We start from the raw sequence: 72,089 nt of genomic DNA, 5'->3' as shown, positions 1-72,089 counted from the left end.
TGGTTCCTGTAGCTTCCTCTCTGAGAAACTATGATGGCAACAGACCCCAACCCTTGCTTCCCACCACTTGATTTTCCCTTACTAATTTATTAGCTAGTTTTACTTATTCTTTGTGCTGTCTTTTTAAAAAAGTATTGTTTCTGTCTTGTTATAAAATTGAAATATGACTAAGTAATTTAAAAAGTACAGACATCCCCAGTGAAGATAACCTAAATTCCCTATGAAGACCAATGCTAGGGGGCTGGGGTTGTGGCTCAGTGGTGGACATGTGAGGCCCTGGGTTTGATCCTCAGCACCACACTAAAAATAAATAAATAAAACAAAGGTATCATGTCCGTGTACAACTAAAAATATTTTAAAAAGGACCAATGCTAATTTTTGACCTTTCCTTCCCAGTATATTTTATGTGCAGGCATAAATTATAATTATACATTTGAGTTTTTCAGTTCTTTGATTTATGTCTTTTTGCTTCTACCTATACTGTTTAGTTTTTGTTTTTAACTTTTTGAATATCTGTTCAAATTTCACTTCTTTTCTGAAGATTGCTGTACTGTTCCTTTCATTATAACAAAATATCCTATTACAAATAATTTGGAAAATATAGAGAAGTATAAAGGAAAACCAAAGTCATCTGTAATCCTGTAAATTAGAGATGGGCCACCATGTGACTTTAGTATGCACTTGAGAACTAATGACTCGAGTTCATGTGAAGTGATAAGAGAAACATTAAGATTTAATTGGTCTGGAATGGTTTCAACCTTTAGAATTTTAAAAAAGATGATTCTAATGTGCAATCAGGAATGAAAATCACTGGCTTGTACAAATCATGATTCATTTTCTGGAGCTGAACATAGTAGCTGTGAAAAATCAGTATTTTTGTAACAAGGAAGTAATAGAAGGTATGGTTTGGGAGAGGTAATCAACAATATCTGCCATACTTGTGTTCTTGCCAGCAATTAACCTTATAAAAATGCCATTGGTCATTTTAGTAGTGCTTTGAAAGAGAGAAAACTAAAAGATATAGTACATTCACACCATATTTAACCATTTTTTTTGTTTTCAAAAGCTGTATTTGGATTTTGTGAGCCTTACATTTTTGAAAAAAAATATTTTTAGTTGTAGATGGACCTAATACCTTTATTTTTGTTTATTTAATTTTTATGTGGTGCTGAGGATCAAATCCATTGTCCCACACATTAGGCAAGTGCTCCACCACTGAGCTACAACCCCAGTCCTGTGCTTACATTTTTTTTTTAATATGAATTCTTATTTGGTATTCTTTTGTTGAGATATTGAGTTCAAATGGGTTTTCTTTCCTTTTTTTTTTTTTTTTTTTTGGCTTTAATTGTTAATTATTTTCTTATTTGGCAATTTGGCAATTTCCCTAGGTTCATTCTTTGATACATGGATTTCCTATTAATCCATTTCTGGGTAGTTTGTATTTCCATTTAGTTTTATATTTTATATTTAACAAGAGAATCATTTAGAAATATGGTGGGGTTTTTTTGGCTACTTAAAGTATAACTTCAAACTTGCATGAGTTGTAAGTATAGTGGTAAGTGTTCCTGTGAACCTCTAACTCATATTCACCCATTGTTGCATTTTAACCAATTGAAATTACCACTGGTGCACGCACTTTCTCCTTTAAAAATAGTTTTTAGTTGTAAATGGACACAATGTCTTTTTATGAGTTGTTTTATGTGGTGCTGAGTATTGAACCCAGTGCCTCACGTGTGTAAGGGAAATGCTGTTCCACTGAGCTACAGCCCCAGGCTGCATGCACTCTCTTATTCTTTCTCTATGTGCACATTTGAAACATGCTTCTTATCTGAACCATTTGAAATAAAATGTAGATATTTTCCCCCTTTTACCCTTTACCACCCCAGTGTTATTTTTTCAGAAATAAGAGTATACATGACCATGGTAAGTTATTAATATAAGAAACTAACACTTCCATGATAATGTTATCTAATTCATGGTTTATATTTAAATATTTACAGCAGCCTACCCTACGCTCTTCCCTACACATTGTGAAGGATCCCAGTCTAGGAAACTCGACTTATTTACTTAACATGCCTCTCTAATCTTCAATATGAAAGAGTTGCTCTCTCTTATCTTTGATTACTTTGGAATTTTTGAAGAGGATAAACTTTTTGAAGAGGATAAATTTTGTAAAAAAAGTCCATTCATTGGGGTTTGCCCTATGATTCCTATGCTTACATTAGGTCATGAATTTTGTAGCAGGACTACTACAAAAGTGATAGTGTGTCCTTAGTGTATTTCATCAGAAGATACTTCATGTTGACTTGTCCCATTTTTGGAGATGTTAACTTTGATTATTGATCAAGGTGATGTCTACATGTTTCATCACTATAAAATTAGTCATTGTCTATTTGTAATACTTTATAGGAAGATGGTTTGAAAATACAGAAATGATTTGTCACTAAACTTTCACCCACTAGTTTTAACATCTTTTTAATTTTTTTTTTTTAGGTATCATAGCAGGGACAGATCATGGGGTGGAGTGCTTCTTAACCACTAAGCCACATTTACAGCTTTTTATGCTTTATTTTAAGAAAGGGTCTTGCTATGTTGCTGAGGCTGGCCTCCAAATTAGGATCCTCCTGTCTTAGCCCCCCAACTCACTGAGATCACAGGAATACACCACCACAGGTGACTTCAGTATTTATTTTCAAATGTAAAAATTTTTATTGAGTCATTGATAACATATATTTAACTTTTATACATTCTTTTTAGGTTTTGCATTTTCTGCAGTATTCTACACTACTTCAGTTGAAGCAAGCTTTTCATTGTATTTTTTCATAGTATTTCCTCTACATGAGGAGTTTTTACAGGACTCATAAATCTGCTTCTTAAACTCAAAAACTTTCTTATATTTTTCACACTTACAGGGCTTTGATCCAGTGTGCATTCTTATATATGGGCCAAATGAAGAGTTTTACACCTTTTTCTATTCATGGTCTCTGTATTTTGTTCTTTCACATATGTGAACAGAACCAATATGACTAGAGATGTTCCACACGACTTTCACTGATATGAGTTTTTTCCACCATGCAATCTCACATTTGCTCAAAAGTCTGTGGTAATGAAGCATTTACACATTCTATACTTAGGGATTCTTTCATGTGAATTCTTTCATGCTTGTGAAAGGCACTGCAGTGACTGAAGGCTTTCCCACATTGTTTACTTAGATAGGTGTACTCTACACTGAAAGTCTGTGTTTTGTGCAGGAACTTTGATCTCAGAAGCCTTTTCCACATTGATCACATACATAGGGCTTTTCTGTAGTAAGTCATTTCATGTATTTGAACAAAACTGGATTATGTAAGCATTTTCTCACCTTGTACACATTCTTGGTGTTACTCCACAGTGTTCTTTCATTCCTCTGAAAGCACTGGAGATAACTGAGGGATTTCCATATTGCTTGCCTTTGTATGGCTTCTCTCCATATCCCTGACACTCATATCATTTTTATCCAGTATGAGCTCTGAAGGGAACATTAACACATGAATTACAAATAAGGACTTCTCCACACAAATTGCTTTGACCTGCTTTTACTCACAGAAGTTTTCTTCTTTATTATAGAATCTACAGTCCTGCTGAAGATTTTTCCACATTTTGATTACCTATTTATGTTCAGAGTCTGTGCACCATTTGATCTCTAGAGAGGCCAGGTTCCTGAAGGTTTCCCACATTACATCTCTGTAGAGCTTCTTTTGGAAAGGATCGAGCAAAGCCCACTCCTCTAGGGTAAAGCTCAGAACCACATCCTCAAAGGTGACAGATTTCATTTCAGCCTCCTCTCCACGGTTCCTCCAGGCTTCATCTCCACGGCTCCTCCAGGCAGTGGAGGACATAGATTGACAAAGGTTGAGCCACATAGTTCTTTCATCAGCTGAGGTAGTGTCCCTAGGATGGAGCTGCCAGAAAGCAACAGTATGAATTTTCTGATGTTGAGTTAGGTGTGACCAAAGAGTAAATGTTTTCCCACACTCCATATATTCGTATGGTGTTGCACCATTGTGAATTCTCTGATGTTTAATGAGATGTGATCTTTGACTAAATGCCTTTCTGCATTCACTACATCCATAGGGCTTTTCTCCAGTATGAATTCTATGATGTCGAGTAAGGTCTGAGCCACAGCTGAAGGCCTTCTCACATTCCTTACATTGATAGGATTTCTCACCAGTATGAACTCGCTTGTGGACACTGAGTTGTGAATGAAATCTAAAGGCCTTCCCACATTCCTTACATTTTAAAGGTTTCTCCCCAGTATGAATCCTCCTGTGACAACTGAGACTTGATCTCAAATTAAAAGTCTTGCCACATTCTTTACATTCATATCTTTTCTTACCAGTATGAACAGTCTGACATTGAGTAAGTTCCAAGTCAGGAAGAAAGGTTTCCCCACATTCTTTCTCTTCATATAATTCTTCACCTGTGTGAATTAACTGATGTTGAGTATGGTCTGAGGCAGAACTAAAGACCTTTCCACATTCCTCCCATGAACAAAATTTCTCATTAGTATGACTTTTCTGATGTTGAGTTAGGTGTGAGCCACGAGTAAAAGCTTTCCCACAGTCCTTACATTCATAGGGTTTTTCACCAGTGTGAATTCTCCGATGGTTATTAAGATGCGATTGCTGACTAAAGGCCTTTTTGCATTCACTACATTCATAGGGTTTTTCACCAGTGTGAATTCTCTGATGACGAGAAAGTTCTGAGCCACAACTGAAGGCCTTCCCACATTCCTTACATTTGAAAGGTTTCTCCCCAGTATGAATTCTCCTGTGACCACAGAGATTTGAATGCAAATTAAAAGACTTGCTGCATTCTTTACATTCATATGTTTTCTTACCACTGTGAACCCTCTGATGTTGAGGAAGTTCTGAATCTGGAAGCAAGGTCTTCCCACATTCCTTTTCTTCACAGAATTTCTCAGCATTGGGAATCAACTGATGTTGAGTTTGGTCTGAGGCAGCACTAAAGGCTTTTCCACATTCCTCATATTCATGTGATTTCTTACCAGTATGAATTTTCTTTAGTTGTGTTAGGTGTAAGCCCAGAGTAAATGCTTTCCTACAGTCCTTATGTTCATATGATTTTGCATCAATGTGAATTCTCTGATGTTTGATGAGATGTGATCTTTGGCTAAAGGCTTTTCTACAGTGAGTACATGCATAGGGCTTTTCACCTGTATGAATTCTGTGATGTCGAGTAAGGTCTGAGCCACAGCTGAAGGCCTTCTCACATTCCTTACATTTATAGGATTTCTCACCAGTATGAACTCGCTTGTGGACACTGAGTTGTGAATGAAACCTAAAGGCCTTCCCACATTGCTTACATTTTAAAGGTTTCTCCCCAGTATGAATTCTCCTGTGACAAGTAAGACTTGATCTCAAACTAAAAGTTTTGCCACATTCTTTACATTCATATCTTTTCTTACCAATGTGAAAAGTATGATGTTCAGTAAACTCTGCAGGAAAAGAGGTCTTTCCACATTCTTTATTTTCACATAATTTCTCACCACTGTGAATTAAATGATGTTGAGTATGGACTGAGGCAGAACTAAAGATCTTTCCACATTTATGTTCATGTGATTTCTCTGAAGTATGAGTTCTCTGATGCTGAATCAGGTGTGAACCTCGAGTAAAAGCTTTCCCACACTCCTTACATTCATAAGGTTTTTCACCAGTGTGAACTCTTTGATGGTTAATAAGATGTGAGTTCTGACTAAAGGACTTTCTGCATTCTTTACATTGATAGGGCTTTTCACCAGTATGAATCCTCTGATGACGAGTAAGGTCTGAGCCACACGTAAAGGCCTTTCTACAGTCATTACACTCATAAGGCTTTTCACCAGTGTGAATCCTCTGATGTCGAGTAAGGTCTGAGCCGCAACCAAAGGTCTTCCCACAATCCTTACACTTTAAATCTCTCTCCACAGTATGAATTCTGTTATGACTACTAAGACTTGCACATGAACTAAAACACTTGCCGCACTGTTTACATGTGTAAGTCTTCCCACTATTGTGATGTATCTGAGATTGAGTAAGTTCCGAGTCAGAAACAAAGATCCTCTGACTTTCCTTATCATCACAGAATTTTTCACCAGTGTGAATTAACTGATGTTGACTATGCTCTGTTCCAGAACTAAAGTTTTTTTTAAAGTTTTTATATTCTTGGGATTTCTTACCTTCATGAATGTTCTGATGTTGATAAAGGTGTGAGCCACAAGTAAAAGTTTTCCCACATTCTTTGCATTCATAAGGTTTTTCACTAATGTGAATTCTCTGATGGTTAACAAGATGCGATCTTTGACTAAATGCCTTTCTGCATACATTACATTCATAGGGCTTTTCACCAGTATGAATTCTCCAATGTCGAGTAAGGTCTGAGCCACAACTAAAGGCCTTCTCACATTCTTTACATTTATAGGATTTCTCACCAGTATGAATTCGCTTATGAACACTAAGTTGTGAATGAAACCTAAAAGCTTTCCCACATTCCTTACATTTTAAAGGTTTCTCCCCACTATGAATTCTCTTGTGACCACAGAGACTGGAACGTAAACTAAAAGTCTTGCCACATTCTTTACATTCATATGTTTTCTTATCAGTGTGAACAGTCTGATATTCAGTAACAGTTGAATCAGGAAGAAAGATCTTCCTACATTCCTTACTCTCACACAGTTTCTCACTAGAGTGAATTAACTGATGTTGATGATGATCTGAGCGAGAACTAAAGGCTTTTCCACATTCCTTACAGTGAAGTGATTTCTCACCAGTATGAATTTTCTGATGCTGAGTTAGGTGTGAGCCACGAGTAAAAGTTTTCCCACATTCCTTACATTCATAAGGTTTTTCACCAGTGTGAATTCTATGATGTTTAATAAGATGGGATGGCTGGCTAAAGGCCTTTGTGCACTCATTACATTGGTAGGGCTTTTCACCAGTATGAATCCTCTGATGTCGAGTAAGGTCAGAGCCACAAGTAAAGGCCTTTCTACAATCATTACATTTATAGGGCTTTTCACCAGTATGAATTCTCTGATGTCGAGTAAGGCCTGAACCACAACTAAAGGCCTTCCCACATTCTTTACATTCATAAGATTTTTCACCAGTATGAATTCGCTTATGAACACTAAGTTGTGAATGAAATCTAAAGGCCTTCTCGCATTCTTTACATTTAAAAGGTTTTTCACCAGTATGAATTCTCTTGTGACCAGTAAGAGTTGACTGCAAACTAAAAACCTGGCCACATTCTTCACACTCATAGGTTTTCTTACCAGTGTGAACTGTCTGAAATTCTGAATCAGGAAGAAATGTCTTCCCAGGATCCTTATCTTCACAGAATTTCTCACCAGTGTGAATTAACTGATGTTGAGCGTGGTCTGGAGCAGAAAAGAAGGCTTTTTCACAGTCTTTAAACTCATTCAGTCTCTCTCCTGTATTGAATCTGTGGTGCTGAGTACGAGTCATATCCTGGTTCATAGTAGGCATTTTTTCCTCCTGATTTTTGTGTTGTGTTTGAAACTGACTTTTGCCTTCCATATCACCTCTAGAACATAAACATCCAGGATTGTGCTTCAACACATTTCCATTATTTCCCCTTAGAATAACTCACTTTCAAAAGTAATATTAGTTTTTTTGTTTGTTTGTTTTTTGTTTTGTTTTTATTTTTTTTGTAACTTCTTCATCTGATTCCTGGAATGTATGCCTGCAAGATAAGAAGGGAGACAGAGTTTTACTCTCCAAAAGGTATTAATATCTGATGTAGGTGTAGACAGTAAAAGTGAAAGTAAAGCAAAAAAGAAGTAAATGCCTGAAAAATTCCCAAAGTTTGAACCATATGAAAAAAGGTAAAAAGTAAATAAAATGTAAAAGAACAAACAAAACTTAAGGCATTTGATGAGAGACAAAGTTGTTTTGTTCATATTCATCTGAGGGGTCAATAAAAAATGATCATCCAGCTGGGTATGGTGGCACATGTCTGTACTCCCAGTGACTCAGGAGGCTGAGTCAGAAGTATCACAAGTTTGAGACTAGCCTCAGCAACTTAGTAAGGACCTCAGCAACTTAGTGAGGCTCCATCTTGAAAAAAATTAAAGATCTGGGGATGTAATTCAGTTTTAAAGTGTCCCAGGTTCAGTCCCTAGTACCTCCCCAATCCTCCCAAAAATTAAAAAAAAAAAAAAAAAAAAAAGATTGCCCAGTTACCACATCAATAACAGAAAAACAAAGTTAAAGAACTAAGGCTGTGTTTATTTCAATATGATATAATCAAACTTCAGTACACATTAGGCATTAAAAATAATTGTGGAATAAATAAACTGCAAGAAAAACTGCAATTAGGATGGATGAAAGGTATTTAAAAGATCTAGGGGTGAGGAAGCACAAATGGGATTATCAGGGTAATGAACATGTGACTTATCTCATTCATGTCTTCTCTATCTCTATGGAAATTATCACACATAGTTCTTGACATTCTGCACAAACAGCAGACAAAAGCATACCCAGCCTAGAGTGATGAAAAGACAAATGCAAAGGAATGGGATCATATCTTTTCATTTTTCTATTTGTTTTTCCACATGTAAATATTTAACCATGCTTATTTCTTTCAATATTTGTACCAAGATATTTTTGTCATACTCCTAACCAAAGTGCTTTTCTTTACTTATTTATTCTTAATGTTATAGTATTGCTCATCATTCTAGTAGCATTAACTGTTTGATGCTTTCAATCCCTTTCCCAGAATTTCTTTTGCTCTTCTAACTAAGGCCAATGAAAGAATCTGAGAAAACAGCTTCAAATTGAAAGTAGTGTGTAAGGCACTATGATCAATATCTTATATAATTCCAAGCTTTAAAAAAAAAAAGAATTTTGGGATATAATAATTTAGTATGTGGGAAGCACTCTAGTCCAGAGTTTCCAGTATACCAAGCACTCAGTAACACAAGGAATGTTGGTGATAATTGTAAATGATATTTCAGATAGAAAAATATTCAATAAATCAGCCAAAGGAGCGTGAGTCTGTCAAGAGCTAGGAATAAGTAGAAATCTTATTTTTCAGTGATTCATTTTTCACATGCACTTAGGATTCAGTAAAAATGCCATCTAGTTGTGCTATAAATGTTTCTTCAGAGGACAGAATTTCTTGGGAACTAAGCAAAAATTTGAGCAGTGACTGAATGAGCTAAAAAAAGGTTCCACCAAAAGGTATGAAGTTATGCAATAGAAAGGTATGAAATGCAATAGAAAGACGACAGACCAATAGCAAACTATTTCTTTTTTCTTTATTATCTTTTGGTGATGAGAAAATTACTGAGCTTTACAGAAATGTTTATTTTCCTACATGTTAAATAGGATAAAATATCTTTTATCAGAGCTCTGTTGCTGTCATTGGAAACACAATATTTCTGTAAGTCACCTGAAACAGAATAAGTGCTTAACAACTAATAAATGATGATCATTATCAGTGTAAGAAAAAAATAGAGAATAAGGGAAACTAGACTAGCCAGTGTTTATTTTTTCTGAACCTGAATTCTCGTCTGTCATTTAGCCTTTTTTATTTTTTAATTTTTTTGTAGTTGTAGATGAACAGCAGGCCTTTATTTTATTTGTTTATTTTTATGTGGTGCTAAAGATCAAATCCAGTGCCTCACACATCCTGTAAGTGCCTGGTCACTGAGCTACAGCCCCAGCCCTGTCCTTTAGTCTTAACCTCTATTCTATCACTTCCTTGTTACTGAGATCAGAAACCCTTTTAGACTATTATCCTGATTTTCAAGCACTTACTTTATTGGATCTTTCTTAATAGATCCCTTCATGCAGAAATGTATAGGCATGTTCCAGTTATAGAAAAGAATAAAAAAATTCCTTAACCTGTCAATTCCCAAGCTTTCAATTCTGTGAATATTTCAATGAAATTGACATTAAAATAGGTTAGGAATCATATCATAATCTAGATATTATATATATTATTATATTCACATTACTATCATTTAACTATTATAATAATGCTTTTATTATTTTATTAAATACTATGTAACAATGTTAGATAGTATACACTATATTTAGGTTTGTACATGTGTGCAACATTTGGGACTATGGCCCAAAATGGGTTAATATATTATATAGTCTTTGTTCACTCTCCTAAACCTAAAATGAAATTAGAAAAACAGTATATATTGTTACAGAGAATGGATGAAGGAGATGTACAATCAAGGGTAAAGAACATAAAATAAGAAAAATTCAAGAGGTAGTAGGTAAAATGAGAACTAAGGTTAAAAAGTAGAGGAGGAAGAAATGTATAAATAAAGTTTTTAAAAAGAGAGGAAGGAACTTGATCACCATAATCTACAATAAAGTGACATGGGAGACAAATAATAGCACCTAACCTTTCTGTAATAAGAGGTACCTGGAGTAAAGAGAAAGTTCTCTTAGAAAAGGCTTCATGTGTAGATTTCAGGTCTTTATCAGAGATTTTTGGTCAGTGAAGTGATACTCAAGCTGGATATTTCAGGGGTGCTGGTGCCTCACTAAGCAGCAGCTATCCTGTATGATGGCTACCCAATGACTGCTTACCCACACTCACCTGGGCAAGGTCCTCTCAACTCATTCCTCAAAACAATCCAGAGTTGTTGCTCTTTCCCCAATAAGTAGAATATATCTTGCTGATAAAGCAAAGTCCAACCCAGCAGATAAAAAACTGACCACATGGTAAGAGTTACAAATTTGCACCTGGCATTTCAGTGAAAGAAGAGAGAAAAATCATACAAATTCTTAGAAAAAGGCACAGAGGATTTCTGAACTGAGCCAAGGATGGAGGTCTGTATTGAGGATGGCCACTGATCCTTTTACAAAACACAATCCATTTTCCCAGAAACAAAGGTCACAAATACCTCCTAGATATTCAAAAAAATCCAAAGTAATAGCAGGAATTTCTAAGTTCAAATTCTGAATCTTACCCAGTGAGATGAGGTGGCTCTAGTTCTTCAACATCACATGTCTGTACAAATCCCTGTGTTTCAGACCCATGCATTCTCCTTCCTCTAAGAGAAATCCACGGCTACATTCCTGAACATCTTCAACTGCTAAAAGCACAAATGCAAATATTAATGGTGAAAACTGATCAAACATTTTAGGTGGAAAGGGAAAAGGTGGAAAAGGGCACTCCAGGGAACCGGTCATAAAAAAAAAAAAAAAAAAAAAAATCGGAGTTGGCAGACTGAGGAACGGGAGGAACGGGAGGAATTAGAAAGTGTGACTGAAGCCGAGTGCTTTCAGGCTCTCCACACTCCTGGGGCTCAGTCACCACATCCTGTGACCTTCCTGTAACACAAGGCACTAGGATGGCAGCCCAGAGCATTACACATCACAGCAGTCCTTTGTGAGGTCACTGAGAGGCTGCAGCAGGCTGCAGTGACTCCCTCCAGATTTAAAACATGGAGAAAGTTGGGGCTTTTGTGGGCTGTTCAATTTCCTTGTGTTTTGTGTAAGCTACTTTCAGTTGAATTTTCCATCTGTCAAAATTGGAAGAATGCTTTACAAGCATGCTCCCTGACTGAACACTATTTTCTGTGGACAATGTATAGGGTCTTGGGCTCCCTGCATTCGGCATATGTTTTGTTAATAATACTAGGCTCTCTGATTTCCTAGCCAGATCCCAAATCTCTATGAATTCTGTGTCTGGTCATACTTCTAACTAAAAGCATCACAAAGTGTCACATACTGAAATAAATACCAACCAATGCTAAATTCCACTTTAACAAATTGAAATACCCCATTCTGTAGAGTAAATAAAAATTTTCATATTGTGAGTCCCTTTGAACCACTTGTAAAGTTTAGTGTTCAGTGTTTTTGTAAAGCTTGTAAAGCTGCAGTTTTACAATAAAAGTGTCTTCTATACCTTGTACAGAAGTTAATTTCTCCTTCTGTCAGAAGACTAGGACCCAGGAGATATTGAATGCCCTGTTAAGATGATTTGGGACTGGTTGGAAAAGAAGAGGGACATCTAGTGAAGGCATGGGGCTGTTTTGACAATCATCATTTACCACCTTGCAGTAAATCAGGTAATTAGTTTAAGGACTAGTGATAAAAATGTTCATATGCTGTGAAATAAATGATTACATTTTAGAAACAAATTGACTCAAATGAGTCAAGACTTTAAATTCCAAGAGTTGACCAGTTCTCCTGTGGATTCTTCTCTTGGTGAAGCAGCCATGAGAAGACAGAGCTAGAGGAAAAGAATGATGAAAGGTCAGGCTTTCCTCAAAGCTTTCAAATGGAGAAATGAGAAAGGTCATTTTCTTCCCTGGAGGAAGGTCAGAAGCAGTCTGGGAAAATCCTGGCCCTATCCCAACCAGAGAGATTCTACTAAAGCACTATGGAGTTTCAGTCTAATTACTTATGCCAAAACATGACATAAATCTAGGTATGAGATAAGATCATTTTAATTTGTCTTAAATGTTCTCTACAACTATACAAACCCAGGATCATCTCAAGGGTAATGGAATTTTCCAACTGGAAGTCCACAGTACCTGCCCACAGCTGTCCTATATATTTCCGTAACAGTAACTTTCATTTCCTCCATATCCAACAAAGTTTATTACACCTACTGACTGAGTTTCATCCAAAGCATTCAAGAGGGGCCATAAAGCTAAAGATAAGACTGAGGTCACAATAACCCTCACCAGACTGAATGACATTCAGTGACATGACTGATACACACAGCCTAAGCACTCTCTACTGGGGCAAAAAGAGAAATGTGTACAGTCTTGGCTCAACTGAACTATCAATTCTGATTAATCTCCAAGTCCTGACACTCTCTTCTTTTTTCTGCTTTCTGTCCACATCCTTGCAACCTTTTAACTCAGCATATGTCTTGGAGAAAGTGAGAACATGGTTCTGATACTCATTCCCACTCTAGGATGAAAACAACAAAAACACTGAACACTGAACAATATATATGTTTGGGCAATTTATGTATGTGTGTGTGTGTATGTGTGTGTGTGTGTTTACTTCAAAATAAAGAAAAACTGAACCTATATAAAATTAAACAGATTAGCTTTTACAAGTCTCCATGTTTCTTCCCTCAGAATCATCAAAGGCCAATTCATGCCTATATCAATCTTTATTCTCAAGCAATCAGTTAAAGTCTGTTATCATCCTCATTTAAGAGATTAGGAAACTGGTAACATGCTCAAATTCACTATTAAGAAATAATATAGGGTTGTTGAACCCAAAGCTTGGATTTCAGATGTTTAATTTATAAAATGGTGAAAGATGACCTAAATGTTGCCCGTATGGAAGTAGATGCCATTCCCTGTTATGTCTGTGTTTTGCTGATACTGAAGGAGAGTGAGGAGCTGGACAACGAACTGTGGGCTGAAATATATCTGTGTTTGGAGAGCACATTGGCCTTGAGATACTATTATATACTTTGAAGGAGTAACTGCTTCTTGCCAGTAGTCCTCCTGGAAACCACGTGGAAAGAAACAGGAAAATAAACAGTTCATTTTGGATGCTACAGTGATACTACAGAGAAAATCAAGAAATATTCATTGCCAAGAGGAGTAGGCCAGACCCTGAATGCAACTTTCTGTAGAAGGAATGATGTGAAAAAAGGGTACAAAAAGGAGGTACAGAGATATAAGGGTAATTCAAGTGGGTAAAACAGCTAGCTACATTTTTAATAGCTTTACTGAGATACAATTCAATACTAGATAACTAGCCCATTTAAGAGAACAATTCAATGGTTCTTATTGTATTTATATATATATGCAACCATTGCAGGTCCCTTTCAAGAATATCATCAACACAAAAAGAAAACCTATACCTTTTAGCTATTACTTCTCCTCTTACCCACCTACACTTAAATAATGAATGATCTAGTTTTTTTTTAATGTTTCTCTAAAACTTTATTTCGAAGTTATTCACCTCACCATCAATAAGGTATATGGTTAATGCTCTGTGCCAGTATTACCAGGCTTGCCCATTGCCGGCAATGGACTTTGAGAAAACCCATTTCTTGGCAATCAAACATTAAATTACTCTTTTTGAAATATACTGAACTCCCAATACTTGGAAAAGTATTACATGCACCATTTTCCCACCATTCTTTAAATATGAGCTTACATCATTAACCTACATCAGTGAATATTAAAATGAAGTCATTTTAACAAATTATGACTGTACAAATCAAAATACTACTAGTTAATAATAGACAAGAATATCTTACAAACACATTACATATTAGCTTGCAATCTGAAACATTACATTTCATATTTGTTTATTTTTGATAACTGAAACTTCACAGAACTTAGTGGCAAATAAAAGTTTTAAAAATTTAGTTCTGTACATTAGTTCCAATTATCTCTATTTTACAATCTATAAGGCTCATGTCATAGTTCAGCACCAAAAACGTCTATAAAACTTTCTAACCAATCTCTTATTCATCCCATGTGATATTTTTGTTTTTTAAAGGTGAATGTGTTAAGAAAAAAACTGTATAAATCCTACTTCCAGATCGTGAAGTGGAATACTCTTTTTGGCTAGTCAGACTATGTAAAAACTTGGGCTGTACCTTCTTATTTTCATTGAACAGATACAAAAACAAAAGACCCATACAAACACACACATATGGGGGGGGGGGAGAGGAACTCATACCACAAATTTGTCAGTCTACAAATTGAATTTATAACACTGAAGTATAAGTAGCCTAATAATGCTCTGCTCCATCCTTCCTTTCCAGTTTAAAAATTTAAAAAGGCATCAAAGAAATGTTTCATGTATTCTTTAAAATAAGGTGCAAAGAAGTATTGCAACAAGCTTCCTCATATACACCTCCAGTAACATCTCAATGTTGTTACCTATGTCCAGCATGAACTGACCAGGAGCACTCAGTTCCCAGAGCTGGAGTGACAGCTCCCAAAAGGACCATGCTTTTCATGCCAGAAGCCAGGTCAATGCCAGTGTCTCTCTGTTCAGAGGTCATCACAGTAACTTTGCTACTGTTGGTCTGGATAATATCCCAGAACTAGTGTTATTGTCCTAACTCTTTTCTGCCTCTCCAGGATTTATAAATCTTAGGAAAAAAATGTTTGTCTTGCCATTTTCAAAGAGTATTTGTGCATATAACATTTTAAGACCACATTTCCCAAGCTAGAAAAAAATTTCAAAAACCACAGGTACTTTCAATAATCTTGTTTGTTCAAAGTATAAAACTCTTACAAATTAAAAAAAAAAATTAAATTGGAGACTAGTACCTCTGCTTTCTTCTGAGAGAAGTGCAGGATTCATACTATATTTAAAAACTAAATTTCATGCACATAAATGGCCAGAGAGGTATAAAGTTTTACAGAGCCCTTAACATCACTCGAGTACATTTAGCATTGGCTAGACCATGACAGGAAGCGTGTTAGCAAATTGGGCAGAGAGACTTTTCCAATAGCACAACAGTTTGCTAGGCTCTGTGTCAGTCACAGAAAAATTTAAGCAATGTGTAATCCTTTAAAATTGTCCCCAGACATCCCCATCCTTTAACTGTTCCCCCATTCCCACCCCAACCCAAACACACTGTGAAGTCTTGCAGTTCACAGAGTATCTTAATGTTCCCCATTACTAATGACGGCTGCTTCGGATTCTGCTGACGGTGCAGGGAGTCTTGGCACTTTCTTCGCAGGGCTAGGAATATGCTCAGTTGCTGTGTTTGAATGCACAAGTCGTACTCCTTCACCCAAATTGTCATCATTTGGAGAGGGGCGCCGAGCATATATTCGTCTATGCTTTTCATCCACTCTAACTAGGTACCATGTTCCTTCAAAGAGTGAATCTATTGAACACTGGGGAATATAATTGGCCAAGTGATGAGTATCTTCTCTGAGCTTCATGTTTTCAGCAAAGACATCTGGGGCTACACAAGTTCTTGAATCAAGCCTTGATTTAAGATCACATAAACTTGCTGTTATTTTATCAAGAGCAGAACCTGGTGTGGCATCTTGTGTAACTTTAAGAGAGTACAGGGTGGCAGCCAAACCAGAACCATAAGAGAACACTCCTATCTTCCTCCCTGCCAATTGCTGAGGGGAATACTGTGCTAGAACAGAAGCCAGGGAACCATATACTGAGGATGTATACATATTTCCATTTTGATTTGATACAAGCAAAGATGCCTTTGTTTTCTGATTAAAGAATTCAGAACTAGCCTTCATAAATGCCTTTTCCACATCTCTGTCAAAGTAAGTATCTTCTAATTTAACATCCCCAAAGGCTTCCAGGCCACTGTAGATACTATTTTTATCTCTGTTATGGTCAGTAAGGAAGTCATTCAGCATCATTCGAGCTAGAGATTTCTGAACTAGTTTACAATACGGTGAGTGAAAGATCATGAAGCCAAAATCATTTAAGGTAAAATCTTTATCATTTCCCTCTTTCTGCCACTGGGCACGGATCTTTTTGCGGTAGACTGAATAGCAGCAGTCTAATGCACTGAGGTAGCATTGTATGGATAGTTTTCCATCTACTACAGGATATTCGGACAGCATATCAGGCTTGTAAAAGTCATAGGCATGTTGCATATGTGTCCCACGAAGCCCTCAGTCAAAAATTAAAGGAGCATTTGGCCCAATCAGCAAAGCCACAGCTCCAACTCCACCTGTAGGTCTGGCATTTCCTGTGGCGTATTTAGCAATATCTCCTGCAACTACCAGGGCATACCGTCCATCCCAGAATGGAAGGAAGAATATTTTGCCTATTTTCTCTTATTCTTAAATTCTACTAACTCCCACCTATAGTCTAACCACTTTCTCACCTTTCCTAGAATTATGTATTTGATTATGTAGTCTGGCTGTAGATCTGTGAGATCATTATTTATTGTTTATTCATGTTGGACTGGTGAGTGATAACTTTAATCTGTTCTTTTGTATGAGTTTTCTTTGTATACAGGAGAATATTTTCACACTTTTCAAAACTTTAAATATCTTTAGACAATGCTTCTAATTTTATTTTATTGGTTTTTTAAAAATGTTTATAGAATTTTTTTTTAGTTGTTGATGGACCTTTTTATTCATTTATTTGTATGCAGTGCTGAGAATCAAACTCAGTGCCTTACACCTCTGAGACAAGTGCTCTACCATGCCACAACCCCAGCCCTGTTTTTGTATTTTTTTTTTTTTCCCAATGTTAAAAATTTTCCTGGAGCAGGGTGCAGCAATGCGTGCCTGTAATCCCAGTGAGGATAATCCCTCCTGTAATCCCTCCTGAGGCAGGAGCATCAAGGGTTCAAAGCCAGCCTCAACAACAGCAAGGTGCTAAGCAACTCAGTGAGACCTTGTCTCTAAATCAAATACAAAACAGGGCTGGGGATGTGCTCAGTTGTCTGGTGCCCCTGAGTTCAATCCCTGGTACCAAAAAAAAATTTTTTTTTTTCCTGGAATAATTGTCACTAATACACTCTTCTGAAAGAGTAAATAAGACAACGATAGGGTTTTTTTGTTTTGTTTTGTTTTGTTTTGGTTTGGTTTGGTTTTTCTGCCCAAATTTAGAAGATAATTTCATTGTAATTTGTCCCCTTAAAATTGCCATCTCTTATTTGCCATTCAGAACCTAAACTGATTCAAGAGGACTCCTGCTACTGACCCTGAGTTCATCTAGTGTCTTCTCTATTGTTATTGAAGAATATAGCCAAGCTTCCTGCTCATTTTAGGGGGCAGTACTACCTAGATACCAAAATCAGTCAAAGCATACCTCATAAGAATAAGGGTGCAAAAATCTTTAATGAGGGACCAGTGAATCAATTCAGTAACACAAAATGAATTATACAACATGACACTGTCCAATATATCCCAGGAATGCAAGGTTGGCTTAACATCCAAAAATCAATTAATGTAATGCACCCTGTTAATATAATAAAAAACAGAAATCACACAATCTTCTCAATAGACAGAAAAAAAAAGACATTTAACAAAACCTAGTACCTTTTCATGATAAAGCATTCTACAAACCAGGAATAAAAGGGAATTTCCTGAATATGATACAGAGCATCTAGGTATACAGCTAACATCATAATGTTGAAAGCCTAGCTGTTTTCCCCCTAAAATCAGGGGCAAGACAAGGATATCCACTTTTGCTATTGCTGTTTAACATTATGGAGGTTCCAGCCAGAGCATTTGGATAAGAAAAAGAAATAAAGGTATCCAGGTTGGAATACACATAAAATCATCTCCATTTGCACGTGACATTATGTAGAAAATCCTAAATAAATCAAGACACAGCACAAGAAAAAATGGAACTGAGCTCCATTGAGGATATAGGATCAATCTGTAAAAATCTATTGCATCTTTGTATGATTGCAGTGAACAAACCTTAATTGAAATTCACCTAGTACTGTAATGAAGAAGAAAGTACTTTAGAATAAATTTAACAACAGACCTTAATTTACATTATGAAAATTACAAAATAGGTACACAATGACTTGTCCATGAAAACCTATAGCCACATTTTTTTATAATAGTCAAAGATTGGAAACAGCCCAAATGTCCATTACTGGAACAAAGGGTAAACAATATGGTCCATCTATATACAGAAATATTACTTGTAGAGAGTTTTAAATACTCAGACTTGATACAACTTGAATGAACCTTGAAAACATTATGATAAATGGGAGAAGTCAGTTTATGGGTCCATGTATTAATGATTCTATTTGTGTTAAAGTCCACAGTAGGGTTATCTATAAAGTCAAAAACTAGATCAGAGCGGCTATAAAGCTGGTGGCGGAGGGGAGGATGTTCCTGCCTCAGGAGGGATTACAGGAGGGATTATCCTCACTGGGATTACAGGCATGCATTGCTGCACCCTGCTCCAGGAAAATTTTTAACATTGGGAAAAAAAAATACAAAAACAGGGCTGGGTTTGTGGCATGGTAGAGCACTTGTCTCAGAGGTGTAAGGCACTGAGTTTGATTCTCAGCACTGCATACAAATAAATGAATAAAAAGGTCCATCAACAACTAAAAAAAAATTCTATAAACATTTTTAAAAAACCAATAAAATAAAATTAGAAGCATTGTCTAAAGATATTTAAAGTTTTGAAAAGTGTGAAAATATTCTCCTGTATACAAAGAAAACTCATACAAAAGAACAGATTAAAGTTATCACCCACCAGTCCAACATGAATAAACAATAAATAATGATCTCACAGATCTACAGCCAGACTACATAATCAAATACATAATTCCAGGAAAGGTGAGAAAGTGGTTAAGACTATAGGTGGGAGTTAGTAGAATTTAAGAATAAGAGAAAATAGGCAAAATATTCTTCCTTCCATTCTGCAAAGAATAAACTACAAGGAGTACAAAGGATGACAAATATCATAGTATAGTGTGAAAAAAACAATAGGTACTAGTGAATGGAACAAAATCTACCAGCGAAAGGGATAAAAATTATTAAGGAAAAAAGGAAAGCCAGAGCATATCCCATGTATAAATATGCAGACACACTAAAGATGAAAGAGAAATTAGGTTACCAAGCACACACCTGTAATCCCAGCAACTCTGGATGCTGAGGCAGGAAGATCATAATTTTGAGGCCAGTCTAGGAAACTTAGTGAAAAACTGACTTAAAAAAAAAGGTCTGTGGATGTAGCTCACTGGTAGAAGGTTCTTGGTTTCTATTACTAATAACACACACACACACACACACACACACACACACACACACACACACACACAGATGTTTTAAAAAAAAGAACAGAAAAGAAGTTAAGAGGCCAATATCTAAAATTGTTTGTAATCTGTAAGAATAATTTCCTGAAATGAACCAGAAATAAATATAAAGAAAATACACAACATTTTGCTGAAGGGGAAAATGCCTCATATTATCAGTAGCAAAATATTACCAAAAAGAATTACAAAATGAAACCCTTGGAGAATCTATATATAGATCCAATCACATCTACAAAAAAGGAAATTCAGTTGTAATTAGATTTATGCAATGCTAAATTCTGAATGCAGTATAAAACTTGTAGAAAATTAAATGAGGGAGTCAAAGACTTTATATCCAACCAAACTATCACTGAATCAGAAAGGATACAAACAGTGTGATGATAAAGAACTTAAGGAATATTCACATAAGCCTTTTCTGAAGAAACTACCAGAGGACATACTCCAGTCACAAAAGACACAACAGAAAAACTTTCAGCCAAAGAACAGCATTGATAATGAATACATTTAAATACAAATCTAAATTAATAGTGAAATGGAGATTATGGTAGGCAGCACCCAGAATTGCTCTCAAAGGTACACACTACTTGATCTTCGCAACATTGTACCTCCTGTACTGGGCTGACTAGTGGGCCAGTAAGAGTCTGTGGAAATAATGGAGTATGAGGGTGTTACAGAAGACATTGTCACTTCTACCTTATGTACTCTTACTGTCCTTTTGCTTCAGACAAAGTCAGATGAGAGTCATGAGTATACTCATGCTGGCCCCAGAGAGAGGTCTCCATGGTAAGGAACTAAGTTATTTTGTCAAAAGCTATGTGACAACGACATCTTAGAAGGTAGACTATCTTACGCAGTTATTCCTTCAAGTGACTATATACCTGGGCAAGAGCTCGACAAAAACTTCATTTTTTAAAATATTTTTTAGTTGTCAATGGATTTTTATTTTATTTATTTATATGTGGTAGTACGAATTGAACCCAGTTCCTCACACATGCCAGGCAAGCACTCTACCACTGAGCTATAACCCCAGCCCCAACAACCTCTTGAGAACCTAAAGAAGAACTTTCTAGCTAAGCTGCTCCTGAATTCACGATGCACAAAAATAGCATTAGACAACATATATTTGTTGCTGTTTTAGGGTCCTATGTATTATAGAAATAGATAACTAATAAAAGGATAAAGGTTACAGAATGGAAGATATACAAGCTCACTGATGTCTCATTTGCAGGAACTGGGAAACAAAGGATGTCATTTTGTGCACATGTGTTTGGGTGTGAGGATTGAACCCAGGGCACCATGCATGCAAAGTACACACTATAACACTTTGCTGTACTACCAGCCCAAAGATGTCATTAATGCTGAAAAAAGTCATTAGACAGAAAGTTAGAAATATATATGAATGTAAAAAAAAATCAGAATAAAAATGGCAAGCACATTTCAGTGTACATGTAATGACTAGGAAATTACAAATTAGATTTAAAATGACAGCAGATATAACAGCACCAAAAAAATTCAAATACTTCTAAACATATCTAAATATTTACAAGGTCTCTATGATGAATACTACAAATAATATTGTGAAAAGTTAATGAAGACATAAATAAATGAAGGAATTTATCACATTAATTGATGAGAGTCTGATTATTTTCAAGATGTGAGTTTCCTCTGAATATAGTGGAAGAGGAAAGTAAAAGTGAAAGGACAGAAGAAGATATGTCCTGCAAATCATAATAAAAATAATGCTCAGGTGGCTAGATCAATACCACACAAGACAGGGCTGGGATACAGTTCGTGGTAGAGTACTTGCCTAGCATGTGTAAGGCCCTGAGTTTGATAACCAGGAATAGCACAAAACACAAAACGAACAAAGAAACAAAAAGACAACAGGATTGATTGATTTCTTTTCTTTTTGTACCAGGGACTGAACCCAGAGATGCTTTACACTGAGCCATATCTCTAGTCCTTTTTATTTTTATTTTGAGACAGAGTCTCCCTAAGTTGCTTAGTTGCTGAGGCTGGCTTTGAACTTGGATCCTCCTGCCTCAGCCTCCCAAGTCACAGGAATTACAGGCATGTGACATTGTACCCAGTAGGGAAAAATAATTAATGGGATTTTAAAAAAGCATTTCTGTTCATGAGACAAGGGTCAGTGAAAATGCAAACCATTGACTAGAGGTATCTGCATACACACGGCTGACAAAGGACTCACATTCAGATCACATAAAGAACTCCTAAGAACCAACAATAAAAAGACAGATGAGATTAAAAAAAAAAAAAAGCTAAAAATGTAGCATTCCTTTTCCAAAGGAAGATGTCCAAATGGTCAATAGACATCAAAACAAAGACATTCAACTTCATGAGTCATCAGGTAAACCACACTGCCTTACCACTACATACAAACCACCACCATATTTTACAGTCTGCCAATACCATGTATTAAGAAGAAGGTGGAGCAACTGGAACTTGGATAAACTGTTGATGAGTCTCATAACTGGCTCAGCCATTATGGAAAACTCACAGTTTCTGCTTATGTAGACTCACATTCTCTATGACTCACCAACTGCTCTCCAAGGAATATACCCAACTGAACTGCAGCCATACAAACACAAAGCAACAAGTACAAGAAGGCTCATAGTATCACTACTCATGAGAGCCCAGGGAAGGAAACAATTCAAATGCCTGTCAAGAGTAAAATGGGGGTGGGGCTGTAGCTCAGTGGTAGAGCACTTACCTAGCATGAATAAGGCACTGGGTTTGATCCTTAGCACCACAGAAAAATAAATAAAATAAAAGACCATCTACAACTAAAAAATATTTTAAATAAAGTATAAAGTATACACATACAAGTGGTATGTTCATTCACTGAAATACTATTTAGCTATGAGGATAAACTGAAATGTTTCTACAAACAATAACATGGATGGCTCTCACAGACAAAGTTGAACAAAAGAACCAACACAAAAGGGTACACACACTGCATGATTTCATGTACACATTGATTGAAAAAGAAACAAAACTGATATATAGTGGTTATTTTGGGAGAGCTATTGGTTGTAAAACGTCCAAGGTGATTTCTAGGTTGCAGATAATGTTTTTATTACTGGATCTGGGTACTTATATAGCTGTTCCCTTTGTGGCCCTTCACTTAAGCCACACAGCCGCGACTGTATTGGTTGTTTGATTGCACTGTCATGTACTGACTGGTTTGTACACATAAACTCTAATAAAATTTATTTGGGGAGAAATACATATAATGGAAACAACAATATAAGTAGGAGTTATGATCTTGAAGATGCTAAATCTGTAGCCTCCAATTCACAATAAATATATAATAAACATGAATGTCTATACATCAACTAACAAAGCTACATATTTCAGACTGGAGATGTAGCTTAGTGGTAGATTGTTTTCCCAGCATGCAGAGCATCCTGAGCTAGATACTCAGCACTACAAAAACAAGTAAGCAAGCAAGCAAGCAAAACAGACAAACGAATAAACCTTGTAACTTTCCTTAACCATAAGTTCCAGGTTATAAAAGAAAGTAAGTTTCATCGATCATACAGGATTTTAATACACATCTCAATCCAAGACAAACAAGTGCAAAACAAGTAACCATGGGCTAAGCATCTATTAGGTCACAACAAGAAAGACCATGAAATGCCAAATGTAAAAAACCACAACACAACAAAATTTTATACTGCCTAGAGTTACTTGGAAGATGGTGGATTAGAAGAAGGGCTCTGAATTTCAACAGTGGACAGTAAAATTATAGAGACTCAGAAATTCAGGATCTTTGAACATAGAAAAAAATGTGTTAGAGATGTGCCAGCTTTGGCAGTCAGCAAGGCCTGTTCCCTGCAGAAGGGAGGGGTAACACAGGCATAAAAAGAAAATATCTGGCACGCGAGACCTATGGCACAGACAGGAATAGCCAGGGAGGCTGATCTTAACTGACTGGAGACAGTGTGCCAACTGATCGGAAAGTGCTCTGAATCTCCCGGCTAGCAAGCAGCACTGAGGCGGGAGCCATTCTGAAGAGCCCTCATGGCAACTCTGGGCGGCAAGACTGCAGTTCATAATAATGTTGCGGCCTATCCCACAAATGTCTGTCATGAGGTCTCAGTGTGTGCCCAGTGTGACTGAAAAACCAGAGGATTGTGCCCAGGGGGATCCAGACTGGGGATTACTGAGGGGAGAGAGGCTTGTGTTCCTTCGTTGATGGCCACTCGTTCAGAGTAGGGTAAAGTCAGAAACTTTACCCTTTACTTTAGGCCAGGTTTACCCTCCTGGTCTGTCCTGGGAAGTCAACATCCATGACAGTGGATTAGGGCTTAGATTCCCCACCATGCAACTGAAATTTTCAGAAGGTCCCTGAGACCCAGACATCCAGCAGAGATTGGCAACTTCCCAGTAACAGGGAATGGGATCAAATCTCTGGAGTAAATGCCACCCTACAAAGTTCCAAAGCATGGTCAGAACTAAATCCCAGCAGCTGGAATTTTTCACTTAGAACTCTGCATTAGCCTTGCTCTGGGAGCACATCAACCTAGTCTGTCCAGATAAACTCCAGTTGTCAGTACTCCCTGCTCTGCCCTACTTTATACTGTGAGACAAGAGCCGAGAGCTCCTACAAGCAGCTTTGGTCCAGGCCACATCAGCTGGCATTTGGGTGAGAAACATAGAGAGGTCAGATTTAACCACACTGTACCCCTTGAAATAGGGGTACAGACCCCAAAAAGAAACAGCAAGAAGGGCACAAAGGCAGTGAACATCTATCCTTGTCAATAGTTTGGACCGTGGCAGAAACAAGTTCTTCGTTTTTCATTAAAAGAATCATATTCTGGGGGCTGGGGTTGTGACTCAGTGATACAGCATGTGCCTAGCATGTGTGAGGCATTGAGTTCAATTCTCAGCACTGCATATAAATAAATGAATAAAATAAAGGTCCATCAACAACTTAAAAAATTGAACAAAACAAAACAGAAAGAATTATATTCTGGGTTGGGGTTGTAGCTCAGTGGTAGAGTCCTTGCCTAGTATGTATGAAGCACTGGGTTTGATCCACAATCAAGGTATTGTGTCCATCTACGAATAAGAAAAAAAATTATAGTCCTATTTTTTCTTTTCTATTCTCTGTATGTAATGCTGCATTAATTGGTTTTCATATTATTTTTATTTTTATCATTTTTCTTTCTTGTGTTTGTTAGTTAGCTTTGTTTTGACTTTGGAGTGATAGTTTTTTTAAAAAAAATGTTTTAGTTCTAGATAGACACAATACCTTTATTTTATTTATTTATTTTGGTGTGGTGCTGAGGATCAGACCCAGTACCTTACACATGCTGGGCAAGTGCTCTACCACTGAGCTACAACCTCAGCCCCCTGATAGTTTTTTTAGTGGGTTTGGGTTTGTTTTGATTTTTTTTTTAAGGGTTCTTACCCCTTTTTGAGGGCAGGGGTACCAGGGATTGAACTGAGGGGCACTCAACCACTGAGCTATATCCCCAGACATATATTGTATTTTATTCAGAGACAGGGTCTCACTGAGTTGCTTAGCATCCTCACTTAAAAAAAAATTTTTTTTAGTTATAGATAGATACAATGCCTTTATTTTATTCACTTATTTTTATGTGGTGCTGAGGATCGAACTCAGTGCCTCACACATGCTAGGCAAACCCTCTACCACTGAGCCACCACCCTAGCCCCAGCAGCCTCACTTTTGCTGAAGCTGGCTTTGAACTTGAGATGTTCCTACCTCAGCCTCCTGAGCTACTGGGGTTACAGGCATGTGCCTCACCCAGCTTACCTGTTTTTGTTTCTCTTGTTCTTTCTTTTCTTCCCTCTCTAATAGTCAAATTGTATTGAGAGCGGTGACGGAATGGAAGAGCAATGACTGAGGTTGGAGGTCTCTGATGACCCCATGGCAGTGGTGTAACTGGTGCCTAGGAATGTTTCTGTGCAAGGGTACGGGATGCCTAGTTGCTATGGTAACGCCTGCCAGAGGAAGTTCTGTGCAAGGAGTCTTACCAGCTTCAACCTTGATCTCAGGCACACAGCTCCCAGGGACAGAGGAGTTCTCATGCTAGACAACCACAATGGTTCACCAGCTCCGCTACTCCTAAGCCTGCTGGCTGAACAGTAACTTTAAACAATGGGCCTCCCTGAGCTCTATACAAAGTTCCTAACAGTGCACACTGCAGCTGTGGAAAAGCTGCAAAGATGTGTCTAGTTCTGTAACTTTTCTGAGGACAAAGAATAATGCTTGCAAGACTTTAACCTGATAATGAGACATATGTAAAGATTGCTGGAGTAACTCTTTAGTAGATCAGCTTCTCCATTTGAGAGCAGCACTTCACCTGATCCCAGCTTTATCTTCAAAATCTGTGTGTATATCTTTATTTTTAAATCCCCCATCGCCCCTCACTGGAACTGCTAGTTTGGCCTCACTGGTGCAGCAGTTCCCTCTTCTTCTGTTTTATTACTTTAGTTATTTTTCACTTCTTCTTTATAGCTATCACTGCTCTCTCTCTCTGACTTCCCCTCTGTTCACTTTTTAAGTATTTCAAGCTTTCTCTTGTCTTCCTATTTCATTTTCTTTTCACTTAAGGAACCATAATGTTACTATCTTTTAGAAATATTTAGAATATGTAATTCTTGCCTCCCACCACTCAGGTCGTTAACACTGGAAGGCATAGTTGACACCTGCTACTTAATGCTAGATTTAGTTCATGGCTGCCTACTATTGTTGCTAATCCTAAATGCTGGCCTCCACCATAACCTTTTGTTTGGCACTTAGTTTTAGAGATATCATAGTAGACACCCAACATTTATTTTAAGGCTGGATACTGGTCACTCTATTATTGCTATTGCTTGCTTCCCTTTTTGCTAAGAGGGGCTAGAAGTGATTGGGACAAGACCCTGGGGCTGAGCTACACCCATGTCTCAGCTAAGTGACAATGAACCTCACTCCATGTATGAACTAGCCTCACTTAAGCTCCAATAATTTCACACATAGTGAAAACCCCACATCAATGACCAAGCCCCCAAGTAAGAAAAGTTAGAGGGGACCTCAGGTCCCACTCCTAGACAACTACTCATACAACAAAATGGAATTCCCAAGATGATAGCCCAGAAGAACCCACAGTATTGCAGCACCTCTCCACGAGTGAATTAAATCAGCAGTTCTAAAACAGCAAAGTGAACAGCACTGGAGGTTGAAATCAACACTCACATTATGCTGAGCCTAGGTGTTGAAGTTAAAAGACACCAAAAGACAAGACTTATTACCAAAAAAGACAAATGTACATCAAAGGACACACACTTACAAGAGGAAGAGGAATTCATATCTACAGATGCATAAGTCCAAGATCTCTGAAAACATGAGAAAACAGACAAACAAGTGCCCCCCCAATTTTAAAATCCTCTGACAAAGGAACCCTCAGATATGAAGTGGATGAAATTCCAGAGAGACTATAAAAATTGATTTATTAAAATGTTCAATGAGCTAAAAGAAGATCTAAGGAATGAATTAATTGAGCAAATGAGATGAAAGAACTTTTTCCTTTTTTCCATATTTTTACTGGTGTATTATGATTGTACATAATGGGATTCATTGTTATATATTCATATGTGCACGTGATATAACAATATGATTTGGCCAATATCATCTCCCAGTATTTCTCCTTTCTCTTCCTGTGTCCCTTCTCCTGGTCCTTTTCCTCTACCTACTAATCTCCCTTTGATGTGAAACACCAATTTGGTAAAGAAATAGAGAGAGTGAAAATAAACCAATCAGAATTCCTGGAAATAAAAGACACAGTGAATCAAATAAAAAAAATTCACTTGAACATATCACCAACAAGTTGAATTATGTAGAAAAGAGAACTTCAGACATTGGAAACAGTATATGAACTGGAACAGGTGTTATGCAATAAAGGAAAAAAGTTAAAGATCACAATCAGAGTACACAAGAACACTGAAACAATATAAAGAGATAATACTTCTGTGTAATTGGGATAGCAGAGAGGATGAAGATACCAGTTAATGGCACTAAGAATCTTCTCAGTGAGGGCTGAGGATATGGCTCAGCGGTTAACCACCACTGGGGTCAATCCCCAGTACCAAAAAAGAGAGAGAGAGAGAGAGAGAGAGAGAGAGAGAGAATCTTCTCAGTGAAATAACACAATTTTTTAAAAAAACTATAGAAATGAAATGGACAACCATGTACAACCTTGGATAGACAAGATCAAAAAAGAATTTCTCCAAGACACATCACAATTAAAATGCCTAACTTAGAGAATAAGAAAAAAGACAATTAAAAGCTGTAAGAGAAAAACAGCAGTTCACATTTACAGATAAACCAATAAGGCTCACTTTTGACTTCTCAACTCAAAAGAAACAGAAAAGAACCAAAGTAATGCCACTTTGTTCTGACCTGACTCCATTGTATGCTTGCTTATAATGTTTTCTTTTCAGCCTCCTGAAGCTGCATCTATGTTGACAGTACAGTAGGACCTTCCTGAGTCCCTATGGCCCTGATGTATAACAAAATAACTCTGAAATGTATAATCAAAACAATTCTCTCATGTAATCAAAACATCTTTCTCAACAGGGTCTTTCTGACCTACATGTGCCTCAGTTGTTTTTGTGGGCTTTGCTTTACTTCCAAAATTCAGGTGCTGGGAGTTCTTTGAGGCATTAGCTGCTCCCAGATGCTTGTCATGTTCATTAAAAGTCATTTTCTTCCCTTTCAATTTGGCTTACCACACGTGGTGGTTTGTAATATTCACACATTCCGTAACACAGACTGTAAAATGAAAGATGGTGTGGAATGAGATATTCCAAGTTCTGAAAGAAAACAATTGTCAGCCAAGATGACTACATCCAGCAAAGCCATGTTTCAAAAGTGAAGAATAAATAAAAACTTTTCATGATAAGGATAAACTAAAAGAATCCATGACCACTAAACTAGCACTACAAAAAAATAGTCAATGGTATACTACCCAGAGGAGAACTCAGAAAACCATAGAGCTCGGAAATGAATGTTCCCTAGAAGAGCAATTAAATAAATGAAATTAAGATCAAATTAAACATAGAAAACAAAATAAAATGATATAAAATATCAAATATTTATCCATAATAACACTGAATGAGACAGGCACAGTGGCACATGCCTATAATCCCAGAGATTTGGGAAGCTGAGGCAGGAGGATTACAAGTTCAAGACCGGCCTCAATAACTTATCTCAAAATAAAAAATAAAAAGGGCTAGGGACATGGTTCCACGATAAAGCACCTTTGGGTTCCTCCCTAGTACCAAAATAACAATAACAACACTGAATGTAAATGCCTCAACTCTCCAATTAAAAGACATAGATTAATGGAATTAATTAAAAAAACAAAAAACTAGATCCAACTATCTGCTGTTTAGACTCACCTCATAGGCAAAAACATCCACAGGCTGAAAGTAAAAGAATGAAAAAAGAAAAAGCATGGGAATAGTTAGAAAACAAGCAGGAATACCTATTATTCTGAAAAAAAAAAAAAAAAAAGATATTTAAGCAAAAATTAATCAAAAGAGATAAAGGAGGTCACTTAAATACGGATAAAGAGAACAATCCAACAGGAAGGTATAATGGCAGTAAATATTTATGCCCCAATGCTGGTGCACCAGATTACATACGACACTTATTTACATTAAGTTCTGGGTAGATCCTGATACAATAACACTAAGTGATTTCAACACACCCTTCTCACCAACAGACAGGTTATCCAGACATAAAATTAATAAAGATAATTTTGACCTAAATAATACTATAAATCAAATGGACATAACAGACCTCTATAAAATTTCATCCAAAAAAACAGTTGAATTCATGTTCTTCTAAGCAGCTCATGGAACCTTTTCCAATATAGACCATATTCTAGGTCACAATATAAGTCTTAGCAAATACAATAAATGAATTCATATAATGCTAAGCATTTCATCACATCATAATGGAATGAATTAGAAATCCACAGCAAGAAAAATTGTAGAAACCACATAAACATAGAGATTGAATAATGCAATTTTAAATCAGAAATGGACCACAGAAAAAATAGGGAGGGAAATTTAAAAATTCTTAGAGCCAAATGAGAATAGTGATGCAGCATACCAAAACCCCTGGGATACTATTAAGACAGTGTTAAGAGGAAAGATTCCAGCAGTAAGTGCCTATATTAAAAAGTAAGATTCCCAAATAATCAATCTAAAGCTACATCTCAAGGCCCTGAAAAGCAGGAGCAAACTAATTCCCAAACCAGTAGAAGACAAAAAAAAAATTAAGATTAGAGTTAAAATTAATGAAATTGAGGAAGAAAAACCAAAGGATAAATGCAATAAAGAGTCAGTTCTTTGAAAAAATAAAGATTAACAAACCCTTAGCCAAACTAACTGAAAGAGAGAAGACCCACATCAACAAAATTAGAGATGAAAGAGGAAATATTATCACAGATATTGCTGAAATCCAGGAGATGATAATGAACTATTTTGAAAACTTATATTTTAATAAATTGGCAAATCTAGATATTGACAAATTTATAGAAACTTATGACATAACCAAACTGAACCAAAAGGATATGGAAAATCTAAACAGATCAATATCAATCTATAAGATTCTAGCAGTAATAAAAAGTCTTCCAATGAAATAAAGTCTAGGACCAAATGGATTCTCACCTGAGTTCTACCAGACCTTTCAAGGAGAAATGATGCCAATCCTCTTGAAATTATTCCATGAAAAAGAAAGGCAGAGAACAGTCCCAAACTCATTCTATGACACCCTAATACCAAAACTAGATAAAGAAACACTAAAGAAAAAAAACTCAGACCAATATCCCTGAAGAACACAGATCAAAAATCCTTAATAAAACATCAGCAGGCAAGAAAATTACACACCATGATCAAGTTGGGTTCATTCCAGGGATACAAGGTTTAATATATGTAAATCAATACATGTAATTCATCACATAAATAGAATCAAGAATAAAGATTATATGATTATTTCAATAAAAGAAGAAAAAGACTGAAAAAATCGAGCACCCATTCATATTAAAAACACTGAAAAAATGAGCTAGAGAAGGAATAGAGATAAATCCACATAAACAGTCATATGATCCTTGATAAAGGTGACAAAAGCATGGGGCTAGGATGTGGCTCAGTGGTAGCATGCTTGCCTAGCATATGTGAGGCACTGAGTTCAATTCTCAGCACCACATAAAAATCAATAAGTAAAAAATAAAGGTATTGTGTCCAACTAAAAAAAAAATTATAAAAAGTTGCCAAAAGCATATGTTTCAGAAAAGATAGCATGTTTCACAAATGGTACTAGAAAAAATGAAGAGCCACACATAGAAGCATGAAAAATCAACCCAAAAAGGATCAAAGACCTATGACAGTAAAATTGTTAGAAGAAAATATAGAACAACATTCTAACACACTGGCATGGGCACTGACTTCCTTAGAACCCTAAAGCTCAAGAAGTGAAACCAAAAATCAGTAAGTAGATAGTATTACATTAAAAAGCTTCTGCAAAATGAAGGGAACAATTAAGAATGTGAAGAGAGCCTACATAATGGAGAAAATCATTGCCAGGTAGTCTTCTGAAGGGGATTAATAATAATCAGAATACATAAAGAACTAAAAAAAAATTAACACTAAGAACGTTAATAACTCACTCAATAAATGGGTGAAAGAGCTAAAGAGACATTATTCAAAAGAAATACAAATGGTCAAGAGGTATAAGAAAAAATGTTCAACATCCTTAGCAATCAGGGAGATGTAAATGAAAATTATACTGAGATTTTATTTCACCCCAGTTTGAATGGTAGTTATCAAGAATACAGAAAACAATAATTACAGGCAAGGATGTAAGGGAGAAGGTAAACTTATACATTGGTGGTGGGACTACAAATCAGTACAAGCAATCTGGAAAGCAGTATGGAGAGTCCTTAAAAGACTAGAAATAGAACCACCATATGACCCTAGTATCCCATTCCTTGATATTCACCTAAAAGATCTAAAATCAGCAAACTATAGAGGTACCTACCTACAAAGCAAAGTTTACTGCACACAATCCACAAGAGACAAGTTATGGAACCAGCCTAGGTGCCCATCAATAGATAGATGGGTAAAGAAAATGTGGCATATATAAACAATGGCATTCTATTTAGCCATAAAGAAGAATGAAATCATGTCGTTTGTTAGTAAATGGATGGGACTGAAAAATATGCTAAGTGACATATGCCAGACTTAGTAAGGGTTGAATGTTTTTTCTCATATGTGGAAGCTAAAGGGAAAAAAAAAAGAATAAAAAAGGGGACTCTCCTCAAAAGAGAAGGGAGAGCAGTACAGAAGAAGTAGGAGAAAAAGTGAGGGAGAAAGAAAGGCAAAGAGGAAGAACTGGGGAATAATATTGACCAAATTATGCTACATGTATGCATGAATGTATCACAGTGCATTCTAATTTTATAAGTAACAATAATTCACCAACTAAAAAACAATATATAGAAAGAAGACCAGTAGAGTATAGGAGGGGATTAGGGGTGAGGAAGGAGGGGAAAGAAGAGGATAGTACTGGGATTGAAATGGAAAAAATTATGTTACATGCATTTAGGGATATGTCAAAATGAATCCCACTATTAGATAATTCAATATATTAAAAACAAAAATTTTAAAAATTATCCTAAAAAAAAAAAAAAAAGATGGGCTGGGGAGATAGCTCAACTGGTAGAGTGCTTGCCTCGCAAGCACAAGGCCCTGAGTTCGATCCCCAGTACCACAAAAAAAAAAAAAAAAGATGTTGCTCATGTCCCTTTCCTGGAGTCTTCAAGATTATCAACAGAGATTGAGCTTACTTTATGTCACAGGGATCAAGACTCCCTGGCACGGAGGCTAAGACACTACATCAATTTATTAGTTGTAACTGCTACTATAACAAATTTCTACAAATGTGGTGCCTTAAAAATAAGACAAATGTAATACATTATAATAAAAAATGCTGAGATGGTCTTTCTAGGATGAAATCAAGGTTTAGTCGGGAGGGATGTGTTCCTTTCTGGAGGCTCTACAAGAGAATTTATTTCCTTGTAATGAACTTTAAAGCTAGGGGCCAAACATTCCTTCATTCATGGACCCCTTCCTCCTCTGGCCGGCAAAATTAAGTCTCCAGTAGTTATATCTTTCTGACCATTCTTCTGTGTTATACCTCCTCTGTCTCTAATCTCAATTTGAAAGATTCACTCATTTTAAGGACTGTTATGGCTTGGACTTGGAATGTGCCCCAAAAGTCCCTGTGTTGAAGTTTTGGTCCCCAAAGCAGCAATGTTTTGAATTGGTATTTGGGGAAGTGATTTGGATAATGAGTATTCTAACTTCATCGACGAATTAACCCATTGATGGATTCAAGCTGAATGGTATAAGGGGAGAAGGTCAAAACTAGGACGTGGGATCTAGTGAAAGGAAATGCATCCTTGGGGACTGGTTCTTGTCCTGGGCTCCTATTTCTCTGTCACACTCTTTCCTGCTGCTGAAAGGTCAGCAGTTTTGCTCATCTACACCTTTTCCATCATTATGTGCTGTATCCCACAGACAGAGGCCCAGAATCAGTGGATTCAGATGACAGTGGACTGAAACCTCTCAACCATGAGACAAAATAAATCTTCCCTCCTTTAAGTTTTTATTCCTGAGGTATTTTGACACAGTGATGAAAAGCAAAAAAAAAAAAAAAAAAAAAAAAAAGCCAACACAAGGACACATGCAATTATATTGGAATCAATTAAACAAGAGGATAATCTCAAGGTTCTTAACCTAATCCAATCACCCAGTCTATGAAGTACCTTTTTGCCATATGAGGTAACATTCACAGCTTCTAAGAATTAGGAAGTGGATATATTCAGGACCACAATTCTACCCCAGTGACGCTTAAGGCTTCTACCCTCACTCAGCCTTCCATTCTCACAAATACTAAAGAAACCAACCCTCACTACACCAGTATTACCAAAACTGAAAATGAGGCGGATGGCCTATTTGTTCTTTTCATGACTTTTGGACCTTTTTTCTTTCACCTTTCCCAAAATCTCTAGTCTTGAATTTCATGCCATGAGATTATATGTAACTAGTCACACCTGACTGTTGTTCACCTGTATGAATCTCAGCTCTTTTCCTTTATTTTCTGAGATTTTTAATTTATTGCTCACTCGCTGCTACACTTCTAGACTTTTTTATATTCTTGCAATTTTAGTGTGCCCACCCAAATGAGCCTGGTTTACTCACATCTGCCTGAACTTCTCCCCTCTCGTGGCTCATTCCCAATGGCATGTTGATGGCTTGTTCTCCCACCTTCCGCAGTTGCCGCTCCATTTTTCTGCTCTAAAACACAGAGAAACTCCTGGAATATGTTGTCTAGACTGTCTCTGATTCCTCGCGCCTCCTTCTACTTTGCCCACCGTTCTTCAATCCAGTTACCTTCCACCACAGAAACAGCAGTCCACGCTTTGAGGAATGCCTATGTCGTTTACTAAACACAAGACTCAATTCTTTGTTTCTGGCCCCGAGGCTGCTATACCACTCTACACACCTGGTCACTCACACACTCATAACCCAGTACGTACAGTCACATTTAAACTGTCCATAAGTGTCCCACGGTTCCTGTCACCACGAGGGCGCGGAATCACTCCCCAGTGGCTCCGGGGGCGGTCACTCCCACATCTGGCTCCTGTATCAATTTTACACCCGCTCTCGGGGACCCCAAGGGGGTTGCTTGGAGCAGGCGCACACCAGCCTAATATGCCTTCCCTCCCTGGCAGAGCCCCTCACTCCCCTGGTCCCCGGACTCGGCCCGGTCATTGTCATTCCGCTTCCGGGTGTCGGACTCACCTACCCGAACCCGAGGTCCTCTGGCACCTTGGGACGTTCCGCTGGGGCTCGCGAGCGATCTGTCTACGGTCCCCACAGGCGCTGAGCGTGCACTGCGGCTGCGCGGCCGCGGTGCGCTCTGGGAAGTGTAGTCCCGAGACGGTCTGTTCGCTAGCTTTAGACCCCTTCTGTCCCCTCCGCAAAACCGTCTTCCAACACCGTCCAGGAGTCTGGGTGAGAGCTTCAAAGAGTTCCAAGCTTCGGTCAGAACGCTTTAACTGGGTTATGCTGCCGCAGCTCCGCAAACCTGCGCCCAGCCCTGGGAACTAAGTCGATAAGGCAAGGCCTCTTCGTCCTGGAAGAACAGGATTCAGCGGCTCCTGGGAAATGGAGTCCAGAACCGGGGAAGCCCTAGAAACGCTTCAGAGGGATGGTGCAATTCCTTTCAGCGTGGAGCAGGCTCCGTAGGTCACTGACAGATGTGGTGTGGCGGGAAGGTCCTGTAAGACCGAGTCACTGTAGCGGCGAGTCTGTACCTGTCGGCCTCAACCTCGCCCCAGCCGTGTGAACGAACACCTTACCGCACTAGCCCCGAGGGGGTCCCCTGCCTGAGAATCCCAGAGACCTCCTTGTTTTCGGGTGTAGTAGCCCTTACATCCTCCAACAAAGAGTTAACCTAGCTCCATCATCCAGTTGCCCTTAAATTGTTTTAAGTTGATATTCGTGATTACTTTTATTTTATAAGCATTTTCATACTATTATTTTTGATTAAGTAAATACTTGCTAGCTTTGTTCATTTGCTTCCTTTCCTGCATGTACATTTGGATTTATATATAAACTCTATCCAACAGGTCAGAGGAGAAATTTCTTTTGTATTTTCAAACTCGTCAAATAAGATTTTTCTTTCTTAAATTTTTTTTATTGTGAAATAGAAAATACTTGGAAAAGTTGCATAAAAGTGTGGTATGACTCCACCCAAAGAAGTCGGACAGTGTTAGTATCTGAAGAAGAAAAGACCCCACCATGTGGTCATTTCTGGCCCCCGGAGCCCAGAATACTATATGAACATTTAGGGTATTAATATTTCTACTTGGGCTGGGGTTGTAGCGTAGTGGTAGAATTCTCAGCACCGCATATAAATAAATAAAAAAAATAAAAATCCATTTTCAACTAAAAATATTTTTTTAAACTCTCAACTTGTCAGTTTTAATCTATTTGATATTTACATAACTGCAATCAAATTGAAAGAATCTTCTATCTTGTTTAGAGGTTAAATTCCTGACTGGCTTAATTTAAAATCTCTAACAAAAGGCCTTGCAGAAGTAAAATAGTAAGCCTAACCAAGCATAAAAATTATTTTCCTGTTACTTCTATGTCAGGAAATTTCAAGGCCAATGCTTATGCCCTCAAGGTTTGATGGGTGACTGGGAGGCTCACAATGAAATGATAAAAAGAAAAATTAATCGAGACAAATGCACATGGGAGATGGGTGCTTGCCTGTAATTCCAGCAAGTAGGGAGGCCAACGCAGGAGGATCACAAGTTTGAGGCTGGCCTCAGCAACTCGGCAAGGCTCTAAAAGCAAATAAGAGAGACTCTGTTTTAAAATAAATAAGAAGGGCTAGTAAAGTACCCTGGGTTCAATCCCCACTACAAAAAAAAAAAAAAAAAAAGGAGGGGGGCAGGCCCAGGGAAATCCAGATGTACACTTTCAAGATTCCTTTCCCAATGGAGCCATATGCGATACTAATGAGTTATGATAACACATGTGAGATGCTGTTAACCAGGGAAGTTCATTAGATTCTGTGCTCAGGATTTTCACTGGGGGGCAGTTCCCTAGGCAGTGCCTGCCTGATGCATATCAGAATTCAGATTCCCAGAAGGAAAGCAGGTGTTCAGCATGAACAGCATTATTCGTATAAATAGATTAGGCATAGTAAGCACTTTTATCAGTTCAGATGGTGGAACCCTTCAGAAATTTAAGTTCTAGATGCAAGACAGGGACTAACCTTATAGGCAGTTTTTCTAAGGTTAAGTTGTCACAGAGTGATTGTGTTAACTTTTCCGTACATGACTGCTCTAAAAGAAGTCTGATTTTCAATAACAACCATAAATTACAAGGCATATGAAAAGAGTAAAATTAAGACACAAATGTAACAGCTTCGCTCAGGTATCATCCAGAGGTTGGAAATTTAAATAAATGATTAACATTTTATTTATTTATTTGGTACCAGGGATGGAACCCATGGGCACTTAACCAACTGAGCCACATGCCCAGCCCTTTTTATTTTTTATTTTGAGAAGGAACCTCACTAGGTTGCTTACAGCCTCACTAAGTTGCTGAGGCTGGCTTCAAACCTGCAAGCCTCCTGCCTCAGCCTCCTGAGCTGCTGGGATTACAGACAGGTGCCACTAATATTTTAAAAGTTCTAATGCAGTGTTTTTAACCAGGGGTGATTTTGTTCTCCAGGAGGCATTTGCTACTGTCTGGAGAAGCGCAGTTGGAGGGTAGAGGCCAGGTCTGCTGCTAAAAATCCTACAAGCACAAGGATTACTTTCTACAATGAAGAACTGTGAATAATGTTAAGCTTGAGAAACCATTAGTAATGAAGGAGTGGTATTAGTGAAGGGATAGAGAGATCGATTAGTGGAACAGAATAGAATGCAGAAAATAGTTCCACACGAATACAACCATTTGATTTTAAACAAAGATGCAGAACAATTTAAGGAAGAAAGGGGATTCTTTTCAACAAATAATGTTGAAACAACTGGTCATCCGTGTGTATGATAATTGGAAATGCAGACGTAAAATATAACCCTGAATCTTTTTAACAATGGACACACAAAATGGAATGTAATAAAACATAAACTTCAGTGTGAATGGCTAAGAATTTTAAAAGACTGTGTATCCGTGAAGGACAGAATGCATATATAAGCTATGAAAATGAAGAGGAAAGATGGGTGAGGTGGTGAATGATTGCAATCCAAGCTACAGAGAGGCTGAGGCACGAGGATCCACAAGTTCAAAACATCTTGGAAAACTTAGTGAGACCTTGCCTCAAAATAAAAAATAAAATAAAAAGGGCGGTGGACATAGTTCAGTGATATAGCACCCTTGGGTTTAATTTGCAATACTATTTAAAAAAAAAATTGAGATGAATGTAGTCTTTTTTTTTAGTTGTTGATGGACATTTATTTATTATTTATATGTGGTGCTGAGAATCAAACCCAGTGCCTGACACATGCTAAAAAGATGGCATTGACAGAGGAAGAATGATAACAAAAATATTCACATTAACTAAAACAGTGCAGGGTGTATAATAAAATCCTGAAAAACAGTGTTGTCAACCTTCTCACTGAATATCTGTGCTGTCTGGTTCTCATTCGTCCATTTGGATAGAGCCTCCTTACATATCTTATACTCTCTTCTTGTTTCAGCTGACACATTTCACCTTCTTTGATAGGCTTGACAGATAGGCTTGACAGACAGGCTTCTATGATAGCCTATCTGTAAAAAAGTGACAGAAGACTTGAATTTTAATTCAATTACCATCTCAAAACAGCCTTGATATTTAAGGATACTATCATGTAAAATGAAAAAAGCAAAAGTAATCAGTCTTTTATATGCAATCAAATAGTACAGGGCTTCAGACTGTCCAAGGCCTGCATCTCAAAACCAAATCTCTTATCCATGTAAAGTTTCTAAATATTATGCAAAGGAGACACAATGTTACTTTCAATTTTGGATTAAACGGAGAAGTAATCATATCAAATGTGGCTGTGCTGCTGTTGCTCTCCATAATTATATTCCTGTACATCTTCCTCTGAACAGATTTTAATTGTGGCATCAGCTGCTGGTTAAATTAAACAATCACATCCCTGAATATTTATTCTAACAATGTCTCCTAAAAAAGAGAAGAGGAGGATGATCCTGGACATCATCTGAAGGGTTATGGAAAATAATACTCCTACAAGACAGCTCCCCAAGAACAACGGAGGGAGGGACAGTGTGGCTCCGGAAGAGGGAGGGGAAATTGGCCAAACATTAAACCTTTCCTAATGACAATGCGACCTAAAGGAAAGGGGCAAATACTGAATGCTGGGCCCAGGACATTGACCTTCCCCCACTGCAAATTAGCCCTAAACGGAGGCACAGCAAATATTCAAACTCCGGGAAACAATGGATCCCAGAGAAAGAAAAGCAATGGGCAAGATTTAAGTACTCATTCCTTGGGATCTGGACTCCTTTCTACACAGATAATAAGGAGTTTCAACCTTTTTACAATTACCTTCCTAAGTTAAAATTCTAACCTGTACAACTAGCTCCTGACTGTCAAAACTGCACATCCACAGTCTCCAATGAAATCATAAAATCCAGACTCCTTCTGTAACCCCAGGGCCAGCTCCACCCCAGAAAATGGTCCCTACCATGCCACATCGATGGACTTCGCTGCAGAATAAAGGTGAGCTTGTTGATCTGAGGTTTGCTTCTCCTCTCCTGCCTCCATCATTTGTGGGCCATGAGCTTACATAACATATAACAGGAATCCTGTCCAAAAATCATACTAACTGAGGCCTTGGCCTGCACTTAAAATCCCAGCGACTCAGGAGGCTGAGGGAGGAGACTCACACATTAGTAGCCATCCTAGGCAATTTAGTCTGACCCTGTCTCAAAATAATTTTTTAAAAAACAGTCATAATGATTTTGAAATTTTTTTCTAGAACAAATTTATTAGTGTTAAATTTTCACATAAAAAATGCTATGGAGGGGCTGGGGAGATAGCTCAGTTGGTAGAGTGATTTCTTTGCAAGTACAAGGCCCTGGGTTCAATCCCCAGCACCGCAAAAAAAAAAAAAAAAAAAAAAAAACTATGGATTGTTTATTACCAATCTTATAGTTTCCTCCCTTAAAGTAGAAGCTCAAGGAAGTAAACATTCAGTCAGAATTTGAAAATGAAATGAGACTTAGAGGTTTCAGATTTCTTCACTCACAATCTCAACCACCCATGCAGTGATCCACATTCAAGAACACTCTATCTCACACACACACAGATCCGTGCCATCTCCTATCCCCAATATTATTCTCCAATTCTCTACCATCACAAAGCTGCACCTTTCACTTACACATCCATGTTACTCTCATGCATTTTTTTTTTTTTTAATTCCCCTCCTCCCAAATCCAGTCCCACCACGCAGTCCCTAAGGTCTAGCACACTCAGACCTTCCTTTGCCCATTCTCACGTACGAGACCCTGCTAGACGCTTCCTCGTGGTCAGAGGCCTCAGCATGAGCTCACACCCACATTCGCGTTCACGCTCCCAGCCCGTGGGCACGCTCCACTACTGCCTGCCCTAAGAACCTCTGCGCACTGCCAGCTTGAAACAGGATTCCCAAACTGCAGCTCGGCTCTGCCAACGTGGTCACTGAAGCCAAGATGCCAAGTCTGAATCTGGAAGGTGCAGACCGCTTTGGCCCCACCCATCACGGTGCTGGGAAACCTTTGTGCCCCAGGCCTGCGGCACAATATGTCACACGTGAGTGGTGGAAGCCTGGGGCACGCAGATGCTCTTGGACTGGGCTGTGTCAAACAAAAATCCCACTGGAGGTATTGTTGGTTTTCTTCTTTCTTTTTGCGGTGCTGAGGATCAAACTCAGGGCCTTGCGTTTGGAAGGTAAGCGCTCTACCAACTGAGCTATATTCCCAGTCCTGCACTAGGCGTATTGAAGAGACTTGGAAGACGTAATTTAAAAAGGATTGCAGGGTTGGGGTTGGGGCTCAGTGGTAGAGGGCCTACCTAGCATGTGTGAGGTTCTGTTCTCACTACCGCGTATAAATAAACATAAAGGTCCATCGACAACTAAAATGCATATGTTAAAAATAATTTCAAAATATTGCAATAGTCAATTAGGATTTATAGCCCACGGGTAGGGTGAGGGGTTAGTGGATGGCAAAGCACTAGGGAAACTTGAAGGGTTGTGAGGATTCTGGTTAAAATGACTTGGTAAGATTCTTTCTGGAGTGAGAAGAAGGAGGACTAGGCAAAAAAACGATGCTCAGAGGAGCCTGATCAAACTTTGCTTCAGGGAGTCCTTGTCAGCTGAGGGATTTTGAAAGGTTCTGAGCAGCTTGGTTGCAAGCAGGTTTAGCCTGTGGTTAGCCATACCATTAGAAGGCATGTGAGCATGACTCAGCAGTCTGTCCTTTCCTGGACTACACTTCCCAGAGGCCTCTAGGGCCAGTCCTTCCTCCCGCGAGAACTAGTTCTGAGGCCTGGGCGGGATCTTCCCACTGGTTTGCAGAGGGCTTCAGGGCTTTGTGAGAGCTGGCTTCGGCTATATCCGACTGGAGTGGATCGGAGGTGAGTAGAACGGAGGGGGCATAGGTGAGGCGGCTGCGAGCCCCGCGTTTCTGAAGCCCTGGCCCGTGAGGCTTGTGTGGGGGACCGGAAGCCTGAGAAGGGGCGACTGTGAGGAGTGTGCGAATGATGCTTACTGAGTCTTTATAGGGGCGCGTGTCTGTGCGGTGGTGGACGGACCTGTGCGGAAGGCACAGGACTTGATTAGCCCTTATGATCGCGCGTGTGAGTGGAGTTTAATTGCGACCACTTGTTTTATTATGGTTAGCGCGTGTGAGGGTCCGTGAGCGCCTGTCCGCTTGGTAGATGTGTGTTTATGTCGGTTTCCCGAACTGCGTGCGTGGGTGTGTCGGAGGCTCTGAGATTTGTAGCTTTCCTCCGTGTGTATGTTTCTGATGTCGTTGGCTAGGGTGCTGGTGAATTTGTTGGTGTCACTGTGTTCCCTAGGTGGATGGCATTGAAAGTACGAGGTTCCTGTGGACCCCGCCATGTGACTGTGTGTGTCTCCGTGGTATTTGAGATTGTGTGTGTGTGTGTGTGCGTGTGTGTGTGTGTGTGTGCGTGCGGCCCATTGCTTTTAGGTTTGGGTACCTCTGACGTGTGTCCCTTGGTGTGTGTTTTTAACAGTGTGTCCTTATGGCCACTGTGTAAGTTGGGCGTCTTTATGCTTCTGTGACTCCAGCCAGAATTGTCAGTTCAGAGACAAATTCTGCCCAGAAGTGCAGTAACCTTGATTTTCTCTAATGCTCAAATTTCTCTGACCAAAGTGTATGCGTGGGACAATCGGGACTGACCTAAACTGACCTCTGAAATGATCCATCTGACTCCCAGAAGACTCTGGTGTTTCCTGACTCCTTTTTCTTTCCCCAGCTCTGCCCTGCTTGGATAGAGGCCTCCAGAGAGGAATCAAGAACAGCTGTTGAACATCCACAAGGCACCTGAAAGGTAGCGGATCATTTCCTGTTCTCTTGAGACTTCTTGCCCTTTAGGTAACATGGTTCCTATAGTTTTCTCTTTGAAAAACTGGTGTCTCCATACTCCAACCTCTGTTCCCCACCACTCAGATTTTCCGATTGTCAGTTGGTTTTAACTACTTCATCTTTTTTTAAAATTTTTTTGGTAGTTGTAGGTGAACAGCATGCCTTTATTTTATAGATATACATATATATATATATATATATATTTTTTTTTTTTTCTTTTTTGTGGTGCTAAGAATGAAGTCCAGTGCCTCACATGTACTGGGCAAGCACTCTACCCCTATGCTGCAGCCCCAGCCCTTCTGCTGTATTTTTTAAGTAATGTTTTTCTATTATTATAAAAGCAAAACATGATTATTTGAAATATTTTCAAAAGTACAGATATCCCTAGTGAATTAAAATCAATGAGTTTTAATATATCCTTGCCAGTACATTTTATGTGCATGTATAACATACAATTTTTAAAACTTTTCTTTGGTTTGGTTTTGTGTGTATGTGTATGTTTGCAGTGCCTCAGGTCCATGGCCTCATTCAATGTGAGGCAGGCCCTTACACATACACACACACAAATAAAGTTTTGAAAACTTGAATTTACACATTTACTTTGCAGCATATCCTGCATTTTCACATGTAATCATATTCAACTATTTTTCCACATGGCTTAATTTCGAAAACACTTTGAGGTACATAATACTTATCTGAATGCTTGTTTTATTTTCTTCCAAATTATATACAGAAATGATATAAAACACCCGTGGGTGTAGTTTAACAATTAATTATGAAGACATATTCAAGTAATACTGAGGTCAAGAAATAGAAAACAGTCCTCACTGAAAAAGCCCCTCATTTACCCCATATACAATCATAAACACATTGTGTTCTGATACTGATAATCACTATGATCATTTCTTTGCCTTTCATTAGAACTTTAATACCTGTATATGATGCCCTGTACCATATAGGGTTGGTTTTTATGGGGTTTTTAGATGTGTATAAGCAGAAAAGCTTAGTGTTTTTTAAAATAAAAAATTAAAAAGAAACCGCAGCTCATTTTAATACTGTTGTATATATACTATACCCTCTATATGCATATTATAATTGACTTATCCATTCTACACTTAGTAGACAAGTAAATTCTGATTTTTGATTCACACAAGTAATATGTGCATTTGTGCTTCCTTCTTGTAGCATATATACTTAGGATTAAATTGCTGTTGCAAAGGATTGGTATATCTTCAATTTTATTAGGCAGTGCCAAAGTTTTCTCTCAAGATACTGTGCACCAGTTTATAGGGATTCCTTTTGCTCCATATGTATTCCAGCTGTTGGTATTGTCTTACTTTTCAATTTTTCCCATATTGCAGTGTCTAATATTAACACATTATTTTATATTTCTTTCATTATTAGTGAAATTCAGTAGTGGTTCTTGGGCATTAGAACATCCTCTTTTTCTGAAATGCTCCTCCAAGTATTTTGTCAGTTTGTAACCTTTTATTGTCATCTGTTATTATGATTAAATTGTTCTTATTATCAGTAACAGTAGTAGTACTAGTAGTAGTAATTGAACCCCGGGCTGCTTTACCACCAAGCTACACCTCCAACCCTTCTTACTTTATTTAGAAGTAGGGTCTAGCTAAGTTCAAGGCTGGCCTTGAACTTGGGATTCTTCTACCTCAGCCTTCTGAGTAGCTGGGAATTAAAGGTGTAAACCACCACTGTGCCCCACTTTGCCAGTTATTAATGGGGTTGTTTTTCTCTGATACAAGAGAGTGTGTGTGTGTGTGTGTGTGTGTGCGTGTGCGTGTGCGTGTGTAAGTGTAAGAGAGAGAAAGAGACTCACATATGTGTTTATGTTTTCAGTATATTAGCCTTTTGTCAGTTATATATGTGATGTTTTATCCTGCTTGGCTCAGTTTTTCACTATTTGTTGTTCTCTTTTGTTGAAGTTCTGGGTTTTGATATAATGAAGTCTTTTCCTGTGATTAGTCCTTTAGAAATTTTCTTCTACCTTGAAATAAGGAAGAGTTCATGTTCTCTTCTAAAAACTTTCTAGTTTATTACTTTAACATTTATTAGTTTCTGTAGGGAAGGACTCAATTTCTTCTTTCCCCCAATGTGGGAATTCAGGTGTAGCAGTATCATATTATTTAAAAATGTATCTTTTCTGCACTGATAAGAAGTGCCAATTTAGTAATAAATTAAGTGACTGTAAATATCTATGTCTATCTTTCAATTCTGTAGTCTGTCCCATTGGTCTGTCTGTCTCTCCTTGCAGTAATACCACACTACTCTATTGACTGTAATTTTATATTGGAATAAGTCCTCTCATCTTCTTTTTCCTCAGCAATATCTTAGCCATTTGTTTTCCCTTGTATTTCCATATAAATTCTTGAATTGTCTTGGTTCCACCAAACATCTCTTGGGATTTTGATTGAATTGTATTGTATGTATATGGACAGAATTGGATGGGTGGAAATTTGGGGATTCCTCCAGTAATATAAAGCTCTCAGTTGATTGGGGTCTTCTAAATGTTTTTCAACAAGGTCATGCTTATCTTCTGTACATAGTTCTAGACAACTAAGTATCATTTTGTACAGCTTTTGTATTGATTGTCAGGAATTTGAACACTTCAGATAATGATCAACATAGAAAATTTAGCCTGTTTTTTATAATAAGGAACTATGACAAGTTTCCCTTCTTTTCTTCTTTCTTTTATTACTCTCTTTCCCTCCTTTGCCTTCAAGAAAAGCAGATTTGATAGAAAAACTGAAATGACTATCTGCTAACTTGAACAGCTAGGTTATAAGAGAAAAGTTTTGAAAATTCACTTGCTAATGTCCCATAGAACATGAATTCTGTTTATATGCACCATGTTCTTTCCCAAGAACAACAGCTTCAGCTTATAGTTGAGCAGAACCAAAACATTCAGTTTTCCTCAGTTCATTCTTGAGCTCTAAAGTGTTGGACCTTTCAGACAACAATCAAGTTACTAGGATAAGATAAAACTGTGGGTAAAAGGGTTTTTTTTTAAAATAGTTTTAGTTATAGATGGGCACAATACCTCTATTTTATTTTATTATTATTATTTTATTTATTTATTTTTGGTGAGGCTGAGGACCAAACCCTGTGCCTCACATGTGCTAGGCAAGCATTCTACCACTGAGCTACAACTCTAGCCCAGTAAGAGCTCTTTATACATGTTATCCTGCCACTCCTCCTTTATTTTCCTTTTTTGAAGGTATTTAGTTCTATTAATTATGGTTTTATTTCACAGTTTCCCTGAGTTTGATTTTTGATATATTGGTCTCCTTTTAAATTCATTTCTAGGAAGTCTGTATTTCCATTTAGTTTTATATGTAACATGAGAATTATAATTACATAGGAGTGTATTTTGTCTTGATCACTTTGATTAAATTTTAATTTTGATTAAATTTCAAACTTGCATAAGTTGTAAGACCTGGTATTGAGTATTCTTTTGTACCGGTTACTCATATTCACGATTGTTACATATTGGATTATTAGCATTAGCATTCCTGCATGTACTCTTACTCTTTGTATCTGTTTCTCCACACATACACACACACACACACACACACACACACACACACACACACACACACAAATACACACAAAACACAAGTTTTATCTGAACCATTTGAGAATAAAGTGTAGACATTTTTCCCCCTTTTCCCTTTACCACCTCAGTGTATAATTATTTAAGAACAAGAATATTCACCTACAGGGCTGGGGATGTGGCTCAGTGGTCGTACACTTACCTAGCATGTGTGAGGCACTGGGTTTGATCCTCAGCACCATACAAAAATAAATAAAATAAAGGTATTGTGTCCATCTACAAGTAAAAAAAATTTTAAATATTCACTTACATAACCATAGTTATCAAAATAAGAAACTATGATACTGTTATCTAACCCATAATTTATATTTAAATGTTTTTCACTCATCCATATAATGTTTTATAGCACATTATCCTACTCTCTGTCCTACACAATGTCCAAGATCCAGTCTGTGATCACATATTCAATTTACTTATCATGTCTCTCTAACCTTTAATTTGGAAGAGTTGCTCTCTCTTTCCTAGTCTTTCATGACCTTGACATTTTTGAAAGGGATAATCTGGTTATTTTGTAAAATTTCCCTTCATTTCAGTTCGTCCTACGATTCTTCATATTTACATTCAGGTCATTTATTCTGTGGCAGGACTGTCGCAAATGTGATGCTTTGTTCTCAGCACATCACATTAGAAGATACATGATGTTGGCTTCTTCCATTTTTGCGTATGTTAACTTTGATAATTGCTTAAGGTGGTAAATACCATAGTTCTTCACCATAATATTAGTATTTGTTTTCAATTAGTAGGTGATATATGGGGAGATGCTTTGAAAATATAGAAATAACTTTCCACTAAACTTTCACCCACTAGTTTAATATCCATTTGTAACTATTGTCTGGATCTGTTTTACTATGATGTTTTCAAAATGGAAAGTTCTTTTTTTAATCTCCAATATTTTATCCATATTAACTAGTTGGCATTTTACTATAAAGAAGAGCTTTCACTTCTCCACTACTTATTTATTAATTTGTTGATGTCAGTGTGAATTCATAGATTTTTATTCACTGAGTTGTCCCTGTTACTATTTATTTTCTTATTCAAATTTTCCTAGATTTGGTCAGTGGGAACTCATTGAGGCTTCTCTGTCTTTTTAACTTGTCTCCATGATTCTTTGAGTATTCCCTTACATCCTGGCATGCTAAGATGTTGCAAGATCATTTCTAAATACTACTCTCTTTCTTCCAGGTTGGAATGAACTTTTCCTCTAAAGAGCTATTTCCTTGCAATGAAGAATATTCAGAAACCAGGATGTAGATAATAGGATTATAGGATTCATTCTAGTCTTTACCTCTTCTACCTTTGTATCTCCCTTCTCCAGGAGCTAAAATCCTGGCTGTGATTGTCCTCATTATCTTTACCATTATTTTTAGAATTTGTTCAGTTCTAGACTATACAAAAATATAGTTTCAGAATGCTAATCCATACGTTAGTAAAAACCAAAATCCTAATTTGAGCTCACTATTTATTTATTCTTCTCTGTGTCTTCAAACAAGGTATAAAACTGAGACTATGTTCAAATTTACTTGGATTCATTTTTTTCCCCAGGGTAGTTGTGATATTTGTTAGAAATATACTTGGGTTCCTTTGTTACCATTTGTGTTGTCTGACTTTATTTTTTATTTCTGTATTGTTGATTTGCTTGTATGATTATGTAAGACATTAATAGTATTGTGAATGTTAAAACTACACAAAAAAGTACAGTTAAAGCAGTATCACTCTGCTCCTACAACCCTTGTTTTTGTGAGATGTATGGAATGAATTGTTTCTGGAAATTCATATATTGAAGAATTAAACCCCAGTACTTCAGAATGTGACTATTTGAAAACAGGCCCTTTAAAGAGGTGGTTATATTAAAATGAGACCACTGAGGTGAACCTTCATCTGATCTGATTGGTATCATTGTAAGAGAGGAAACTTGGACACACGAAGAGACATTAGGGATGCTCACATGCAGAGGAAAGACCATGTAAGCACACAGCATGAAAGTGCCCATCTGGAAGCCAAGGAGAGAGACCTCAGAACCTAAACCTGCCAAAACTTGTCTCCATGATCTTGGACTTCTACTTCCAGAACTGTGAACACATTTCTTGTTTTGGCAATAGAGTTTGTGGTATTTTGTTATGGCAGACCTAACAGGAAAAACTAATATTGTAAGTTATTTTCTCTTTGATCATAGTATGTACTTGTCTCTGCCTTATGCTGAGATTGGACCCTTAGCATAGCAACAGAATGATTCTCGTGGATCTTGCAGAGAATGAGCATACCTTTTGAAAGTTCTACTCTAAGTAATGTTATCATTGGGTTTCCAATCAGAGGAAACTATTCTCTCTTAGAAATTGGATTGCAAAGTAATTTAGGGGTTTCAAGTGTCAGTTTCATCTGGATCCCAGCCAAATCCATATTTCAAGGTATCATTCAGTTCCCCAACCTTCATATGAAAAATATGGTAAAATTGTGAATTTGATTGTCATCACAGTTCAGCTATGAGGACAATTTTCATTTGAGTTTTCAGCAGTATCAGCCTGTATGACTACAGGAAATGAGAGTTTCATTTAGGATTTTCATACAAATTCTCTGGTCACCAAACTAACTTGAGAGTTAACAGATCTGAGTTTGTAATTTCTCTTTGTAAGTGCTCAAGTGGATACAAATGAAACTATCTCACCCCATGGTCCTTGTAAAGTCATTATCACTGCCTTAACTGTCAAGTATAGCACCCATTTGGTTCTCATGCCATTTCATTACAATCAACCATAGCTTGATTCATTGAAACATTACTGTATACCATGCATAACTACTATGTCCCAAATCGGACTGGCATGGAACTCTGCATTGTACTCAAGCCAGATGTTAATAAAAAGGATGGAACAGTGGAGTGTAGCAAAGATTCAAGGCATGTCTAAAGGGCATGACCAAACTAATTCCAGAATCCCATCTTTACAGGCCTGTTCCTGAGACCACTTTAAGTATTAATTTTTTCTAGTTAAACACACAGAAATTGAACTTCAAAATATAGTATTTAAATTATTAACTATAATGGAACTGGAGTAGTAAAGTATTGGTTACAAAGAAAAAAAAAAAAACCCTCTAAGGCATGTAGAAATATCAGATATAAAGACCGGCTAATACTTCTAATGGCAGATATAGAGCACCTGAGAAAGAGGCCCTCCTGGAGATAATATCCAGTTTATTTTGGACAGAGCAGACATGTAGCTCCCTGAATGGCTGAGTAGTTACTATAGTAAAGGACTAGGACTACGGTGAGGCCACTAAGACACCTAGGGTGCTAAACTTAAAGCACTCTCAGGTGTCAACACTACACTTGCATGACCCTGAAAGTGAGTACCTCCATCTTGGCACTCTGAGCCCTTCCTTTTAAGACACTCATTTTCAGGGTCATAAGTGTAGGGCTGGCATTTTAGAGTGAGTGCCTAGTTAAGTTTTGCACTGTACATGCCTCGCTTTACCTGACATAAGTCCTGTCCATACTGTGGTCCTACTGGAAATATGCTTTCTAAAACTTGCCAGAAATTCACCCTCTAGGATAAAAAGAGATGTCCTACCAGAAGCATTTGCTGCAAAACCACCAGAAGTGGCTGGGTGCTGCTGCCACCATGAAGTTTAAAGCAATGCAACATTGTTGGTACCTGATAGCTCTCTGCCTGCTCCAACCAATTAATCACTTTCATTTCTCACTGAGGTCTAACTAGGAAGCTGACTTTTGTAAAAACCATTCCTGTTGTTTTAAATTTTTTCATCAACTTTATATGACTTCTTTTTTTAAATTTGTTAATTTTATCCTAATTAGTTGTACATGACAGTAGAATACACTTACACATTTGATAGATCATACATAAATAGAGTATAATCTTTCATTTTTCTGATTATACATATTGTAGGATCACATCAGTCATGCGGTCATATATGTACGTGAGGTAATAATGCCTGTTTCACTCTACTGTCATCCCTTCCCCCACATCCCTTCCCCTCCCTTCACTCCCCTCTACCTAATCCAAAGTAACTATTCTTCCTTTTTTTAAATTCTTTGTAAGTATACATCAGTTTCATTTGGGAACAGGAAAAATGTGAACATTTCAGAATAATCTTGGTAAAATAATATGTGATATTGAAAATTTTTTTCAGCATTTTTTTTTTACCTTTATTTTGCTTATTTATATTTATGTGGTGCTGAGGATTGAACCTAGTGCCTCACATCTGCCAGGCAAGCACTCTACCACTGAGCTACAACCCCAGCCCTGATAGTGATATTTAAAAAAAATTTTTTTTTCATGCATGTATATAGGGTAATGTCTGTCTCATTCTACTGGCCTTCCCATCCCCAATGCCTCACCCCTCCCTTCACTCCCCTCTGCACAATCCATAGTTCCTTCATTCTTCCCTACCCATTCCCCACTGTGTATCAGCATCCACTTACCAGAGAAAACATTTGGACTTTGGGGGATTGGCTTATATCACTTAGCATGATATTCTCTAGTTCCATCCATTTACTGACTAATAATTTCATTCTTCTTTAAGGCTGAGTAATATTCCATTGTGTATATACCACATTTTCTTTATCCATTCATCTGTTGAAGGACATTTTGGTTAGTTCCATAGTTTAGCTACTATGAGTTGAGCTGCTATAAACATTGGTGTGGCTGTGTTTATATGACTTTTTAAAGAATATTTTAGTTTTGCCTGCCTTGAAACTTTATATAAATTGAATCATACTATCCTTTTGTTACCTTTAGTTTAATAGTTTTTAATTAATTCATGTTGAATAATTTAGATGTATTTTGTTCATTTTCACTGCCATGTTATTTCATAAACTTCATGACTATATATATATATATATACATGTATTAAAATTTGTTTTAGTTATAGATGGATACAGTACTTTTATTTTTTTATTTTTATGTGGTACAAAGGATCAAGCCCAATGCCTTATACATGCTTGGTGAGTGCTGTATTATTTAGCCACAACCACAGCCCTATATTTATGTATTTTATACAATATATTTTTCATGGATAATTAGGTTTCTAACTTTTTAGTTTTATGATATGAACATTCTAGGTCACATTTTCTCCTAGCAGAGGAATTCCTGAATCCACAGGAATATGCATGTTAACCTAGAAAATGCTAAACTCTTTCAAAGTGGTGGTATAAGTTTCTACTTCCAATGGTATATGTTTGCCCATTGTTCTACACCTTTACAAACATTTGGAGTCATTGACCTTTTTATCTATCTAGTACACTTAGTGATATCTCATTTTGGTTGTAATTTGCATCATCACAATTACCAATAAAACTGAACATCTGTTCCTTTATCTTTTGGTTCCTTTTCTCTTTTTTTCCTTTCAAATTTATTTATGATCAAGTCACATATGATATAATTAGCCATTTACAAATGTATAGTCCAGTGGCATTTAGTGTATTTATAATATACAACAATCAGCTCTCTGGTTTTTAGAAAGTTTGCATCAGTCAGTTAAAAAAAAAACCCTGTAATGATGTGAAGCACAAAACTTTTAACTTTAATGAATTCAAATTTATGTAATTTTTTTCATTGCTTTTGCTTTTGGTATCAGATCTCAGTCCATTGCCAAATCCTGGGTCATAAGATTGATAAATCCTTTTATTTTCTTGAGAAGAGTTTTGTGATTTAGTTCTTCTATTTAGGTTATGAATCCATTTTGAATTCATATAGGAGTCTGATTTCATTCTCTTGCATGTGTTTATCCAGGTATCCCAGCACCATTTGTAGATTTTCTTCCCCATTGCGTAGATCTGTTATCCTTACTGGAAATCAATTAGGTATAGCTATTTGTGTTTATTTTTGGATCCATCATTTTATTATTTTGTTGGTCTTTATGTCTATCTTTATGGCAGCCTTACTGTTTTGATTACCATAGCTTTATGGAAGTGAGTTTTAAAATTAAGACTTTTAAAAAAATACTGTGTTGCTATTTGGAATCCCGCATGAATGCAAATATTGCCTTTTGTGTATCTCCAAAGGCCATTGAAAATTTGATAGAGATTCCATTGAATCTGTAGATCACTTTGGGAGCACTTCCATATTAACAGTATTAAGTCTTCCAATCTTGTGAACACGGAATGTTATTCTATTTAAACCCCAACTTGTATATTGCATTTCATTTCTAGCACTAACCATTCAAAGTTAGGGTGTCACATTCTACAGGATTAAGAGTTCACATGGTCCCTAATAAATCCACCTCTACTTAGATCAACTGACTACAAACTCAGGAGGTCTCAATGACTGCTTTCCTCACCTTTAGTGATTTATTACAATGCCTCACAGAATTCTGAAAAGCATTATACTTCAATTTACAGTTTTATGATAAAGATTCAAATCAGGAATAGCCAAATGAAGAGACACCTATAAAGCAAGGTGTGGAAAGGATCTAAACACAGCTTACATGCCCTTTCCTTGTGAAGTTAGGCATGTCTTCCTTTCACCACATCAGTAGGTCCACAGAGTGCCACTAGTTTTTATTGGAAGTTCATTACGTAGGCATGAGTGGCCACATAATTGAACTCAGACTCCAGCCTCACCCTGTTCCACAGAGATTGGGCTGGCTTAAAGTCTTTCTGATGACTAACCCTAATTCTGATGTTACCTAGGGAGTTTTCCTGATTATAGACTCAAGTGTGATCTAGGAACAAGGACACTGTTATCATGGGGGAAATTCCAAGGATTGTGGAAACTCTGTATATGAAGAACCAGCTCTAGGAACTTCAAAGACCTGACACATTATTACACATCAGATGTCTTCCTATTTATTCTTTTCCACGGTTTAATTTTTTATTACTGATCTGAGAAATCTCTATTTTTTGGATGTTATTTCTTGGATGTTTAATTTATATTTTACAAATACCTTTTAACTTTTGGTGGCTGGTTTTATTTTATTATAGCTGAACTATAAATTATGATTACATTGTTGTACAACATTGTTTTCTGTGCAGTTAATATTACTTTTTTTTAAGAAAAAAGGGAGAGTGATGCCTGGTTGTTCATAAATCACTAATTTATATTCAAAGTCTGCAAGAAAATCTTTTCCCAATGTTGTCAGTTGCCTGTGTTGAGAAACATTCCTCCTACAATTGCTTTTCTCTGACAACTGCATATGCAATATTCTTCTAAAATTTGCCTTTAAAAAAATCAGTACTCCCCAAGCATGGTGGTGCATGCCTGTAATTCCAGTGGCTCAGGAGACTGAGGCAGGAGGATCACGAGTTCAAAGCCATCTTCCGCAATTTAGTGAGGCCCTAAGCAACTCACTGAGGCCCTGCTCTAAATAAAATACAAAAAAAGACTGGATATGTGACTCAGTGATTGAGTGCCCCTGGGTTCAATCCCCAGTACAAAAAAATAAAATAAAATTCAGTACTCTGCTTCTGTGTTGTTTTATTTATTTCTTGGATTCCATGCCTTCCTATTTCTTGGTTTATGCCCTCTAATTGATAGAGGTAGCAAGTAAAGAAGGATGAATGTGAACTGAATTGAATGGGTTCCAGAATATCTTTTACAACTGTTATGTGCTTTTACAACTGTTATGATTTGACAGGACATGGAATTCTATATTGAAAGTATCTTTCCTTGGCTTTTTTAAAAAAATAGTTGTAGATGGACACACTATTTTTATTTTATTTATTTTTTTGTGATGCAAAGGATCAAACCCAGTGCCTCACACCAGAGGCAATTGATTCACCACTGAGCTACAACCCCAACCCCTCTCAGGCTTTTTATAAAAATTTTTATTTGTTCTTTTAGTTATCCATGACAATAGAATATATTTTGACATATTTTACATACATGGAGTATAACTTCCCATTTCTGTGGTTGTACATGATGTGGAGTTACACTGGTTGTGTATTCATATATGAACATAGGAAAGTTATATCTGATACATTCTACTCTCTTTCCCATTCCCATGCCCCCTTCCCCCTCCCAATCTGGTGAACCTCTCTCCCTCCCCGCACCTGTTGTGAGTTAGCATCTGAATATCAGAGAGAACCTTTGGTTTTTTGGAATTGGCTTATTTCCCTTAGTATGATAGTCTCCAGTTCCACCCATTTACCAGCAAATGCCGTAATTTCATTCTTCTTTATGGCTGAGAATATTCCATTGTATATTTATATACCACATTTTCTTTATCCATTCATCTGTCAAAGGTCATCTAGGTACCATGGCTTAGCTATTGTGAAATGAGCTGCTATAAACATTGATGTAGCTGCATCACTATAGTATACTGATTTTAAGTCCTCTGGGTTTATGCTGGGGCAAATTGTGGTTCTATTCCAAGTTTTCTGAGGAATTTCCACACTGCTTTCCAGAGTGGTTGCACCAATTTGCAGTCCCAGCAGCAGTGTATGAGTGTACCTTTTCCCCCACATCCTCGCCAACATTTACTGTTGCTTATATTCTTGATTATTACCATTCTGACAGGAGTGAGATGAAATCTCAGTGTTGTTTTAATTTGCATTTCTCTAATTGCTAGAGATAGTGAATGTTTTTTCATATTTGTTGACTGATCACATTTATTCTGTGAAGTGTCTGTTCAGTTCCTTTGCCCATTTATTGATTGGGTTATTTTTTTCTTGGTGTTAAGTTTTTTGAGTTCTTTATATATTCTGGAGATTAATGCTGTATATGAGGTGCAGGTGGCAAAGATTTTCTCTCATTCTGTAGGCTCTCTCTCCGTGTTCTTGTTTGTTTCCTTTGCTGTGAAGAAGTTTTTCAGTTTGTACTGATTCTTGATTTTATTTCTTGCACATTAGGAATTCAATTCCTAAAACAATGTGATGAAGATTTGGGCCTGTTTTTCCTTCTATTAGGTGCAGGGTCTCTGTCTAATGCCTAGGTCCTGGATCTACTTTGAGTTTTGTGCAGGGTCTTCCCTCAGGCTTTTCAAGTTACAAATCTGTCTTACAGAGTTTTTTTTTTTTTTTTTTCAGGGTTCTAAAGCCATTTTCATTCCCTTTAGGGTCTTTTCTTTGTCCCCTGTGACATAAAACCTAATGAAAATATTTTTAAAATACTTTTTTAGATGTTGATGAACATTTATTTTATTCATTTATTTATATGTGGTACTGAGAATCAAACCCAATGCCTCACACAAGCTAGGCAAGTGCTCTGCCACTGAGCCACAGCCCCAGGAGCTGAAAATATATCTTAATGTGAATAGTTTCTATTCTTTGTGCTAGGTGCCAAGTAGATCCATTAAATTCAGGGATTCATATTCTTAACTTCTGGGAATTTTTCTTAAATGCTGCTTTTTAGAACAATCTTTATTTTGTTTTCTTTGAAAATTTTCAAGATGAAGAAAAATTGAAAGAATATTCTGGTGAATGCCACATACCCTTGTTCATCTGGGCCACTACAACAAAAACCCATAAACTAGGGAGCTTACAAACAGAAATTTATTTCTACAGTTCTGGAGGCTAGGACATTTATGATAACAATGCCAGCAGTATTTAGTATGTGGTGAAGCCTTGCTTTCTTTGTCAAAATAAAAAATTAAAAGGGCTGGAGATGTAATGAAAGAAAAAACCTAAATGACCTATGAAAATGAATATTAACTCACTAATATCATCTCAAATACTTCATGTTCATATATCTTCAGTATCTCCCCAAATATCTTCTTTTAAAGCTTTGTGTGTGTGTGTGTGTGTGTGTGTGTGTGTATTGTTATTTGTTTTACTCAGTTATTTGATCTATAGTCCAAATTCATATATTGCTTTTAGTTGTTGAGTTTCCTTAGTCTCTTTTAAAACTAGACTGGACTCTCTTTTTTGTTGTTGGGGGGAGTTCAGGACAATTGTTTCACAGGATGTCCCACATCTTGATTTGTCTGCTGGCTTTCTCATGAATAGAAGGCTCAGATGCTGGTTTAATTTTTTTGGCAAGTGTATCACATAGGTGATTTATTCTATTACATCAGAAAGCACATAACCTCATGGTCTACAAGTGATGCCAATTTTATTACTTATGGTAATAGTGGTGTGTGCCAATATCTTTCCAGTATAAAGGTATATAAATTCCTTTTATAATCCATAGATTGATACTATGAGATCAAGTGAGTATCCTTTTTTCCAACAGCATCCACTTTCTGGTTTTAGAAGCCATTTAGAATTCTTGCCTGAATTATTTGCTGGTGATTTCAAACTGGTAATTTTCAGATTCCTTCATTCTTTTAGCACCTGCTTCATATTTGGTAGATGTTTTAAATTACTTTTAAAAATGATCCTAGGCCGAGCCAGGGATGGTGGAGTACACTTGTAATCCCAGTGACTCAGGAAGCTGAGACAGGAGGATCACAAGTCCACAGCCAGCCTTAGAAACTTAGCAAGACTCTGTGTCAATATTAAAAATAAAAGGGTTGGGGATGTAGCTCAGAGATAGAGCACTTGCCTTCCATGCCTAGGACCCTAAGTTCAATCCCCAGCACTGCAAAAATAAAAATAAATAATTTCGTCCTATTTTTAGGAGAAATTTCTTTGTCTTTTAATGATTTGTTTTGATTCCCACTTTATATTTCCATTTTCTAAGAACACATTTTTTGTGCTTAATATTCCTTTTTTTCCCTTTTTTTTTTTTTTAAGTGGTGCTGAGGATTGAACCCAGGGCCTTGTGCGTGTAAGGCACACACTCTACCAACTGAGCTATAGCCCCAGCCCAATATTCCTTTCAAGTTTTCCTACTCTTGTATCTGAAATAGCTTCTCACATCCCTGTGTGGATATTAATGGTGGTTTCTAAAGTTTCTTTTCTTTCCTTATATAGTCCCCCTTCTGTGAGTTCCTTGATTTTTTTGTTCAATTTTCTTTTTTCTTTTTCTTCTTCTTTTCTTTCTTTCTTTTTCTTTTTTTTTTTTTTGGCGGTACTGGGGATCGAACTTAGGGCCTTGTGCTTACGAGGCAAGCACTCTACCAGCTGAGCTATCTCCCCAGCCCCTCAATTTTCTTAATATCATAGGCTTTCCTCAAATATCTGATGATATTTGCCTGTTTTTTTGTTTTGTTTTTCTTGGGGCTTGGGAAGTATATTTTTAATGTGTATAATCTGTTTCACTTGTGGCAACACCTAAAATCTACTCAGCAAAAATCCAAAATACAATATTATAACTGTAGTCCTCATGTTGTACATTACATCTCTAGAGTTATTCATCTTATGTGTAACTGTATTTGTTGACTTACATCTTCCTATTCCTGTTCCCACAATTCCTGGTAAACCAGTTTTATTCTATATTTCTGTTTTCCGCTGTTTGTTTTTTAAATATTTTTAGTGGCAGATGAACGATACTGCCACTTATTTTTTCATGTGGTGCTGAGAATTGAATCCATTGCCCCACACATGCTTAGGCAAGTGCTTTACCACTGAGCCACAACCCCAGCCCCTGTGTATTCTGTTTTTTAAAATTTTAGAATACACATCTAAGTGAGATTATGCAGTGTTTTTCATTGCTGGCTTATTTTACTGAGCATGTTTTTCAGGTTTGTCCATGTTGTAGCAGTAAATGATGTGATCACTTCCATTTTCAAGGTCTCTATATTCTATACACACATAATACATATAGTACTAATGTATTTTTCTAATATATGTATATATATGAAATCTCTTTTTTCATTCATCAATTTATGGACCCTTAGGTTTCTGTATCTTGACTGGTGTGAATAATAATATATTGGGATGTATTGGGAGTGCAAATATATGTATTTTAGAGTGGGTGCTAAGAAGTTGATGTAACTTTTTATACATTGAGTGGTAGATTTTCATAGATACTTAGTGTCCCCATTTCTTAAGACTTTCTGGGCTTCTGTGTCATAAATTATCCCCTTCTTATTTTTCCTTACCTTGATTTAATTTTTACCTTCCTTAAGTTTGTTAAGTTAGTCATTATTTATCTTTATGCTTTCTAGCTTCAGGTCTTTTGTGCATAATTTCCTCTTTAATTCTCTTGGACTTGGTTGATTTGTTCTTTTTTTTTGTAATGACTATAGTAATCAGTTTGTTTATACAGATTAATCATTCTTGAACATACAAGCTCCAGATGAACAATTGGGTCTTTAAATATACACAAGTATTTCCATCAAATGAATTTTCACCCTTACGTGCAAATAGACCTAAGCAGTTAAAAACATAAGAAAAATAAGAGCTATTAGCTATGTGTTAACTGAGAAACCACATACAAACCAAAGAATATGGAGAAAGGTGCTGGAAGAATGAAGGTTGAAGGGATAGGGAGATGTAAAAGAAGTTAGGAACTTTTTTATTTATTGTAAACAAATGGGGTACAACTTATTTCTCTGTTTGTACATGAAGTAGAGGCATACCATTTGTGTAATCATACATTTACATAGGGTAATTGTGTTTGATTCATTGTTATTTTTTTCCTTCCCCCCACCCCTCTTTCCCTCTATATAGTCCCTCCTTCCTCCATTCTTACCTCCCTCCCACCCTCCATTATGTATCATCATCTGCTTCTTGGCGAGATCATTCGTCATTTGGTTTTTTGAGATTGGCTTATCTCACTTAGCATGATATTCTCCAATTTCATCCATTTGCCTGCAAATGCCATAATTTTATTATTCTTTATGGCTGAGTAATATTCTTTATGGCTGAGTAATATATATTGTATATATATATATATACCACAGTTTCTTTATCCATTCATCTAGGTTGGTTCCACAATCTGGCTATTGTGAATTGAGCAGCTATGAACGTTGATGTGGCTGCATCACTGTAGTATGCTGATTTTAAGTCCTTTGGATATAGGCCAAGGAGTGGGATAGCTGGGTCAAATGGTTCCATTCCACGTTTTCTAAAGGAATCTCTGCACTGCTTTCCAGAGTGGCTGCACTAATTTGCAGCCCACCAGCAATGTATGAGTGTACCTTTTTTCCCACATGCTCGCCAACACCTATTGTTGCCTGTATTCTTGATAATCACCATTCTAATTGGGGTGAGATGGAATCTTGGTGTAGTTCTGATTTGCATTTCTCTTATTACTAGAGATGTTGAACATTTTTTCATATATCCGTTGATTGCTTGTAGATCTTCTGTGAAGTGTGTGTTAATTTCCTTAGCCCATTTGTTGATTGGGTTATTTGTATTCTTGGTGTAGAATTTTTTGAGTTCTTTATATATTCTGGAAATTAGTGCCCTATCTGAAGTATGAGTGGCAAAAATTTTCTCCCACTCTGTAGGCTCTCTCTTCACATTGCTGATAATATCCTTTGCTGAGAGAAAGCTTTTTAGTTTGAATCTATTCCAGTTATTGATTCTTGCTTTTATTTTTTTGTGCTTCGGGAGTCATGTTAAGAGGATTTGGACTTACATTTTTAGGAACATTTAAAAAAATATCTTTCAGTGAAGTTTTCAAAAGTAGAGGAATAAGTACATGTGGTCTACCTACTCTTTCTCAGAGAAAACATGTCCTTTTTCTACTGAAATCTTATTTTTAGAGATTTATTTTTAATGATAAATTTTGAAAATCATTTAGTTAGCCATTTAATAAATTTTGCATGTGCCAGGGTTTAAACAGACATTCTTGCCTTAATGAACCTTACCTCTATTATAAGACAGACATACATTAAGGAAACATTCAAATAGGAAAATTTCAATTGTAGGGTACAAATGTCTAATTATCCATTACCAAAACAAAACTTAAAGAAAGATATGGGAGGAAAATGGGGGAGGACCCAGAGAAGTAATGGCAGGGTGTGCATATTTAAAATATTCCAGGAAATATCTTAAGATATGCTATTCAGCTGAAACCTGTATGATGGGCAGAACTTGCAAGGCCATGAGAGGATGGGAGAAACATTTTAGACAGATGAAATCATGGTGGGGTGGGCTTCTACATTTTCATACATTTGTAGAACTGAGACCAATGTAGCTATAGCTTATTGTTGGGAGGAGGATGATGTCGGGTTGAAGATGCAGGCAGGAGGACCCAGAATTTCTAAGACCAAGTTAAGGAGTGTGGGTGTTATCCTAAGGACAGTGGGAAACCATTGAAACATTTTGAACTGAATAGTTCCAGGCTAATATTCATTCTGGCTGCTAAGAGTGGAAAACTGAAAATGTAGCCAGCTAGATAAAATGATGTTTTAGAGTCCAAGTTAAAGATGATTTTGGATAGGATTAGCCATGGATAGTTGATTTAAAGAACAGTTAGTTTCAAGACATATTTAATCCTGGTCTTAATAAGCTTGGTGTATGAGTATGAGCATTGTAGGAAAAGATCAGTTTTGGAATGTTTTCACCTTTTGGGGCTTGAGATTTTTACTAATGTCTTTAATTCTGTTTCCTTTTCTATTCTCTACTGTTATGACAAGTAAATCTTACAAAATAATAGTTACCAAACACTATGCATTTTCTTTAAATTTTTTTTTTTTAGTTGTAGATAGACACCTTTATTTTATTTATTCATTTTTTAATGTGGTGCTGAGAATTGAACCCATTGCCCCACACATGCTAGCCAAGCACTATACCACTGAGCCACAACCCCAGCCCCACTGTGTATTTTCTTTATGGAAGTACATAAGTACATTATATGTGACTTCAAAACATTCAGTAAATCATCAGAGTTGGGGTTCAGAATATTCACCTGTTTTCTTCTATGCAATCTTCTAATAGTATCACAGTAACTCTTACATTGTCTTTCCTTCTCTTTAACTTTAAAGTTAGATTCTCAGTTACTCTGCTGTACCTTTGCTGTACAGTCCTCTCTTTTGTTCTCCAAAGGTTAACTTCGAAAATTTCCTAGACACACACTGCTTTCATCAAATTGCATAAACAAACCACATTCTAACCACAGAGGAAACTTCCTCCTCTTCTGCTTATTCCGTTTTCATTCTGCATATTACTCACGTTTTCATCTGGCATCTGGTACATCTGGAATACCCTTCTCTTCTATTACCATCAGTTTATTTGAAAATTATGTTTGTTACTGGACCATCTATCCCTGGTTTTTTCTTTTTAGTACCAGGAATTGAACCCAGGAACACTTAACCACATCAACCCTTTTAAATATTTTATTTAGAGACAGTGTCTCACTAAGTTGCTTAGGGCCTCACTAAGTTGCTGAAGGTGACCTTGAACTCATAATCCTTCTGCCTCAGCCTCCCAAGCCATAGGGAGGTATGCACTACTGCATCTGACTTATCCCTGATTTCCCCCCATGTGTATTTATTTAATGCTGCAAACAACACAAAGAAATATGTATGATAATTACTCTAATTTATAAGTATATATTCTGACACTAGATTCAACCTCCAAAAACAATAGTAGGATGGGGATAGTACATCTGTATATTCATCAAGCTCCTCAAATCTGCAGGGAATTTTTCTATTTTATCCACTATATAGGACCAGCTCAATTCATTTGTTTTCCTAAATACTTCCTTTACCTTCCAATGTGACACTTTCTCATTCTGCTTTCCTGATACATCTCACATTGCCCAATCATATTTGAGAACTGCATAAGTTACTCAGTTAAGTCTTTCATATTTACTGTTTCATTTCTCCCAAAACATATAAAAGTGAATGTTTGCTTTTATATTTTCTTTCAGACTGTGAATCAAGGTTGAGAACAAGAAATTATTTCTGAAAAAGGATATGTATGGAATAGAATCATCCTGATGGGAGATAATGGAAAGACTTACAAAATACAGCATTGAGTGTTCAAGTTTCAGAGGTGATTGGGAATATAAAAGCCAGTTTGAGAGAAAACAGGGATCTCAGGAAGGACATTTCAGTCATATGATTTTTACTCCTGAAGAAATGCCCACTTTCAGTAACCAGCATCAGACCATTCACACTGATCAGAAACTCCTTGAATGTAAGGAATGTGGGAAGGATTTTAGTTTTGTGTCGGTCCTTATACGACATCAGCGAATTCACACTGGTGAAAAACCTTATGAGTGTAAAGAGTGTGGCAAGGCCTTTGGTAGTGGTGCTAACCTTGCGTATCATCAAAGAATTCACACTGGTGAGAAGCCTTATGAGTGTAAGGAATGTGGGAAGGCCTTTGGTAGTGGCTCAAACCTTACTCATCACCAGAGAATTCATACTGGTGAGAAACCATATGAATGTAAAGAGTGTGGGAAAGCGTTTAGTTTTGGATCAGGCCTTATTCGACATCAAATAATTCACAGTGGTGAAAAGCCTTATGAGTGTAAAGAATGTGGGAAGGCCTTTAGTTTCGAATCAGCCCTTACTCGACATCACAGAATTCACACAGGTGAGAAACCTTATGAATGTAAGGATTGTGGGAAAGCCTTTGGCAGTGGTTCAAACCTTACTCAGCATCAGAGGATCCACACTGGGGAGAAGCCTTATGAATGTAAAGCATGTGGAATGGCATTTAGTAGTGGTTCTGCACTCACACGGCATCAGAGGATTCATACAGGTGAGAAACCATACATATGTAATGAATGTGGGAAGGCCTTTAGTTTTGGATCAGCCCTTACTCGACATCAAAGAATTCACACTGGTGAGAAACCTTATGTATGTAAGGAATGTGGGAAGGCTTTTAACAGTGGCTCAGATCTCACTCAACACCAGAGAATTCACACTGGTGAGAAACCCTATGAGTGTAAGGAATGTGAGAAAGCCTTTAGAAGTGGTTCAAAACTTATTCAGCATCAAAGAATGCACACGGGGGAGAAACCCTATGAATGTAAGGAATGTGGCAAAGCCTTCAGTAGTGGTTCAGACCTTACTCAACATCAGCGAATTCATACTGGTGAGAAACCATACGAATGCAAGGCATGTGGGAAGGCTTTTGGTAGTGGCTCAAAACTTATTCAACATCAGCTAATTCATACTGGCGAAAAACCCTATGAATGTAAAGAATGTGGAAAGTCCTTTGGTAGTGGCTCAGCTCTTAATCGACACCAGAGAATACACACTGGTGAGAAACCTTATGTATGTAAGGAATGTGGGAAGGCTTTTCGTAGTGGCTTCAGTCTTTGTCAACATCAGAGAATTCACTCTGGTGAGAAGCCTTATAGATGTAAGAAATATGGGATGGCTTTGGGGAAGGGCTCAGAGTTCCAGCAACATGAGAAAAGTCATAATGGTGAGAAGTTCTGTGAATTAGGAATTTTATGAATTGAAGGCTGGGGATGTGGCTCAGTGGTGGAGCACTTACCAAGCATGTGTGAAGTCCTGGCTTCAATCCCCAGCACAAAAGAAATTCTATGAACTGAAACGAAGTGATAAAGGAAGGAAATTCAACACATGACAGAATTCATACTGGTTAATATCTCTACAAATGTGTAAACCACAGATGCCTCACATATACTTCATGGATTAGTCAGCCTAAGAGAATCATATAGGGGGGATAATCACTGGATAAAATAAGTATTTGAAGATCTTTATCTACATTCATTCTTTATAACTTATAAAAAAGTCATACTTGTGAATGTTAAAAAAAATTTTAAACATTGTATTTTGCCATTATTTTAAATGTTAAATAGTTCACTTTTGGTTTAACCCTATTACTTTAAAAACTAAATGTGATTATGCTATACAATAGCCAACCTTTAAGATTCTTTGTAAGTAAGTATATTGTTAATACTTTATTGGTTTTTTTAAGTATTAACTTGTCTTTATCAAACTCCTATTTTGTCAAATATTGAAATTTTTGCCATTATAAACATTTACCTGGATGATTCCTTTTGAATGTGTCTGCATATTTGTTTATCATTCATTTCAGAGATAATGTGTGGATCTCTTCTGCTTATAAAAGATTATACACCTCTTTGTATAAAGAGTTTTACTTCTCTTGACCATCATTCCTGACCTTAGTTCTTCCCTGATGTCAGTCAACTTACTCACTTTTTTATCTGTCCATATATGATATACACATATTTGCTTAGGTGGGCATGATTAGAGTACTTCAGAGGCTTGTTGTATGGATTGTGTAATTGTGCCTAACACATAATAAATATTTGGTTAATATTAGCAATAATAATTGTTCACTATCTTCTCAAGCTCCATTATTGTTTGTGGAAAAGCTTTTGACCATGTACCATACATTAAGCAACAACAAATACATCATAATGGACAAAAATGTTCATGTAAATTTAATACAGGAGAGTTTGATCACCATTTATTCTTTTTTGAATAATTCACCCTAAAGAAAAATATGAGATTGTAAAGTGTGAGAGGGCAAATGTAACATAAAATTAATACTGTGATGGAAATAAAAATAAAACTATGGTAGTCCCTCCATAAAAAAATCTGAATACTAATCAGTGCCAGTCTGCATCATTCTTTAAATTCATCAATGTTAGAATATGAAAGAGATTATGAGTAAAGACACTAATCATAAAATCCAAGAAGTTGGAAAAAGAATAACAAAAACTCCAAGGATAATGTAAAAGTGAAGAGAGAATAATGTATAACAAAGAAAAAAATAAATAGATTAATAATCACAACCTGCTTCTTTTTGGGAAAAAACCAAGAATATAATTGCAGATAATATAAAAGTATGCCAGGTGCAATGGCACATGTCTATAATCCCAGCAATTTGGGAGGCAGAGGCAGGAAGATCGCGAGTTCACTGTCAGCCTCAGCAGTTTACCCAGACCCTAAACAACTTAGTGGGTAAAGAAAAAGGGGGTGGGGGTCTAGAGATGTAACTCATTGGTTAAGCAACCCTGGGTTCAATCTCTGCTACAAAAAAAAAAAAAAAAGGAAATATAAATATATATGTATATTTATATATATATGTGTATATATATATACAGCCATATATATGATGTATACTATTAATAGGTTATATACTATTAGTTTCTTACCAACAGTATATGTATTATGTATATGTACTAATAGTATATATTATGTATTCTGGGAAATGAAATTAAATGAAGAACAATGTGAATGAGGAAAGGGTATGGTTCCAGGTTTAGAGATTCTATAGGTTATATACTATTACATGTAACTTTAAAAAATATGTATTTTTAGTTGCAGATGGACACAATACCTTTGTTTTATTTATTTATTTTTAATGTGGTACTGAGGATTGAACCCAGGGAATCACATGTGTGTTAGTCACACACTCAACCACTGAGCTATAATCCCAGCCCTACATGTAACTTTAATTATAAGGTGAGTCATTTTCATTATACTCTCAATTTTTAAAACTGCAGATTAATCTGTAATAAATAATATATTTAATCCCAATTTCAGAGATCTTAAAAAGTAGTATAAGTACATTTTAGAATTGATGAAGTATGTTTCCTTTTATTTAGATTTCAAATTTGTTGCTATAAGAGCATGTAATTGACTTTCAGTTTTCAGTTTCTGAGTGTGTATTCTTACCTCTACTCAGTTGTATTCTTAAACCATTATTCCTCTAAACTTATTTGAAGGAGACACAATCATTCTAATTGCTGTTTTAAAAATATCCTCTTGATTTTCTTTGCACTTTTAATTATTTTTACTTCATTCTAAGTTCACAAGTGCATTTCATTATTAATTCATTTTTTGTTTTATGTTTTGTTTCCTTGAATGCATGGGTATAATCCATTTCAGTCTCAAATTGGAAGCATTTTAGGGTAAAAGGTTTTCTTTGAATATTATTGTATTTATAGCCCCCAAATTTTATTAACATCTAGATAAATTTTGTTTTAATTTTGAATTCCTTTTTATTCACTAGTTACCAAGGTGTGTGTGTGTGTGTGTTTTCAATTTCTCAAAAATTTTCTCTGAATAAGATTTAGCAGATGGGATTACATGTGGCCTATAAAGACCATTATCAAGTTAAAACATTAACATATTCTTTGTGACCAAATACAAGTTTGGTTTTATATATGTTTTATAGATGTATGATGTAAAATAATATATATTCTCTGTAATACAGAGTTCTAGGAAATTGTTTTATTTGCAGCTTGCCAACATTACATAGCCTCTGATTATTTCATTCTGAAAATGTGCACAAAATAACAAACTGTACTTTTTCAAGGACTCCTATGAAGAGGGGTTTTTACTTTTGATATCTTTTTCACTATTTAAGCTTAATATACTATAGTTTTTATAATGATGTTGAATTCCAGTTTTTCTAAGGTCAACATTGAAAAATCCTGCTTTGACTTAATCATGGTTTGAATAACGATGATTGCATGCATTCATTTACACTACAGCAGGTCTATTGCTTAGGACTGGAACAGATCATCTGTTCCTAACATGCTGGAATAACACTCAAATCTTTGCCTCAGAATCATTCTACTCTTCAGCATTTTATTCTACCTGATCGCACACCATTCTTGTTGGGTGTCCTGGGTTCTAGCTCCTATTACAGAGGCACCCTAAAGTGATCATCATGATTTTTGTCTGAGGTAGTGTTTAAATTCTCTGATGACCCTAAATCTGCAGAAATATTAATAGAACAAAAAATTATATAATTATATGCATAGGAAAAATGGTAAATTGTATTAGATGGAAAGATTTCTGCCAATTAAAAATACCGTAGAGGTTTTCAGCCAGAACTGCCATCTCCCAGTAGTTCACCAAAATGATGAACACAAAGGGAAAAGGACAAGAACCAAATATATGTTCTTTTGGAACATATGTTCTTTTTGGAACAAATATACGTTCTTTTGGAAAACATGGAGTTGTTCCTTTGGTCACATCTATGGGCACCTACAAGAAAGATGATACCATAGACATTAAGAGAATGAGTACTGTTCAAAAAGGAATGCTCCACAAATGCTACCATGGCAAAACTGGGAGAGTTTACAGTGTTAACCATCATGCTGTTGGCATTGTGAACAGCAAGTTAAGGGCAAGATTCTTGCCAAGAGAATGAATGTGTACCGTGAGCATATAAAGTATTTCAAGAGCTGAGATAGCTTCCTGAAACACATGAAGGAAAATGATCAGTAAAAGAAGGAAGCCAAAGAGAAAGGTATCTGGGTTCAGCTGAATCACCAGCCTGCTCCAGCCAGAGAAGCACATTTTGTGAGAAAATGGAAAGGACCCTGAGCTGCTGGAATCTTCCATATGAATCTATGGCATAAAAGATGTAAAAAATAAAGGCCCCTGAACTGTAAAAAAGTAAAAAAGTAAACAAAAATAAACTATGAAACATTGATAACATGTGATAGATATAAAAATTTAGTCAGTTAAAATGACCAATAACTTGATGGAGAAGTAGAAATATTCTTAGTACAAATACATCTTTTAAATATCTTAAATAATTTATTTGTTTTACTTATAGGATGAATGAAACTACAATGAAAATTGTTTTCTTATCCTTTGTTTCATCAAAAGGATTTTTGTTGTTATTTTGTTGTTCCAGGGATTGAACCCAGGGCGCTTAAGCACTGAGCCACATCCCCACCCCTTTTGAGACAGGGTCTCTCTAAGTTGCTTAGGGCTTTGTGAAATTGCTGAGACTGGCTTTGAACTTGGAATCCTCCTGCCTAAGCATCCCAAGTCAATGGGATTACAGGCATGCATCACCATACCCACCAAGCCTGTCTTCTTAAAAACAACTTTTCCTCTAAAAAATAGTGCAATGTGCGGTGGCTCACACCTGTGATACCTGTGGTCCAGGAGGATGGTGATTTCAAAGCCAGCCTCAGCAAGGGTGAGGTGCCAAGCAGCTCAGTGAGGCCCTATCTCTAAATAAAATACAAAAAAGGGCTGAGGATGTGGTTCAGTGGTTGAGTGCCCCTGAGTTCAATCCCAGGTACCAAGAAAACAAAAACAAAACAAAACAATAAACATTTTCTTCTCTACCTGTTCTTGACATTGGAACACCTTTTAGACATATTTTAAATATTTGGGATGCATTTTCTTTATTGTTTTCCTTGGCATTCTCCAGTAACCATTATCCTACTTTTTTCTTTCCCGAAGAGTATTGTTCATCTTCAAAATCTCTATAGTGATCTCTGGTTTCTTCTTCTTTCTTTCTGGTGGTGCTCGAAATCTGAACCCAGGGCCTTGTGCATGCTAGGCAAGCACTCTACCAACTGAGCTCTGGCCCCTCTGGTTTCTTCTGAATGGTGGCCTGTTCTACTGTAAACACTACATATAGTATTGTCTCATTTTTTTTGCTGAGAACTTGTTTTAGGGACTTAAAAAGTATCATTTCAGGACGAATTATTATTGTTTTATTAGAAATCTGTGTCACAGACTGATCTCCCTCTTTTAATGGCAGTTTTATGTGTTGTTTTTCTGTGTCTACCAGTACCTGTAGAGGAAGGTATGGGTAAATTTTGACAGATGACATGACCTACTAAAATTCTTAGTATTTTTCACATAGCTGAATTAATAGCTGAGATAGATTCTATAACATTATATTGGGGCTGGGGAGGTAGCTCAGTCGGTAGAGTGCTTGCCTTGTAAGCACAAGGCCCTGGGTTCTATCCCCAGCACCCCCCCAAAAAAATTATATGAAGGTCACTCTTAAAATTTTTCTTTTCCCCTAAAATAAAAAATGATTCAAAATGCGAAAAAAAAAAAAAAATAGTTTTCTTTTCCCAGAAGCGAAGAAAGTCTAGAGTTTTACAACTTTCTTTGTCCTGCAAATACAGGCAATCTTACATCCCATTTTACGTTAAATATACTGGAAATTATTATACTTGTCTGTTTTGACTTAGTACCTACAGAAAAATAATTTAATAATTTATTAATGTTTACCCACTAAGCATTAGATGGAAATTTGAGAACTCAGGTCTCAATGTCTAGTATACTTTCCATTATAGTATATTGTTTGGAACAGGAAATTATACCATTATAGAAGGATGGAACTGAGGATAAGAAGACTGTGATTGGGATCTAAATTTAGAGAGATACCAGAATTTCTCTGTCTGAATTTTAGCCCAGGGGGATGCATTAGGAAGGACATAGTCCTTTTCTTAGAAATTCACATAGAATAACCTTAGGTAAGTAACATGGAGGTTAGGAGACAACCTTGAGAGATGACTCTGATCACAACTTTATTATTCCTTTTGAATTTATTGTTTCATGGGAAAACTTTGGGTTATTCAGGAGAAATGAGAAGTAGTAGTAGAGGAAGGAGCTTCTGGGTAGCCACTGATGACCAGGTTTAGGTTCCTAGAGTCCAATCTGTTGTAGCTACAGGAGTCTCAGGGCCCAGGCTCAATGAAAGAATAGAATTTGTGCATTCTCCAACCCACATTGTGTATGTGTTGAGGGAAGATTTGTAGGTGGGGAAAGTGGACAGTGTTGGAGCAGGGGAGGGATGGCCATTTGAATCAACACTTGGTTCTGGTCAATGCGGTGCCAGCAGCCTTATCTTCACTCTGCCCTTTTGAATTCCACGAAGGACTGTGCATCCTCCTGCCAGATGGAAAGCCATGACCTATGCAAGGTGATTCATCCCCTCTCCTTCCTGAAATATGTTCTTCTCCACGTGATATATGAACATTTGCTTTTATTATCCTGACCTTTCCTGGGCAAGAAAGTCCCATCCAGAACCTCCTGACCATTTTTGCCCATTCCAGTCTCACAGTCCAGGGCTCCCCCTTTTAATTACCTTTTAATTTTCCACCTAATTGCAAAAACAAAACAACAACAACAAAGAAACAAAACACAAACAAAACCAAAATCCAACAACAAAACTATTTTTGTTCATTCTTTCTATTAAAATCCTTGGTTCATGTGGGGCCAAGACTCTTGATAGGACCCGAAGTCTACCCTAATAGAAAAGTGATGAGACAGAGCTCAGTACTTACATGAGAGCTCACAGTAGAAAGCCATGAATATTAGTGTTTTCTGTTGCTATGATAAGTCCCAAGACTGGGTAATGTATGAAGAAAAAAAAAAAAACTTATTTAACTCATAATTTTGGAGGCTGAAAGTTCAACATTAGGCAGCCCCGTGGGTTCTGCCTCTGGTGAGGGCCTCCCTGGCTGCATCACAACATGGAGATTGCATCATGGTTGGAACATGTCCGAGGGGTCATGGTAAGCAGGAAGCAAGAGTGATTCAAGGGTCAGGCCTGCTTTTTATATAATAGCTCATCCTCGTGGTACTAATCTAGTCCCACAAAAGCTAGAATTCTTTTCATCCCCAGCCCTGTTTACTTTTTTATTTTGACACAGGGTCTCAATAAGTTGCGCAGGGCCTTGCTAATTTGCTGAGGTTGGCCCAAAACTTGCAATCATCCTGCCTCAGCCTCCCCAGCCACTGGATTACAGATGTGTACTGCCATACCCAGCAAGAACTAGAATTCTTGAGAAAGTATGAATTCACTGATGAAGTGTGTAAGGATTGGATGCTGGCCAAAAAGGAATCAGACCAAAAGCAGCTAAACAAAGCTTTATTGGGATCAGCTCTCAGGTGAGATTTACCAGTCCACTAAGGTAAAGGGCTGGGGAAGTTGCGCTCGGGCTCTGATGGGGCAGCGTTTTTGTACTCTGGGGTAGATGTGTCTTCCTGCAGTTGGCCACAGACCCTGCTGGGATCTGTGCCCTTCTGGGATTGGCCTGAGGATCCCACTGAGGGACAGACGGGTGCAAGACCCCATTAGGGTTTATCTGCTGGTGTCTGGATTGGTTGCTCTTCAGCGTGCACGAGCTGCCTGATGCCCTGCTCCCATCCAGCCACCTCAGACCACCCTAACATTCAGGGCTTTTTAGTGATATAGGGCACCGGAGTCCATCTGGCTACTTCTTGCTTGTTAGGGGGCATTGTGGGGAGAAGGCTCAGACATGGGTTTGGTAGGGAGGAGGCTGTAAGGGTGCAAGAGCATTTGGTTGTACGTTACTCTGGTGACCTCACTTATGTGATTCTGGACAAACCTAAAAAGTCAGGGAGCAATCAGTAGTAGTCCTATTACTAATATGGGGGTGAGGATAGGGGTCAGCCAGGTGACAAGAGTAGAATTTAGCCATCCTGGCCAGGGGCCATTTGAGTGTTGTTGCTTCAGCCTTGCACTCAGACATCTGAGAGCCTCGACGTTTTTCTTGACCATCCCAGTTTCACTGAGGTAGTAACAACATTCTTCTCTTAGGAAGAGGCATGTTCCCCCTTTGTCTGCCATCAGGAGATTTAGTGCTCAACAGTTCTGTAAGGAAACTTGGGCAACAGAAGTTATTTGTCTTTGTAATGATGCCAGGGAGGCAGCAAATGCCTCAACTGCTTCTTGGAGCTGCTGTTCTAACCTCTGGGTGGCGGTGACCACATAACCAAGCCCCCCCCCCCCCCCCCCCCCCCCCACCGTCTGCAACCCAGAAGTGGTGAGATGCCACCTGTAGGCTGGGATAGAGGCTTGAGAGAAATTAATGAGTAGTAGGAGTAATAGAGTATTGGTGAGAGATTGGTGGGCCTCAGCACCGTGGAGGCCCAGGACTGGGTAGCCAGGATGGGCACTTTTTTAAGGCGGGAGACATGGTATCAGGAGGAGTGGCCTAGAAGTTTGGCTGCGGTTGGGGTGGTAAATATAACTGTATGGGGTCAAGTCCAGCGAGGTTGCAGCGAATGATGATGTAATTCCCAAAGCAAAACCGCGTCACCCAGTTGTAGAGGAACAATGGTTGATTCAGTTGGTGGTTCAGCTGGAGATGAGGCTGTGGATGGCACAGGAAGATAGCGGTCCATATGCTCCCATAACAGCTTGTGCAAGAGTGTGAGATAGGGTTAGTAAGATGCCGAAGTGGGAGGGGTGACTGGGAAGTTTTGGTTGATTAGGAAAGGGCGCCCATAGAGCAGCTCAAAAGGGCTAAGGCCTGAGGGGTGTCTAGGGGTTGCATGAATGTGCGTAAGGGCCAATGGAAGGAGGTTGGGCCAGGAGAGTTTGAATTCAGTAGTAAGTTTAGTGAGATGATCCTTGAGGATGCCGTTAGCCCTTTCGACCTTACCCAAGGATTGGGGTTGGTAGGGGATGTGGAGCCTCCAGGTGATGTTGAGGCCTTTGGAGACTAATTGAACAACCTGCGAGGTGAAGGCAGGACTGCTGTCTGACTGGATGAACACAGGAAGTCTGAACCTGGGAATGATCTGCTCGATGAGGATGGAAGCAATGGTGTCTGCAGTTTCCCTGAAGGTGGGGAAGGCTTCTATCCAGCCTGAAAAAGTATCAACCAAAGTAAGTAAGTAACGGAGCTTTTTGTGTCTAGGCATGTGGGTGAATTAGATCTGCCAGTCTTCACCTGGCTGATGGCCTCTCATCTGGTGTGTTGGGAGTTTGGGTTTGAAGAAGGCATATTTGGAATCTGTGTGAATGTTAACCTGTTTGCCTTTGGATACAATGAGGGCCCTAGTGAGGGCAGAGTTCAGCTTTTTGGGAGGTGATTCCTTCTGGAAGGCAGTTGGGGTAGGCAGGGGTAGGCCCAGGGGTGGATGTGTCTTCCTGCAGTTGGCCTGGGACCCATGCCCTTCTGGGATTTGCTGAGGATCCCACTGAGTGACAGGCGGGTGCAAGACCCCATTAGGGTTTATCTGCTGGTGTCTGATTGGTTGCTCTTTGGTGTGTGCGGGCTGCCTGATGTCC

At 37.4% G+C, this 72,089-nt stretch overlaps 2 protein-coding genes across 3 annotated transcripts; one reads left to right on the top strand and one right to left on the bottom strand.

The window, feature by feature from the left end:
* Nucleotides 1-13,933: 13,933 nt before the first annotated feature.
* On the bottom strand, nt 13,934-16,744 carry LOC306649178 (hydroxymethylglutaryl-CoA synthase, cytoplasmic-like). The gene has a single exon (XM_079119968.1). The coding sequence runs from the start codon at nt 16,598-16,600 to the stop codon at nt 15,629-15,631; it is 972 nt and encodes a 323-aa protein (XP_078976094.1). The 5' UTR covers nt 16,601-16,744; the 3' UTR covers nt 13,934-15,628.
* A 24,177-nt stretch (nt 16,745-40,921) lies between these two features.
* ZNF345 (zinc finger protein 345) lies at nt 40,922-70,024 on the top strand. Of its 2 annotated transcripts, XM_079119963.1 has the most exons (3): nt 40,922-40,987; nt 41,855-41,929; nt 61,189-64,312. In XM_079119963.1, the coding sequence occupies exon 3, from the start codon at nt 61,268-61,270 to the stop codon at nt 62,729-62,731; it is 1,464 nt and encodes a 487-aa protein (XP_078976089.1). In that variant the 5' UTR covers nt 40,922-40,987; nt 41,855-41,929; nt 61,189-61,267; the 3' UTR covers nt 62,732-64,312. The 2 variants fall into 2 exon arrangements, 1 of the variants encoding a protein (XP_078976089.1); XR_013760585.1 differs by lacking the exons at nt 40,922-40,987; nt 61,189-64,312 and adding an exon at nt 69,700-70,024 and having other exon boundaries at nt 41,456-41,929.
* The last annotated feature ends 2,065 nt before the right edge of the window (nt 70,025-72,089 follow it).

This window comes from Sciurus vulgaris (assembly GCF_902686455.1).
Source record: "Sciurus vulgaris genome assembly, chromosome: 17".
In the NCBI taxonomy this organism is placed as follows: domain Eukaryota; kingdom Metazoa; phylum Chordata; class Mammalia; order Rodentia; family Sciuridae; genus Sciurus; species Sciurus vulgaris.
Note: the sequence above shows the minus strand (reverse complement) of the source record. Positions and strands in the feature narration are given on the sequence as shown.

Coding starts and splice junctions, on each gene's coding strand:
- ZNF345 (XM_079119963.1), top strand. CDS start 61,268: ATGGAAAGACTTACAAAATACAGCATTGAGTGTTCAAGTTTCAGAGGT.
- LOC306649178 (XM_079119968.1), bottom strand. CDS start 16,600: ATGCAACATGCCTATGACTTTTACAAGCCTGATATGCTGTCCGAATAT.